Genomic DNA, 72,089 nt, shown 5'->3' with positions numbered 1-72,089 from the left:
GGTTACATATCAGGATATCATCAAATTCTAGTGAACCCGCATGACGAAGAGAAAACAACCTTCACCACCCATATGGGCACCTTCTGCTACAAGCTGATGCCCTTTGGTCTCAAAGAGGGGAGCCCTACTCCATTGTTCTAGGGTATATCTCTTTAGATCGACCTACACTAGCTCAAACAACCTTACTCTCTCCACAGGGAACCCCTGTCTTCGCAAGACATCACGAACATGCCCCACGTTCAAGCCCTCAATCTGAGGGAACCTCCATCCCATTCATACCCAGTTCAACTCCCCAAAAAATTCATGAACGAACTCAGTTACAATGTCGATGGAAGGAGCTGGTCTCCCATGATAGTTTATCAACCAATTATAAACAGCCATGTTAAGCTCCAGTGAGCACCTCACAGGATGTTGGACTGTGACGCTCTTGGGGTTCTTGTTCCAACAAGTTGGAAAGGGAAAGGGAGAATCTCTCCGCACTAAACACTTATCACTCCACTCATGGACCTTTATGTCATTAGATAAGAAGCCTTTGTAGTGAGAGTAAGTTGTGAGAAGGCCAACTGCAGTTCTTGAATAACTTCGTTAAAGAAAGGCAGCATAAGAACTCGTAGGCTCTGATGAAGGTGTGCCTCATATATCACACAAGCATTGGGAGGTATGAGATCACTGGCACACACCATAAGGTCAGGAGCCTTTCAGGCAACGCACTTCCTCAACTCAATAACTTGTGGCTATTCGAGCCACATCCTTAAGAGCGAGCCTATTGCGTATATATATTATCGTTGTTAAGTATATATTGAGTTTTATATTAATTGAATAAAAAAATATTACTGTTTTTTCTTTCTTGAAAAATTGCAAACAACAAGGTGGGGCCCACGAATCACGTCTTCTCACCTGTACATCACTGTGGTGACTATAGGGGGAGCCAACCTAAGGCTTCCCACTTAATGCGTCCCCCAATCCTTTTTTTTTAATATAAAATCCAAAATTTATTTCAATTACAATATAATAATTATTAAAATTTTAATTATTAAAAATAATCTTAAAAAATAATTATTATCCCGTATTTGAATTTAATAGTAACCATATATAGAAAATAAGAATACATCCTACAATAATGGAATCAAAAGTCAACAATAATAATAACGCAACAGAAGACCTCAAAAGATTATTCCACAACTTCCCTTAATAATAATACGGCTAAGTTGCAAATTCATTCATATGGTTATTGTGGGAGAGCGAATTTAATCTCTAATGATTAGAGTCTCTTTCTACTTTTCTTATTTGCAAGATGATCCTATTTTACAACCACTATAATTGCTCCAAAACATCACCTCCTTGCTATTTCATTTGTCTCTATATTGTTGGGTCTGGCACCCAAAAAGGTGGGGTGATATCCACCTTTCAAAGGATCGTATACATTTATGTAAAATTTGACCCTTTTGGCTCTTGACTTGCTGGCTTGCATGCTGTAGATAGTTGGTTACACATTCAAAGGAGTGATGTTGTTTATTAGCTTGCATTTTACTTCATTCATAAATCATAAGGGCGACTATCTGTTAGATCCAATACCCTATTATTACTATTTTTATTTGAACAAAGGGTGCAACCCGCTGACAGTAATGCATCAACAAATATCAATGTCAATTACAGCACTGAGATAAGATAAGAAGGATAAGAGTTAAAAGAATCATCTGCTAGCTGACTGTAGGAATAATCTCATAGGTAAGGTTTAGGTATAATTTTTATTATTATCTCTAACACACAAATGCTCCCTAAATTTGGAGGGCGTACGTGCCGGTTAGCCTATTCTTTTTGTTTTGTTTATCTACTAATAAATCAGATGGGTTGGTGCAAACCAAAGTTAGAGTATGAAGGTCGGCCCATTTAATTTCATAGGTCAACCTTAATTTCCTTTTCTATATAACTTAACCCACCTATTCTTTTTGTTTTGTTTTTCTACTAATAATATGATGGTGTCTCATCTAATCTTCCTCCTCGACTTGTATCTATTTCAATAGTAGGAATCATCAATGCTGATAGGGTATATGATAAATGATGTTCCTTGATTTAACAACTGAGTTTCAGGAAAATAATTGATTTTAATTGTTTAAATGGTATTAGGTACACAAAAAAATATCACCATCAATCTTTGTTAATGTCATAAATAGTATAATTGAGAGTCTATTGTTGGTAAGTTGAGTTAATTAGAGATATCATTAACGGAACTTTCTACTATAATGTGTTCAACGCGTGTTGGACAATTTAACAAAAAAATCCAATATTCTATTGAGCTTGAAGGCGTTTCAACCTCAAACCTATTCCGACATCTAAAACATGCAAAATTCTTGCTTCTTGGATCAACTAATATGCGGGTAACGCAAAACATGTGAACATAATATTTGGATTTTCTCCAAATTGTCTCTTCCTACATTATTTTTTAGAGGGATGACAAATTTTGATATGACACTATTTACAATTTAACTGACGCGACCAGTTTGATGGGATTATTGTTTTTGGACTTTTTATAGATAAAGTAATATAACTACAATAAAGATAGACACCTCTACATGACCATCAATGATGGCTTGCAAAAATTGAGTTAGAGCTGGACAATTTGAGGCCACAGGGAGAATCTTAGTAGGATTACCCAAAAAAAGGAGAGAACCTTTTAGTAACTAGGAGCAAATATAGTGAATTCGTGAATGTGAAAATTTGGATTTGTAAATTGTATCCACTTGTAGAACAGCAATTACAATAAAGCCAAATTTGACTCTAATATTTTGTTGGGAAGTACAAATTTGATTCTAACATATGAAATGATACAAATTTAGTCATAACATTTCCGGTCAAGATCAATTTTAACCCTATGTCACAAAAAAAAATACAAAATTATCACATTAGACCTTACAAACATCAATTATATTTAAAATATTTAGTGTTACTAATATCGTTACAAAAGAACCTGTAAAATACTAAGTTTGTGGCATATGTTAATTATAAAAAAAATCGTCAAAATGTCTAAAATGTTTAGTGTGTTACTAATATAGTTACAAATAAACAGTAAAAAAAATACGAAACTGCTTCAATTTATAGATAAACATGTTTGGAAGGTTTGATATGATATGACAATCAAATAACTTTCAAACCAATTTGTTCGAAATTTCTATTAAATAGGACTAAAATTGATCTTGGCTAAATTTTGTACCATTTTATCGTTGGATCAAATTTACATTTAGGATCAAATTTACATTTAGGATCAAATTTATCCTTATCCCAACAGCAATTATTCAATTATGGTTCTTTTATTTCGGCCTCTTATCCAGATTGGAAAGGACAAACGATTTTTTTGGATTTCTTTAAGACTTTAGTCGGTGTGATGGCTTGTGTGGTTTTGACGCTAGCCAGCATAGTATGGGTGGAGCTGCTCTCATCTATGGTTTCTATTGGTGATGGTGATAGCTGAAATACTAATAGTTGATTTGTGAACATAATTTTTAAAGTTTCTGTTTATGGAAATTGATGGATTAAATGATTTTTTTTGGTTAAAAAAATGATAAGACGTACCTTGAAAAACTACATCCTTTCACGTCCAACTTCGCATTATCAGATCCCCAAAGAGCATCTTCGTGCTTAACCTGTTCCAAACATCTTTAGGCTCAATATAATAATAATAAATCTCATGTTCATATTAATCTTTGGTGGATATGCATATGCTCAAATATTACAGCCTTAATAAACTGTACCATACAGAAATTAAAATAATATTAACATACTCAACTGAAAACTAGTACATACTGCAGTACAGCAACATCTGACAGTACAATAATTCTATATAGAATGACAGTGTACTTTCTACGCCAGTAAACAGAAATTTAACCCCATATCTCAACTAATTTTCTGAGCATACCTGAAAAACACAGCATTTGAATAGGAGACTTCTCATCAAGGTTTATGGATGGAAGGTTGGGAGGGTAGAAAAGTAAGGAATTAACCTTACTCAGAGAAAAGTATGGTTCATAAGGTTAATATCCTTAACTTATTGGTAGATATTATAGTTACTTTGAAGGGATGGTAAATAATAAAATTACTTAAATATTCATCATATAAATGAAAGAAATAAAACGTTCGTGATTTGAGTTTAAAAAAAAGGTAGTATTAGAGAAATTGGACAAGAGTCATTTTGTAAAATCAATTTTTAATCCTTTTAAACCCTCGAATTTGAAAGGTTAAGAATTTCAAAGATATTGGAGGGTTTATGACTCCTAATAAATCCTTCCATACCCTTACCCATCTAATTACTCTCCTTCCAAATAAGAGTTATCATTAACCTTTCTGACTTTTCCTTTATAAACCCCTCTCAACCTTCATCCAATTAGGACTGTAAAGGAGTCGAGCAGCTCATAAATGACACAACATTCAACTTAGTAACAACTCGATCATGTTCAGTTCGATTTATAAACGAGCCAAGCTTGAGTACGGCGAAACTCGGTTTCGTGAGCAGGCTCGGTTATATGTTCATGAACAAGCTCAATTATCATGTTCATGAATACGCCCATGAGCAAGCTTGGTTCAATTATTTTTTCAATAATAGTATTTTTATAAAAGGGGAAAAAGTAAAACAACGTAGTTTTATGTAAACTTTAGTTTTGTGTTAAAAGAAATTTCAAATGAAAATAATTACTAAACTGTTCGTAAGCGAACATGAATAAAATTAACGAGCTGTGAGAAAAGCTTGTAGACAAACTCGCAAGCAGCTCATGAACATGATGTTGAGTTCGAGCTCGAGAACAAAGCTCATTACAGCCCTAATTCAATCACACCCTAAATATTAGACGTGCAATGACCCAAACAAAACTTGATTACAAAACCAAACATTTTTAGCTAACAGCCAACTAACTCATAAGGTTATCAACAAGATAGGAAGTGCCAAGTGGAGTAATTCTTTGTAGGGCTGGTACAACTACCTATCATACCCAGACAAATTCTGGTAGCTGAGACGCAAATAGAATACATATGATACACTAGTGCCTTCCATTCCTAAACAGTTTGGGAAAAGATTGCAAAATATCTTCCACAGGAAAGCCTCTTGCTCAAATGAGTATTCCATAACTTCAATAGACAAACAAATTTTAAGATTGTAGAGAAGTTACCTTTTTTTTTGCTAGTAACCTCTAAGCATTGAAATGGATACTCATTTGGGTAAGATGCTTTGCGTGGGAGGATCAAAATGCATCTGCATTGCAAGTGCTTCATGAAAATGAAATAAGAGAGATACTCGGTGCTACACTATCAATGGCAAAAGAATAAATTTGTATATTTTATTTAAAAGGAGCGTTAATTGATAATTTATTTAGTTTATGTTGCAGTTGCAGTTGCATATAACAGTTACTGGTCCACGTTTGTTATGCAGAGTCTAGGGGTTAATCCTCTCTGAATTCCAACAATCTTCTCCATTGACACCTCGTCTCAAGGTAAAAGACATCCTCTGGTTACTCCTCAAATTCAGGTAGTCAACCTGTGAATTTCAAAAGTTAGTGGGGGGAGTGAATGTGTGAACTGCAAAATTTCAAGACCGAGGAATCATCTAACCTGCTCTGGATAAAAAACTAGCAGGCAAAATGAGGCGACAGGGCCTGAAGATGGATCCACGAAGAACTCCAGAGAAGGTTGCTCAGTTAAACAAGGAAGACCAGGATTAGGACCCAGGTATTGCAGTCTTGACTTTGTAGAACTAGCAAACCAAGATTTCTCTCTTAGCTGCACCATTGATTTGAAAAATAACTCAAGTAAGCCAGAAAACCCTGATTGCCGATAAGTCAACACATGGGTATAGGTACTGCAGGTTGCCATATCTTGTCAAAAGTGTACCAGTGGCACATGCTTTCCTTTGTTACAAGATCAACTAACCAGGCTTGCTCATGTTCTAGCAGGCTGGCTCTCTAATAAGTGCATTTTATGCACGTAATAGTCCTTCAATTGAGAGCCTTTTAATGTTATATATTGCACTAATTTATAAATATTTTACTTCCTTTTTGCTATACTTCATGTTAGGACCTTGATGGCTAATTTTGAGGGAACTGGAGCAGATAAAGTGAAGAAATCAAGTGTTTTTAGACAGAATGGGCCATCAACCATTTGTGACAACTGGGGCCGGTTAAGCAAAAGTTCTCAAAACCGTTTTAAAACCAGGAATTGGTTGTCTTCAGAGAAGTTTGCATTTTTTTCCAATTTCAAAACCAGTTCTACGATCGTTCTCAACTTGGGCTGGCTCTGACACTGGAAAAGGCTCAAATAAGTTGAAACTTCTAAACTAAGAGTTATACAAGTGAGACAAAAGGAAGAATATGACTAATGTTCCATTGATTCATTCTTTTAGAGAAAAACCACCAAGTTTGGGAGCAAGAACACCAACCTGAAGGGATTTTCAACGGAATTCTCTTCAATCTTCTAAGAGTAGTTCATTGTTCTCCTTATTCTTATGTTTTCATATTTAACTTCAATTATTTCTTTCATATTCATTTCCAATATGAGTAGCTCAATCCCCAAGCTATGGTTAGGGATGTAACCTAGTTTGGGGTAATTGATTACACTCTACCATGTTGGATTTTTATTTATAATAAGTCTTCCTTGAATTTATTTATGGATTATCCATATGGTCGATGCATGATTCAGTTTTAATAAAAGAAGAACAAATTTCTAGAATATTTCTGAGGCAAAATGTGCATTAATCTAATTCAAATGATGAGGCAGACTTAGTGTACATTTCATTTTCAACAGATTTCCAGCATGTAAAAGACGATGAGGATGAACGGGTGCATTCTAAAGCACCAAGTAAGAAGATACTATCTATTGAGGATGAAGAGTAATGCAAGAATGTGAAAATTGCTGACAATTTCCTACTATGTTTGTTTCACTACCAATTCTTGAGGAATTAGTAAGATAAGACGCAAGACATTAAATATTCTGATGCCCTAAGCCTCTTCTCATGCAATGCTGCCAAAATCAAAATCCCAAGCAAAGTTATCCTTTTCATTAGTCACAAGTACTTGCAAAGCTATTCTTGGTGATGTCTGACGTGCTAAACTGAAAATTATGGGACTAAATTTCATATTGAATTCACAAGATTCCATCAAGGACTCTCCAACTTCAATAGCTAGCTTTTACAGTATGGTTCTGTTAAAACTTGTATTGGCTCGGAACCATACATTATGCATTCATTTTGGGTGATAGGAACATTACACTGTTCACCTATGTTGCACGGAAACTCTTTTTCATTAGCGTTTCCGCATTTCGTATCCGTTTCCGTTTCCGTTTCTTTTCCGTTTCCATTACCGTTTTCTAGCTAATTTTTCTTAGAAATAACGTTTCCCGGTATCCGTTTCCGTTTCGTTTTCCGTTTCCGTGCATCATAGCTGTTCACCTGGAGCTGGTAAAAGGCTATCGCATACAGCGAGACCATGTGAGCATTGAAACTGCAAAGATTAGGAAGTGAATTCCTCACTGAAACTATTAGATTCCAACTATGTTGCACGGAAACTTTGGTTTTAAAGCATTTCATGTTTCCGCATTTGTTTCGGGAACCGAAACTTTTGGAAACTTGTACGAAACGTTTCGGAGGCCGTTTCTGTAATTTAAAAAAATTTGAAACCCGTTTCTTAGATGTAATGTGTGTTTTTGAAGTGGATCAATGCTAATCACATGTTGAGAAAATCTCTAATATTTTCTGGATCATCTTCTACATACTTTCATGATGGGAAAAAAAAAATTCTTCTCTTCCCCCTATTGTGTGACTTGTATGTAATTTTTATGTATGTATGTATATATGAAAATTAAACATACATTTTTTGTAATTTTAAAAATTTATACATATATCTATATATTTTTACTATTTATACGTTTCCCCATGTTCCCATTTCCTATACTTTTTACAAATATCATTTCCCAGTTTCCATTTCCATATCCGTTTAAACTTAGTAGGCTTCCAGTGTGAGGTTTATATGAATTCAGAATCTCCAGAAGAGGTTGCTTCCAGCTGGGCTAGTTTTTGGAGTGTAGCTATCCATCATATCAGGATCTCTAATTAAAACCATTGGCTCCTCGAAATATGGTTTCTATATTTAGTTCTGGTCACCACTGCACCACTCCAAATCTTAATCAACACTAACATCCAAGTTGGCAAGTTGTGTGATTATCCTGTTTTTATTTCAATTGTTCTTTATAAATCTTGTGGAGCACAAAATTCTGATTTTATGCAAGCTACAATAATTACATTCAGAAGCGGACCTATGTAACATGAACCTTTAGTAGCATTTCTAATGTGGTTCTGACTAATATCAACCTTTTGTCACGTTTCTTGCAATCCAACAATGACAAATTACAGACTTGACAGTTCAGGAAAAAAGGGAAGAAAGCAAATTGCAAATCCAAATACTTTTAGAGGATCAAATTTCCACTGAAAGCACGATGAAACATTGCAGCCCTATGGGATGTTTATAGATCATTGTAGAACAAAAACAAAACAAGGAACAGATACTATGCCCAAAGTTCACATGTACCTGAAGCTTCAAGGGATCAGGATGTTCCCCATCAATAATATCAACCCTTCCATTGATTCGGAATTGCTCCCAAGAGTCAGTAAAATACCAACAAATCTAGAAAAGTAAAATTAAGTTAAATACTTAAACTGTAAGGCAAAAGAGTAAGGAACTGATTGTGAGACAACCTCATAAGGTGAAACAGACCTAGACAAAAGAACCGGGATAAAATAATAAATCAATAAATAAATAAAAGTAGTTCTATAATTACCTCAGCAAATGGACATTGCTTAAGTTCATCAATCTGCATATCAAACCAAAATTCAAATAAAAAATCATGAGCTTATTAAAATTTGTATATAATTAGACAGTTGATACAGTCGTTCAGAACTACATGGGATATGAATTCAAGAGAATGCTTTCCTTCCATGGTTCGCGTGCGCAAAATGGCCAATATTCAAATTGAAGTCTAAAAAAAATAATCATAAAAAAATTCCTAAAACTTCAAAATAATTTCCAGCAAAAAGAATTAGACGTCCCTCTCCAAAGATGACTAGAAAATGTTAAAAAAAAAAAAAAAAACTTCACCTTTCGGGTTCTGTAATCCGTGTTAATCTGGATCTTGCCAGTATTTTCTTCAAAGCCCCTGCAAAACAACTTCTCAATTCTCATATCCCCGAAAAATTCACGCAGCAATGTGTATGCCGATAGATGGAGTACCTGAAAACAACGGTGCGATTGGAAGGTCTGCCGTCAGATCCAACTGTAGCCTGAAACCCAAACACCAACACGTTACACAAAAAGAAGACGCACTTAGAATAAAATAAAGACAGATGGAGAAAAAGCCCTACCAACTGGAAGAAGGTTGAATGCTTGAGGCGGGAATTCGATTCTAGTGCGCTTAGGAGAAGCTGCTTCCATGGAGTTGCTGCAGTTACTGCACCCATCTTTTTGTTACTTCCATTCCTGCTCCGAGAGCTCTATCTCTGCTGAGTTGCTTGGTTTCGGTTTTTACAGTTTTACTGTGTCAATTATCAAAGAGTTTTCACTTTTCACCCACCAAAAGAAATTATCAGTGGCTTAATTTTCAAATTATAATGGAGATCTTGGCCCATCAAAACCCAGGTGGATTTTGGCCCATTTCACCAATAATTTGGGGCTTTCTAAGTAACATATCATGGAAAATCTACCTTAAAACTCATTTGTTTTTTTTAAATTATCTACAATTATGTCAAGTAATAATTTGAATTATGTTAAACTAAGTAAATCATTATTTTTCATATATTTTAAGGATTAAAATTTATAAATTATGAGTCTAGAATATATTTTTTAAGATTTAAGATTTATGAATTGGGATCAACTTTAAATTATAGTGTAAAATCAGATTTTATTTATGATATATATATATATATATATATATATATAAGTGGCATATTTCGAATTAATATTAGTAGTATGATTTAATTGTAATTTTATACCTATTTATGATTTTTATGTAAAAAGTCAAAAAATCATAATTAGTCATTGATAACATCCGAAATGTTATCCAAGGAGTAGTATGGAAATAATACATAAAGCAAAGGAGCTGGTGTGGACATATTCATCAAGACAGACGGAAAGGCTAGTATGGTCGTATCTCTTCCACGTAAGGGATACGTTAAGGCGGATGAAAAAACTGGTGTGGACCTATCCATCCACATAAGGGATACGTCAAAACGGATAGCTACTGATCTGTCATTACACATCATAACAGTTACGAGAAAAAGACATAAAATAAGTAAATTTGTCTATTCATGTATAATCCTATGGATGATCACATGCAAGCTCTCAAGTGCATTGTGCACTATGTTCAGGGCACTCTTTCTTATGAGCTCCATTTGTCATGTTCCTTTGGTCACACTTTGGTCTCCTATACTAATGCAAATTGGGGTGGTTGTCCTCACACTTGAAGATCCACCTCCGGATATTGTGTTTTTCTGGATGATAATTTGGTCTCTTGGTCATCCAAGCGATAACCTACTCTCTCTCTCTCTCTCTCGGTCAAGTGCACAGGCCGAGTACCATTGGGCCAACAATGTTGTTTTTGAAACTTTCTAGCTTCGAAATCTGTTGTTGGAACTTCAGTGTCCTCTTTCGAAGGCAACTTTGGTCTATTGTGATAATATTAGTGCTATTTATTTATCCGAAAACCTTATCCATCATTAGCGGACTAAACATATTGAGACGGATATACATTTTGTTCGCGATAAAGTGGCTAAGGGCCATGTTCATGTTCTTCATGTTTTGTTTCAGTGCCAAATTGCGGACATCTTCACCAAGGGGTCTCCCTTTAGTTTAGTTTGAAGATTTTTGAGCCAATCGTAGCATCTGTCCTCCACCTGCTTTCGATTGAGGGGTGTATTGGATTATGAGAATTAGTCTACTTTGTAATCATGGAAAGTTTATATTTTGATTATTTGTTAGCCAATTAATAAGCTACAATTTGATTATTAGTTAGCTACTTAACAGGCTAATTAGTAGGCTACAATCATGCTTGTATATCAGTATATATATTTGTAACTCTGAGAGGAAATGGACAAGCAATCAAACTCTTTCACCATTAAACTCTTTCGGTTTAAAATTGAAGACATAATAAGTAGTGAAGAAAATATTTGAAATCTAAAAGTGATGAAGATCTTAATTTAGAATGTGTTAATTAATATCAATGAAATTTTTAATTATGTTTTTTTTTTTATAAATATTAAGACTGAAATTATATTTTTTTTTTTGTACGTAAAGCCTAAATCAGCTCTTTCTATTAAACATCCTGAGACTATTTTAATATGTTATCGCTAAAATGAATTAAGATAGAAGAGAGCACATATGAATGGATATGAAGAGTTGATATATCCTTTAAGTAGACATGGTAGGGTATTTCACATCACCTTTTCTATGATCAAATGGAAGGTTTTAGAAGAAAAAAGGAATTGTTTTTATGTTCTCCTTTTTCTCTCTGATTTATGATTAGTGTCCAGGAAAGGGATAACAAATAAAGTATGATAGCATTCATTCATGTTTAGCAAAACCTTTTGAAATTATTAGAATGCCAAATCATTTTTTAATACATGCATATATATACTTTTTGGTAAATAATACATATATATATACTGATGAATAAGATGAGATCATCTAATTTAACTTCCAAAACTTCATATATACTCACTTTTTTAGATTCACATACTGCTATTTCTTTTGACTACTATAGTCGTTGCTAATTACATTTTCAAAAATTAAAAACATGACAACAATTTGATTGACATGAATACTCATTATTTTGTCCTAGACAGGCTAAAGGAGATCTACGAGGGAAAATCTGGAAACAAATCTACTGTTTCCATTTCAGTGTTCTTTTCCATGTCCTTCTTGAAAAGAGTGGTCCTTTTTAATTAAGCGAGGACCACTTTTGTGAGAGGGATATAGAAAGGGAAATTGAAATAGAAACAACAGATTTTCTTCCGGAAAATTATACAGTTGGACCAGGACCGTCTTAAACATTTTTGGAGCTCTGTGCTAAATGAAAAAAAAAATTGGACCTTATTCATTAAAAAAGTAATACTTTCATATAATAATAATAATATTTCTAGAAAATGTTAACATAATAAATATTATAAAATTAATTAAATTAGATATTGTATAATAATAAAAAAGAATTGGGCCTCTAAGACTCTTAGAACGTTGGTTTTCTAGATAAGTTGACATTCACTTAATTTTTCACATAATAATTAATAACAATAATTTATTTAGATTTGTATAATAAAAAAATTAGACCGTCTTAAATTTGAGGCGTGCGGAAGAGCTCCTTATACACCCTTCTACTACTCTCCTGATTGGAGTAATTTTAGTCTAATCCCCGCTCAAAGCTGTCAGCAAGTGTAACTGGTGGATGAAATTTATGTTACACAAAATTCTGCAACATGAGGATAGTATTGTGGTGGAGGCCAAAGGCCTACTTTCACCAAAATACCATTATTAAATTTTTTTAAATAATTTTTTATTTTGTCATACCACGAGGTAATTTTAGAGGGCCATACCACCGCAATGACACTTTTAAACCATGTCCATATCAAGACTAATTCTCGTTTTGCTGGTTAATAAGTACCTCAAATAGATGGGATAACTGATTCAAATATTTAAGATTACTTCATATGCGAGATAAGGTTGTAAGCCAATAATAGCAAATTTATAATAAATGTATATATAATAGCAAGTTTAATTAATTTAATTAATTTAATTAAAATAATAAATATAATATTTCAATCTTAACAATTAAACAAAGATTGATTTTTCATATTATATTATCAAATTGATATCATAAACATTTTATTAAACTGAGATAATCATTTTATAAATACTTTCTCTTCAACATAAATTATTTTATCATAAAACTACACATTTATTAGAATTGTATGGGGGAGATTCAAAGCATCATAAGACTTAGATTTAATAACTTTAGATCGAATAATGAAAGACTAAATTCATTTGGTTATTGAGGGTTCATGTAAACACTGCTAATTATTGTAAATAATTCTTAAAAAAATTAACAATGGTAAAGGTCTCTACCAAAAGATCATTTTCATCCTCCGGTCTAACTGGCGGATAAAACAAAGTACTTTTCTATCTTTTTATGTTATTGGTAAAAAAAAATTCTTTCATTTCTACTGGGCCTAGAGACTTCCCCGGCCGCCGGAACCACTCTTATTATGGATGGTTTTCGGCCCCCGACCGTTAGAACTACCCCTATTATGGATGATTTTGGTCTTATATTTCCAACAAATTAAGGTTCGGAGTGGTTAATCAACTCATTGAGTCTGTATTTAATTACATAATTCAACTAGATTAATATATAAGTGGTTATTCAAAACGACTCAATCTTACTTGTAGTCCAAAACTAGCTTAATTTTGAAAAGTTTTACATTGGTACGTAGAATTTGATTCTGGACCATTCAAATGGAACATATATACAAAAAAAAAAATTTGAGCAAATTCAATTTAGTAAAAAAATAATTTTTACGCACGCACTTGTAAAATCGACCTCCAACGAATCAATCTTGTATTCACCACTGTCTATATTTATAAATAAGATGATAAAAAATCAAAAAGGTATAATTTATATATATATATATATATATATATATATATATATATATATATTAATAATAATAATTTCTATTAATAACCTGAATTACAATAAAATAGTCAAAGTTATAAAATATGTGTAACCTTTTATTTGGAATGGAAAATAGACTGAGAAAATGCTGAAATATGTATTGGACAGTTTTCTTAAAACAAAATTTGCCTACTACAGAAGCAATTGTCTGTTAGAATACACCAACACACTTGATCGAATTTTACGTGGGTAGAAAATTATCATAGAAAGAATAATAAAAATAAGGATCTGGGATTAAAGAGAAATTATGTAAATAATTTCTTTGTGAGCTAATTCTATAGTTCTTCTACATCTTTGTAGGAAGAAAATGAAGCCTATAATAATATAAATATAATAAAAAAGTAGGGAAAAAAATCATTCATTAATACTTGTTTAAGAATTTAGGACACTCAATTAACTATAAAGGACAACCTTCAAGTCAAATAACGATTTCTTGAAAGGTCAAGTAAAAGAACACTATATTTCATTTTTACTAAGAATCCCCACAAAATGAAATTGGAGATGAAAAGAATCTGACATGATGATAACTCACTACAATCGGTATTTGCATAGGATAGGTAGGCAACAATCTTTGAACATTCACATGTGTTACTTTACTAGTTGATGTAATGTCTTTGAACTAATTTTTCGTTTATATAAACGATGATATACTTCACATAAATACTAATGTAACACGGTTTTGGTTCTCATGGTTATGTTTAGTGAAACCCCGGACATCTCATCATTCTGCAAGAGTTTTAGATGACTATACCCCTATGAAACACCGATACGGGTACGCATACGGGTGCGGGTACGCGTACGGGTACGACAAACGACATTTCTAAAAAAATATGAGATACGGGTACGGCGGGGATACAACAAATTTTATATATAATTAATAATATATATCATTTATAATGAAAATTCAAAAGATACATAAATATATAAATCACAAATCATATTCATAAAGTCATTATAAAAACACAAATAATACTCTCAAGTCATTATAAAACCACAAATAACATCTATAATATTAACTAATAAGTCATTAATTCATAGCAGATCGACCATATGAGAGGAAAAACTCGATCAAAGCAGATCGACCAGATGAGAGGGATCGACTTCAGCAAAGCAATCAAGGAAGACAACTGATTGCATAGAACCAAAGAACAGAAGAACTCGACCAGATGAGGGAAAAGATTTAGGAATTTCAATTTTGTTAGGGTTCAATCGCATTGCACAGGAGAGATTTTCAATTTTAGTTTAGGGTTCAATCGTTCGTGCCTGTATATACTAATAATCCTGGGATTATTTCATTTTAATCCTTATATTTTTTGAGTTTTTAAAAAAGAACCCTTATACTTTCAAAGTTTTTTAAAAAAAACCCCTAAAGTATCCCTGATGTGTCCTTTGCGTGTCCCCGCGTATCCCCTTATTTAAAAAAAAGAAGAAAAAAGGGGATACTTCCCAGGCGTGTGTATCCCGCCGAATCCCCGCACCCGGAGTATCGGATACGCGTACGATGACCTCCCGAAGTATCAGTACTTCATAGCTATACCTTATTAGTCTCCATTGAAGCGACATCGCTTCACTCTCACATAGATGATTACTGCTCACACATTTAGAATGCTCAAAGGATCATTAAAAGCATAGTTTAATGTTTTCTGTTTAGGTCTCTGATTGCATTAAAGGAATAGACATGGATTATCCCCACAATGACCTCGCAAGGTCTATACAATTAAGTTGTCCATTTGAACTAGATTTTGGGATCTCTAATCAACAATGTTAGATTTTTCTTCACATAGAACCTAAATCTTAATGGGTTTCGGACTCATTTCTTTTCATGCGTTTTCAACTTGGTCCAATCGAAACAGAAAATCCAAAATCACACAAAAAAAAAAGTATATTGTGGCGATTGTAAACGTGTTTCTCAAAAATAGTTTCAAAAACACGTTTACATGCCCGATAAACACAAAACAAAAACAGATTAATTATTAGCATACAAAACATGCATATCATGTTTTTTCAATACGAAAGAAAATAAGACTTATGTCTCGGATGCCAATAAAAATATTTATACTCATATAGATCTGAATAGATAAATCGGGTAATTGGATTACTTTTTGTAGTGCAAATTGATTACTCAGGTGGTTTGTAGCGGAAAGAAATCGAACTATAGTATAAATCATCTTGCACAATTTTACATAAAAATGTTTCGGAAGGAGATGAAATCCACGAACTAAAAGCAACTTGAAAGAAAGGAGAAAATGATAGAGCTTGAGCGGCTAGAGTTAGATGTGATACGCCCTCTGGCTAGTAATACCTTCCATGTTTATGGAGGGGGTTGCGTCTTAACCTAAATACCTTAAATCTTACTTGATTCGTAATAATTACGTGTGGATACTAATTCTAATTTGACTATAATTTCAACATAAACCAATATTATTTATATAACTTATGAACAGATATTAGTATTTCCTATCAATTTACCAAATACAACATCAAAACACATGTAACGTCTCCCTCAAAATTGGGTCAAGGTCAATACAGATGGAGCCTCTGAGGCTAATGGAAGTGGCTTATCAGAGATGAAAATGGGTCTAGTGTAGTGGTTTTACTTTTTTTTTATTGTAGAGCTATAGGGCGCATTTTATGGTCTTCATCTTACTTGGGAATTAGGCTACTGGTGATACTTGAAATGGATAATGCAAATGTGGTAAGGATCCTCCTCAACAGAGAGACTAATATCAATGAACATTAGCATCTCACACGACCGTTATAATATCGATGCTCCAAAGAGAGTGGGTAGTGCAAATATGCCATCCGTACGGAGAATGAAATATAGTTGCGGGTTGTCTAGCAAACTTAGCTGGTCATAACTTTCTTGGCTATCAGATTATGTCTACTTGTCCTCAGACTGTTAGAGATATAATTGTTGATGACTTGGCTGGAGTTTCCTTTTTAAGAATATGTAATATGTAGTGTTTTTTAGGAGTTCCCATGTCACTCGGAGGACCTTCAATTCACATATGGACACATATATTGTGACCCTATGTAATAATTAAAATAGTGGAGTCTCTTATAAAATGTGTGGATCCATGTTACACATGTCAAAATATGTATGGAAGGTCCTCCATTTGATATGGAGAACCGGGTGCTTCTAATAATTTGTCGTTTTTTAGACTGTGTTAGCCTTCCTGTTAATTAAAAAAAACATTTTTAAATTAACATAATCTAATTAAAAATGGGTAAGTAATACTTTTTATATCCACCAAATTATAAAAATTATTATAAAGAGAAGATAAGTGTGTCGGTTAACATCTATTTTTAAGAGTTACTAATTGTTTTTATCTTCATCAATCTAAAAGGTTTAAAATTTTAAAATATTTCTAATCTAGTGGTTTCAATTCAAATTTTTTTTTAAATTGATATTGACATGGGTTTGAGTTAATTTTGAGCAGCAGTATAAAAGAAGAAAATGAAATAATGAAAAGGTAAAAGAAAGCCAAATATGAAGGAAGAAGAAGAATAAGAGATGTGAGATTTGGTTGGCTCAAATATTTAAAATATAGTCAGCATCACATAAAAGAATTTCATACAATTACAATTTCTCATCCGCGCATTATTTGGGCCCCCACCCACTTTTGCTTTTGTCGGCTCATGTCCCCTTCCTCTTCTCTTCCTTTTCTTACGTTACACACTAGGCAATATATATTGTTTTTTCAAGTGGGTAAATTACACTAATGGCCATTCAACATTGCTTTTATTAGTAGAATACCTACCAACTTTAAAACTAGACATCTTTATTAATATAGAAGTCTTTTATTTAACCTAGCCCTCCGCTATATATTAAGGTCCTAGTACATTTCCAGCTCTTCGAAATTGTACAAAAACTACAACTAATCTTTTAAATTTGAAAACGTTATAAATAATCCTCAGAAATGGTTTATTTGAAACAAATAGCTCCTCAAATATCATGTAGCAGCATGTGGCAATAGGAGGTTAGTTGTAACGTTTTGAAGTTCTAATCACGCACTACCACATGACATTTGAGGGATTATTTGTTCCAAATAAACAAATTCAGAGGTTAGTTATAATGTTTTAAAGTTCAGGGGTCAATTGCAATTTTTGGATAACTTGAGGGGTCTGAAAATCTATTATGGCTATATTAAATATTTCTAAATCTTTAACTTTTTCATTTTGAGGTTAATAGGTGTTGTATGGTTAGAGAGTATCTTCATCCTACAAATGTAAAGTAGTCGTAGAGTATGATAATGATAACATCCGAAATGATATCTAAGAAGTAACATTGTAATAATATAAATAAAAGAGGAGTTGCCAGCATTATAACCAGCCATATGTAATAATGTAGAGATACGCTAGATAGATATGCTAGGATCCATAAAGGATGACACGTCCGATGATCTGGCTACTACATCAAGGTGATCCATGATCCATTATCGTATCTTATGGCGGTTACAATAGTACTTGATGATGTAATTGAATAAAAGTCTTCTATAAATGAAGATGGTTACATAACTATTGAAAGACATTAAACGAACATCAAAGTACAACTGTTCAGCTCCTTCCTTCTTAATGATAAAGGGTTATGAAAACCTATATAAATACTCCAACAGAATAAGCTAAAGGTACACTAACTAGCTTTAAAAGCTCTCTTGAGATTATTCTTATTATTATCAAGTATTATACCAACTTTGGCATCAGAGTGTCCATCCGTCGATCCCAACAACACCTTATAGGGAAGGTATTCCAGCCAAAGGAGTTTTTACAATTATCAACTGGTGCGGTGAGTGCGGAACTCTCAATTTTTTAGAGTTTTACCACGAACAAAGATGACACCTAATGGGTTACCAAATCTATCCACAACTGATATCGCTCATGTTAACACCACGTGGATCTCAAGTTTCATTAAACGAAATCAACATACAAGGAATGTAAAATAAAATTTGGAGGGACATTACCCCACTCCACAAGTTCTGACAAGGAATGAGAAGACCTAGCTAAAGTATGAGCCACCCTATTTGCAGAACGACCTATAAATCTGACAGTAATATCATTGATACTAGAAATAAGACTTTTATAATCTTCTACGATTGAACTATAAGAAAAATGAAAGTATGCTTGATGAATATGCTCCACCACTGATAGTGCATCTGAACTCACCTCCACACCACCCAAACCATTGAGTTTGATCCACCTAAGAGCCTCTCGAATACCAATAGCTTCACCTTCCCTATATTGGTGTGCTCTAGTTCGTAGGCATTGATCCTGAAATATGTGTTAGACATTTTGTATATTGTTTGAATACATTGTATATGTGTTACATGAATAAAGGCAATAATTCATAATGTTTATATCTTGTGCTATGAAACATGTATGGAGTATCCGTTGATTGATAATCATGAAACGTCCGAGACCTGTTCTATTCTTGGGAACGAATATAAGTAAAGGTCTATGCATCCAATATCCATGTAGTTGTGTAGGAAGCACTACAACACCTGTACAGTAAAAAATGGATACATGTACGCATTGATATAACTCAATGTGGGAATGGACCGATCCGCTCTAGAAAGATTCATGGTGAACATGTCATTGATCTTTCTAAGTGTAGAATTCTATTATCTTCAGACCTATTTCATTATAGTAAATGACGTGGGATGCGGTTCACTTTGATATGCGCCTAACAAGATGCCAAATACGGGTATGTTGGGTGGATCATTGAACATATTGTTGCGGATAGATGAAGTGATGAGATTACCACTCACCTAACAGTGAGCCGATATCACCGACCACTTGATAAGTGGAACTGAAGAAGTGTGTGGCCACACCCTAATAAGTAATTTACTTATCTGATTCATCAGGTCACTTTAGATCAAGAAATATAATAAATCGCATAGAGAATGACAACCACCATGTCTCTAGTTTATAATATGGATACACAAATGGTAAGAGATACTGAGAGATCATCGACTAGGTTTCATGTGTCTTCTATAGACGGCTGAAGTAATTCGTATCAGCCATGGACCTTAATGGTTTGCTACAACCCACTTATGGTCATTGGGCTTTAGACCCATATCTGGTTGAGGACGAACCCCTTAGGATCGTGCACACACAACTCGTGGAATTAAATAATAGTATAATCTTAAATACATATTATATATTTAATCAGAATGGAATATGTTAATTAATTAACAAAGGGATAAATTGATTATTTGTTATTTAACAAGTTAATCAATTTGATATTTAATTTGGTTTCTTTAAATTCCTCAATAAAACAAGCAATGTAATTGAAGTTCTTAGTGAGGGTATCTAAGGATCTTCTCCACTATCTTCACGTCTGGCATGCTTTCTCCACAGTTCCTCATACTGATTCTCCACTCTTCATGTCCAGCAGTTCAAAATTTCTCCTTAGGGTATGTAATTGAGCACGCTGCACTCTAGCATTGCCTTGATATTTTGTCTTCATTGAGTCCCATAGTTGTTTGGATGTTTCCTTCTGGGTGATTGTTTTTAGAATTGTTTTGTTGATTGAGTTGAACATATAGTTTTTGGCTTTGAGATCCTTCAATCTTGTTTCATCAAGAACTTTCTTCTGAATTGTGGACAACATCTTTTCGGACTCTGGTACAACAACGCCATTTTGGACGATAATCCAGTACCCCTTCGATCTTAAAAGATTCTCCATAATAAGACTCTAGTGATCATAATATCTGTCAAACTTTGGAATGCTTGGTTGCACAAAGTTGTTCCCTTCTGCCATTTTTCTTTGAATGCTTGCTCTCGTTTTTTCTTTCTTTATCACACACAGACCAGACTTCTTTGAAAGCTCTAATACCAATTTGTTGTTCTAAAGTAATTGCTCTAAATACTTTGATGAATTTATTGAGTAAACAAAGCCTTTAAATAGGTAGACATGTTCATAGGTTGGACCGGGCCGGGTTCGGGCTGGGCCTAATCGGGCTTGGCATTTATTTGCTTTGTCCAAGCCCAGCCCAGCCCACATTATATTCACATCGGGCTCGGGCCGAGCTGGGCTGAGTTAAAGATTCTAATTCTCAAGCCCAACCCAGCCCAACCCGCCTAATTAATATATAAATTAAAAATCAAATTAATTATAACTATAAAAAATAAGAATCCAACAAAAAATTAATAAATTACTGTTCCATCAATGGTATGTACTAGTCTACTCTACCGTTCTCTGTATTAAATTTTAGTTTAAACAAAACCAATTTTTTTTTGGTAAATTAATAACCTTAATAGCTTAAATAATCATTCAAAAAATTAATATTTGAATTTACTTTATTAAACAGACAAACCTCATCTTATATAAATTATTAACTGTTACTTAATATATATATATATATATAAAAGAGCGGACCGGGTCGGATTAACTCGGGCTTTTCAAACAAATCCCAAGCCCAACCTATTTTATGTACGGGCTTATACGGATTCGGGCCGGGCTGAGCCAAATGATGAATATACGTATCCAAGCCCAACCCATAAAAGACGAGCTTGGGCGGGCTGGGCGGGCCAACGGGTCTATGAACAGGTCTATAAATAGGTATATAAACATGATCTAAAATCAACGTTAAAATATCTCCACAAGGAGGCAGTTACGTGATAAAAGAAACAGACTTAAACTAGTCTATGGATAGTGGTTCCTATAAATTAGGAACTTATTAAAAAAAACTAAAACTGTAAAAGCTAAGTCAGTCAGTATTAGCGATTCATTTGCAACTCAATATGTAAGGGAATGAAGATACTTTTTAGAAAAGAGAAAGTAATTGGTTATAGAGAGAAATGATGATTTGAAAAATACGAAAACATGGCTCTAAAAAACTTTAATTCTTGGATATTTCAATTTTGAGGTCATCAACATTATTTTGATGTCATTTACTTTCATAATGGAATTTTATATTAGTAAATAGAAAAGTTGAGTGACTTTTACGTATGGTATTGAAGTTGAATGGTCATAATGCTAGTAAGGTAAGTCTTGACATTCTATTGGTATTAAGCGAAACAAGACATAAGGGGCCTCTCCTCACACAGAAGATGAAGCGATGAGTTACCGACATTTAAGATTTTGGTTCACTAGGATTTTGTGGTGCCCGTTCATATTGTTGGATTGTTAAGCTTTTGTTACACGTACAATAACAAAAAATTTTAACAGTTGGACCCCTTTTTAGGCCTGAGCCTTAGGCGGTTGCACTCCCCGCCTAGACTCAAGGCCTTCATATTAGTAAAAGCGGAGTTGAGTGGCCATGTATGCATGTAAGTTACCTTCGGATTTAACTCAATAGTTTTATAAATATTACTTAAATTTATTTTCTTTCAATAAAATTACTCAAGTTCACAATAAATTTGAAGGGGTAAGGTACAAATTTATGATTATCGAAGGTGAGCAAATTTAGCCTCCACCTAAAAAACAATACAATTTTAGGTCCATCGTTTATCACACAGTGCAATTTGAAGATTCGTTAATGAAATATGAATTTGTTTTATTAATAAAAGATGTGCAATTTATAGTCTTATTAGATGACAAGAACATTGAATATTGGAGAGTGGCCATAACATGCTTTGCACATGGAAAAATACATTAATCTTTAATTATGCTTGAAATTATACCATATGCTAAACGTTATGCTTATGATTTCACTGTTTTACAAGTGGATGATGAATTCATTCTCTTCGAAATAACCATAGGATTAAATTTGTATCTTATCCCTAATTTGAACAATAAAGTAATTTCAGCCAATTTATATATAAAATATCACCGATCGAACAATTGACAAGACACAAAGATAGTTAACATCTTGTGGAAGTCGAAATGGATTCTCAACTTGTGATTCAGTTTATCAATAAAATTATTGAGTTGATTCACCCTTTCACTTGATTATTTTACATGTGGTATAAGTTGAGGGATTGATTGGATCGTTCGGTTTGCTCACTACTAAAGGGATCGCAATCGAGCTGCAGATTGAATGGAGAATTTCGCAGACTCTTTATCTTTAAGCTAGTGATAGGGGATGAGGTTGTGAATGTCATTAGTGCATATGCGCCACAAATAGGATTAGATGTCTTTATAAGACAAGCTTTTTGGGAGGACTTAGAGGAAGTGGTGCAACAGGTTCCTAGGGATGAAAAAATGGTACTGGGGGGTGATCTCAATGGACACATGGGTTCTAGGCGAGATGGGTTTGAGAGTGTTCATGGAGGGTATGGTTTTGAAGATAAGAATGAAGTAGGAAATGACATTTTGGAATTCACATCAGCCTATGATTTGAGTATCATGAACACATGGTTTATGAAGAGAACATCCCACTTAGTGACTTATCGGAGTGGCGGTAATGCGAGCCAAATTGACTTCTTCTTAGTAAGGAGTGCTTGGAGAAAGAGTTATACTGATTGTAAGGTGATCCCTGGTGAGAGTACGATAACCCAACATAGAGTAGTGGTGCTTGATTTTCGAAGTAGGAAATGTATAAGAAAACGAACACCACAAGTGGAGACTAAGATTAAGTGGTGGAAATTGGAAAGGGAGAATCAACAAAAATTTGTGGATGAGATGACCAAAAAATATATTTGGACTTGTAATATGGATTTAGATATAGATTCGATATGGACTAGGATGGAGCATAGTATAAGGGAAGTAGCGAAGGAAGTTCTAGGGAAATCTAAAGGTAGCATGCCACCGGATAAGGACACATCTTGGTGGACAGAAGAAGTATGACAAGCAGTAAAGAGTAAGCGAGAATCCTATAAAATATTGGGGAAATGTAGGAGTGACAAGAACTACGAAAAATACAAAGAGGCTAAAAGGGAAGTAAAGAAGGTCATACGAGATGCTAGAGCAAAGGTGAATCGGGATCTGTATACAAGATTGGATACGAAAAAAGGGGAAAAAGACATATATAGAATTGCTCGGATGAGAGATAGGAAGACGCGAGATCTCAGAAAAGTTAAATGTGTGAAGGATGTGGACCAGCAAGTCCTAGTTGGAGATAAGGATATCAAGGAACGATGGAGGTCATATTTTGATGACTTATTTAATGGAGATCGCAGACAAGATGTTGGAGATATAAGTATCCCTCACGATATGATAAATCATGAATGCCTCCGGAGAATTCAAAAGGGTGAAGTCAAAATGGCATTAAATAAGATGAGGTTGAAGAAAGCAGTAGGACCTGATGGCATCCCTATTGAGATTTGGAGATGTTTGGGAGAGAGATGAATCGAATGGTTGACGACGTTCTTCAACAAAATTTGGAGAAACAATAAGATGCCATCAGAATGGAGGAAAAGTATCTTAATCCCTTTGTATAAGAACAAAGGCGATGTCCAAGATTGTGCCAACTATCGAGGAATCAAATTAATGAGTCACACTATGAAACTTTGGGAGCGAGTGATCGAACAAAGGCTAAAGAGGACGGTGAAGATCTCAGAAAACCAGTTTGGCTTTATGCCGGGAAGATCAACTATGGAAGCCATCCATCTAATTAGAAAATTAATGGAGCACTATCGAAATAAGAAGAAAGACTTGCATATGGTTTTCATTGACTTGGAGAAAGCATATGATAAGGTACCAAGGGAAGTACTTTGGTGGGCCTTGATAAGGAAATGCATTTCGCGGAAATATATTAACATCATAAAGGACATGTATGAGGGAGCATGCACGAGTGTACATACTAGTGTTGGGAAGACTGAAGAGTTCCCTATTACGATTGGAGTGCATCAAGGTTCCGCACTAAGCCCATTTCTTTTTGCCATCGTTATGGATGAACTAACAAGTTCACTTCAAGATGGTATACCATGGTGCATGTTGTTTGCAGATGATATTGTGTTGGCTGATGAGACGAAAGAAGGAGTAGAGAGGAAGTTGGAACTATGGAGACAAACTCTAGAATCTAGAGGCTTTAAGTTGAGCCGAAGTAAGACAGAATATTTGGAGTGTAAGTTTAGCGGCCATAGGAGTAGGGAGGTAGGGACAATCACCCTAGATGGGAGAGTTGTTCAAGCCTCGGATTGCTTCCGGTATTTAGGATCTATTATCCAAATGGATGGAGAAGTAGATGGAGATGTTGCTCATAGGATTAAAGCTGGTTGGTCGAAGTGGAAGAGTGCTACGGGTTTCTTTGTGACCCCAGCATGCCTAATAGATTGAAGGGAAAATTCTACCGCACGGCAATTAGACCAGCATTATTATATGGTACGGAGTGTTGGGCAGTGAAACACTATCACATCCATAAGATGTCGGTGGCGGACATGCGTATGTTGAGATGGATGTGTGGTCATACGAGAAAGGATCGGGTGAGTAATGAAATAATTAGGACAAAAGTAGGGGTCACATCTATTGAGAATAAAATGAGAGAAAACCGACTAAGGTGGTTTCGCCATATGAGATGTAGAGCGCTTGATGCGCCGGTTAGGAGAACCGAAGAGTGGTAAAGGGATGTAGTGGTGAGGGGTAGGGGAAGACCCAAGCAAACTTGGAGGAGGGTGATCGCGAGTGATATGAGTTTACTGGGAATTGAGGAAAATATGATAGTGGATAGGACGGAGTGGAGGGAGCGAATTTTTGTCGCTGACACGACTTGAGTTCACGGTTTTATATGATGGTTCATGTTAGCCGACCCCGAATCATTTCGGGACTAAGGCTTTGTTGTTGTTGTTGTTGTATGACAAGTTACAGTACAAGTGATATCTTAAATGCGTGTAAGAAGCATATTACACTCGTGATAACCTACACTCATAATTCTATCGCTCTTCCTAGGCACCGCTACTACATCATCAATATACTCTCGATCAATAAGAATACCTACTCCATTTCTACCTTTATCCTTTCTTGAGTACCAAAGCTTATAACCCCAAGGGGATATCTCTCTAGCCTTGGCTCCAACCTGTTGGGGTTTAGTGTCCTATAGACAATTGTTCTAGGATACAAACTTAATGTAAATGAAGTGTTCTTTATATCATTTGTTTTAATGAGATATGGTTTCATAACTATATAAAGGCAATCCCTTTTAAGAACTAAATAAAGTCTAATAAAAAGGAAATCCAAAAGTTTGTTTAAAGTGATTATAAAGTGTTCATACAAGCATGAAGTGAGACGAAACTTTATAATAAACTAATAAACTTAAAACCACCCCAAGTCAAGTAATATGTTTAGGATTGACATATCACTGCTGAGACTTGCATGTAACAATGTCTTCTGTCGAGACAGAAAGCTGATCTCACAAGCTTCATATATACAAATATCTGGACAGTTACATGGATCCAATGAAAAGAAGTTCATTAGGATTGGGGACCCGACTTAAGATAACAGGATGGGTAGATTCATCCTTGTTACATGTTCATCTCATTGGTATTAATAGGTATAAGTAATCCTCAGACTCAAAGGAATGTTAATTGGTGATTCTGGATTACGGAATGTGATGCTTTGATCCCGTTGTAACACGATCCATAACAGAGATGACTCTGGGTGTGAACGACAGACGTTGGGTATCATAGAAAGTAATTACAGGATAATTATACATTGGATTGAGCATTTATCACTCCCGATGAATGGGAGATACGTCCATGGATTGCTTGTGGAAGACTCGACTCTAAATCCTTGCAAGGTGATAGCTTAAGACTTGAAATACAGATTTCACTTAACCTATCTAATTGGAGTTGACTCGGCCTGTACAAGTAAAACGAACGTCTCGCTATATGTGACTTGACATTATCCATAGTCATAAGATTCAGTTCAAGGATGTAGTTGATAAAGGATCGAATTATACTGTAACTAATACGGAAAGGTCAACGACAGAATCAACATGTCTTCTTATAGCTCTGGGGGAATGTTTCGAATTTGCCAATCACATTTTGCGTACTCATTCCGTTATGCAAAGATTAAATATAATTCTGTAAAAATTAATTTAATAGTTGCATACGGCTAGAAGCAATAAGAACCTAATGGGTCACACATAAGACTTGGAACCCAAAAGAGAAACAGATGTTAATTAATTGATGGAAGCCCAACTGAGCCCGCTAAGGCCCAGTACATGGGGTGGGGCGATTTTCATGTATGAAAATACATGAATAATTTAATTTGATTTTAACAATCCTAATTAGATTATGATTGTGAATTAAATTAATTAAAGGATAAATAAGTTAGGAGTTTTAATTAGATTAAACTGCTCCTATTATTATCTTATAAGGATTACTATTATTATCTTTATATTTAAGATATAATTATAGATAATAAATAAGAATTATATTCCGAATTAAATTCTTATTCAGTAACATAATTCTATCTAACTAGAGTTTAGATACAAAAGAATATAAATACCCCCTACATGTGCAATTTTTGAAATACACATACTAACCCGGGAGAGAGAAATTTCGACCCACACCATAAGGACGAGATTATCCACCGTTTCCTTCCGTTCAATTGATTACATCTCTTTTCTCTTTATCCTTGATCTTGTGTTGATTAATTAGAGACAATCTATTTTGGTTGTTATATACGGTTGAATTCTAACTTGATCTTCAATTGTTTGTTTTGTGCTTGGGAACTCGAAGTAAGAGTTGTGGGCACTTCGTTTGCAACGGTAGATATAACTTCTAAAAGGTATTTCTTTCCCTCTTTATATGAAATAATGATTAACGGATCTCGGGTTAATGGAAATAGGTTAAAAATTTTATATTTCCGCTGCCAAACGTTAGCCTATTTTACTTCAGTGGTATCAGAGCCAGGTTAAATCCGTTATTTCATATATGAAAATTTAGAAGTTTTTCAATCAGATTGAATAAATATTTATAGTTAGGTTAATTAACAAAACTGTTTTGATTAATTAGTTCTAAAGATAAATAAGTTTTAATTAATTGTTAATTAAAATAGTTTATGCATATGTTCCTAATAATTTTGGTTGATAATCATTATAACAAAATCTATTAGTTTTATAGTTAGATTGATAAAAGTTAGTTTTATTGATTCTAAAGATAAAACGGAAAATCTATAATAGGTTTTCTTATTTTTTGAAAATCGTTTTGAAACCGTTTTAAAACTGATATATATATATATATATATAATTTAATAATTAAAAAAAGGGACAGCAGCTCGGGTCGCGCCTCACGGCGCAACCCGGCTGCTGTCGCACGGTTGCTGCCCCGCGGCAGCAACCGCGCGGCGCCTGGCCGCCGCTGCCGCAAGGCAGCGACTGGCCAGACGCGCTAGGGCTGCTGCCAAACGGCAGCTGGCAGCAGCCGCGTCCACGGGCCCGGCCCGAGACCCACTTATTTTAAAAGCGTTTTAAAATCAGTTTTAAAAATATTTGTATATATATATATATATATATATATATATATATATATATATATATATATATGTTTCAGAAATTAATAGTTTTATGTTTTGATTATCGAATGAAAAGTTTATTTTACCTATTGTAAATCAAAAGTATTAAATGAATTGAAATCAAAATAATTGGGACATGCATAATTAAAGTTTTGTATAGTTGTATTAATCTAAAAGGTTAATATAGAAGATACGAAACTGTTAGAAGTAAAATTGGATGAAAGTTAATTTGATGTGTTAATGTGATTAACCTAAATATTACATAAAGTATTTATGTAATCAACCAATTAAATTTATTTAATTGAGTCTATGCATGTTTGGAGTTATGGACATATTTGGACCCTCTTTTAGTCTTTTGGTATTTTTGAAATAGGGCCTGCGAGTCCTGCCTTTCTACTATCTATTGTAATTTCTCCTCTCATCTAATTCCCTTCAAGTTAATTGAAGTTTTCTTTAGTAGAATAGAAATTAATATGTAATTTCAAGGCGCCATGGAGAAGACGGAGGACCTAAAGAGAAATATGTAATAGTTAGTATTTCCTAGGTTTGGCCCTTTATTCCGTCTCTGGCTCGACGGAATAATTTAGATGATATGTCCATAACGCCAATGTATGTGTCTGATGTATGCTAAAGCAAATCAAGACTAAGTTAGATTATGAGACTTAAAATAAAAATCCCTCACTAATTAAAAGTTAAGTAAATAAGCAAGTTATTAAAATCGGTTGCCCCTCCCTAATATTATAATTCAACCGGCAGTACTGGGGGCCTTTGGGTTGTTGAGCAAACTCAAGCTCGGGGTCTTATGGTAACACCTGAATTATCGAAAGTCATTCTTTCATGAATATGGGGTAATACTTAAATTAGATTATGATAATTGGATGAGCAAACTCATGTTGTCATAAACTAATGGGCAATATGGTTGGGATTAATATGAATAGCATATTAGTTACTAATGTAATGTGGTTAGTAACCCAATAACCTAGGAATCACATCAAAGATGTGATTGATTACATGAATCTACCTAACAAATGAGACTAGCTTGTTGAGCAAACTCAAGGTGAAATCTCAGGAGTTAGGATCCTAGCTCACTAAAGGATTTGCGAAATTCTTCGAATTAATATGGAGGGCTATTAATTTGGCAAAATAGTGGGAGCAATCTAAAATGAACAAAAGGCCTATAATTTTAGATTGATGTATTTTAAAGCAAATGAATAACATACGTCTACTCTTTCTCACTCTCAAGTTATATTAAAACACTCTTAAAATCATGACTAACACCAATCTGCAAAATATACTTACCGATAACAAGTTGAACGGTTCAAACTTCACCGACTGGTATCGCAATCTCAAAATCGTTTTGAAGTTCGAGAAGAAAGGGTATGTACTTGATACACCGATACCCCCTTACCCGGCGGATGGTGCTCCCTACTAAGAATTTTATGCTTACTTAAAGCATAAGGCTGATGACTATCATGCGGGAGACATCATACTTGCATCAATGACACCAGAATTGAAAAGGCAACATGTAGAAATGGATGCCTATTCCATGGTCGCGCACCTGAAAGAGTTGTTTGTGAATCAAACTCGGTGCGATCGTTACGAGATAACAAAACAGTTATATAGAAGCAAGATGTAGGTGGGCACATCTGTAATGGCACATTGTGTCAAGATGATTAGCCTTATCACCAAGTTTTCTAGTATTGGAGATGCGATGGATCATGAACTAAGTGTAAACTTACTTCTTCAGTCCCTCCTCGAGAGTTACTCATAGTTCATCATGAACTACCAAATGAGTGGCTTGCAAACCTCTCTTGAAGAGCTTGCAAATATGCTCGAGACAGTCGAGCCCAATATGAAAGAAAACGAGGGGATACCGGCCCTTGCTATTGAAGGATCAAAGAAGAGGAAAGGGAACTCTCCCAATCCAAACCATCCTAATAAGGGCAAGGGGGCTATGCTCACCGAAACAAAGGGAAAGGAAGTGAAGAAGCCCAAAGGAGAGTGCCACTTTTGTGGTGAAGAAGGGCATTGGAAAAGAAACTGTTTGGTGTACCTAGCTACCCTCAAGAAGGGAGAAGCCGGGACTTCAACATCTGGTATGTTTTATATTGAAATAAATACAATTTCACAGTCTGAATCTTGGGTACTTGATACCGGATGTGGATCTCATATTTGTACAAATATGCAGGAACTAAATCGGACTAGGGAATTGAAGAAAGGAAGCATAAACTTGCGAGTAGGAAATGGAGCAAGAGTTGCCGCCCTCGCCATTGGAGATTATGCTTTGAGCTTGCCCTCTGGGCTTGTAATAGAATTAGGGAACTGTTTGTATGTTCCAGAAATGTCTCGTAACATTATTTCTATTAGCCATCTTGTTGACGACGGTTTTCATATTTCAATAAAAGACAAACATTGCGATTTTTATAGAGATGAGATTTTCTATTTTTCAGGAATATCACAAAATGGGATTTATGTGCTAGATGACAAAATTTCTGTTTTCGCAATTGATACCAAAAGACATAAGCTAGATAATTCAACTTACTTGTGGCATTGTCGTTTAGGCCATATAAACAAAAGACGCATGCTTAAGCTACATCAAGATGAGCTTATAAATTCAATTGATCCTGAATCATTGGAAACATGCGAAGCATGTTTAAAAGGTAAAATGACAAAGACACCCTTTAGCAATAAAGGTGAGCGTGTATCAGACACTCTAGGATTAATACATTCCGATGTATGCGGTCCTATGTCAGTCCAAGCAAGAGGAGGATTCAGATACTTCATAAGCTTCATAGACGACCATACCCGATATGGTTACATCTACTTAATGAAGCACAAGTCCGAAGCTTTTGAGAAATTCAAATGCTTCAAAAATGAAGTAGAAAATCAATTAGGAAAGAAAATAAAGATACTTCGATCCGATCGAGGTGGCGAATATCTTTCAGATGATTTTCTGAATTATCTAACTAAATGTGGGATATGCTCACAATGGACACCTCCCTATACACCACAACACAATAGTGTATCCGAGAGGAGGAACCGTACCTTACTAGATATGGTACGATCTATGATGAGCATAGCATTACTTCCAAAGACATTCTGGGGCTATGCCTTAGAAACTGCCCTCTTCACCCTAAATCGAGTACCAACTAAATCCGCTAGTTCCACACCATATGAATTGTTCGTTGGTAGGAAACCCACATTCTCATTCATGAGAGTATGGGGTTGTTCAGCATTTATCAAACGCATAGCGTCAGACAAACTAGATTCTAAATCTGATAAGTGTTTCTTCATTGGATACCCTAAGGAAACTGTGGGGTATTACTTCTATCACCCAGATGATCAGAAAGTAATAGTATCCAAGCACGCAACCTTCTTGGAGAAAGAGTTTCTCGAAGAAACAGAAAAGGGAAGCATGATTGAACTTGATGAAGTTCAAGAACAAGAAACACCGACTGAAACAACAGAGGCGGTTGAGGAACCCGAAGCAGTCCCATTAGATGAGACTCAAGTGCCACCCATTCGTAGATCACAAAGAGTTCGTGAACTCCCAATTAGATATGGTTTTCTAGTGGGAGATGATGATGAGGTTCCCGTGTTAGACGATGAACCCAAAAACTACGAAGAGGCTCTTAACAGTCCAGATTCTAAAGCATGGCTCGAAGCCATGGATTTTGAGATGGATTCCATGTACACCAACCAAGTGTGGACTTTGGTTGATCCACCCGAAGGGATAAAACCCATTGGGTGCATGTGGATCTTCAAAAAGAAGACTGACATGGATGGAAAGGTTAGCACCTACAAAGCTAGGTTAGTAGCGAAAGGATATCGTCAGAAACAAGGAATTAATTATGACGAAACTTTCTCTCATGTGGCTATGTCCAAATCAATCAGAATAATGCTCGCTATTGCCGCTCACTGCGATTACGAGATTTGGCAAATGAATGTGAAAACAGCTTTCCTAAACAGAAACCTGCTTGAGGATGTATATATGATGCAACCTGAAGGTTTCACATCAAAGGATGCAAACAAGGTTTGCAAACTTCAGAGATCCATTTATGGACTCAAGCAAGCATCAAGAAGCTGGAACAAGCGTTTTGACGAAACGATAAAACAATTTGGTTTCGAACAAAATTGCGAAGAAGCTTGCATTTACAAGAAAGCAAGTGGGAGCTCAGTTGCATTTCTAATATTATATGTGGACGATATATTATTAATGGGAAATGACATAGCTCTACTACAGTCGGTAAAATTATGGTTATATGGTAACTTCTCCATGAAAGACCTTGGTGAAGCAGCTTATATACTTGGTATAAAGATCTACAGAGATAGATCAAGAAGACTGCTTGGTCTTTCACAGGCTACATACATTGAAAAGGTGCTAAAGCGGTTTAGCATGCTTGAATCAAAACGAGGTAACTTACCCATGATACATGGAGTAAAGTTAAACAATCATCAATGTCCTAAAACCGAAGATGATAAGAAGCGCATGGCTGTAGTCCGGTACGCCAGCGCAATCGGTTCGATTATGTATGCTATGCTTTGCACTAGACCTGACGTAGCGTTCGCGTTAAGTATAACGAGTCGTTACCAAGGTAATCCGAGAGACGAGCACTGGAATGCCGTCAAGAACATTCTTAAGTACTTGAGAATGACTAAAGACATGTTCCTAGTGTACGAAGAAGGGGATCTGAAAATAGAAGGATTTTCAGATGCCAGTCATCTCACAGATGAGAACGATTTTAAATCCCAATCAGGATACCTGTTTATCTTGAATGGGGGTGCGGTCAGCTTGAAGAGTTCCAAGCAAGGAAGCGTAGCTTTCTCTACGACCGAGTCAGAGTATATCGCTGATGCGGAAGCAGCAAAGGAAGCGGTTTGGATTAAGAAGTTCATTACTGAACTTGGTGTGGTGCCTGACATTGTAAATCCCATTACACTGTACTGTGATAACAATGGAGCCATTGCGCAAGGAAAGGAACCACGGTCTCATAATGCATCCAAGCATTACCTGAAGCGATACCACATTGTAAGAGAAATTGTGGCAAGAGGAGATGTGAGAATAAAAAGAGTACCTACTGAGGACAACGTTGCAGATCCGTTGACAAAGCCCTTAACCCAGAAAGTACATGATCGTCATCTAACTTCTACTGGGATAAGTTGTAGAAACAATTGGCTTTAGTCCAAGTGGGAGTATGTTGGGGTTTAGTGTCCTATAGACAATTGTTCTAGGATACAAACTTAATGTAAATGAAGTGTTCTTTATATCATTTGTTTTAATGAGATATGGTTTCATAACTATATAAAGGCAATCCCTTTTAAGAACTAAATAAAGTCTAATAAAATGAAATCCAAAAGTTTGTTTAAAGTGATTATAAAGTGTTCATACAAGCATGAAGTGAGACGAAACTTTATAATAAACTAATAAACTTAAAACCACCCCAAGTCAAGTAATATGTTTAGGATTGACATATCACTGCTGAGACTTGCATGTAACAATGTCTTCTGTCGAGACAGAAAGCTGATCTCACAAGCTTCATATATACAGATATCTGGACAGTTACATGGATCCAATGAAAAGAAGTTCATTAGGATTGGGGACCCGACTTGAGATAACAGGATGGGTAGATTCATCCTTGTCACCTGTTCATCTCATTGGTATTAATAGGTATAAGTAATCCTCAGACTCAAAGGAATGTTAATTGGTGATTCTGGATTACAGAATGTGATGCTTTGATCCTGTTGTAACACGATCCATAACAAAGATGACTCTGGGGTGTGAACGGCAGACGTTGGGTATCATAGAAAGTAATTACAGGATAATTATACATTGGATTGAGCATTTGTCACTCCCATGAATGGGAGATACGTCCATGGATCGCTTGTGGAAGACTCGACTCTAAATCCTTGCAAGGTGATAGCTTAAGACTTGAAATACAGATTTCACTTAACCTATCTAATTGGAGTTGACTCGGCCTGTACAAGTAAAACGAACGTCTCGCTATATGTGACTTGACATCATCCATAGTCATAAGATTCAGTTCAATGATGTAGTTGATAAAGGATCGAATTATACTGTAACTAATACGGAAAGGTCAACGACAGAATCAACCTGTCTTCTTATAGCTCTGGGGGAATGTTTCGGATTTGCCAATCACATTTTGCGTACTCATTCCGTTATGCAAAGATTAAATATAATTCTGTGAGAATTAATTTAATAGTTGCATACGGCTAGAAGCAATAAGAACCTAATGGGTCACACATAAGACTTGGAACCCAAAAGAGAAACGGATGTTAATTAATTGATGGAAGCCCAACTGAGCCCGCTAAGGCCCAGTACATGGGGTGGGGCGATTTTCATGTATGAAAATACATGAATAATTTAATTTGATTTTAACAATCCTAATTAGATTATGATTGTGAATTAAATTAATTAAAGGATAAATAAGTTAGGAGTTTTAATTAGATTAAACTGCTCTTATTATTATCCTATAAGGATTACTATTATTATCTTTATATTTAAGATATAATTATAGATAATAAATAAGAATTATATTCCGAATTAAATTCTTATTCAGTAACCTAATTCTATCTAACTAGGGTTTAGATACAAGAGAATATAAATACCCCCTACATGTGCAATTTTCGAAATACACATACTAACCCGGGAGAGAGAAATTTCGACCCACACCATAAGGACGAGATTATCCACTGTTTCCTTCCGTTCAATTGATTACATTTCTTTTCTCTTTATCCTTGATCTTGTGTTGATTAATTAGAGACAATCTATTTTGGTTGTTATATACGGTTGAATTCTAACTTGATCTTCAATTGTTTGTTTTGTGCTTGGGAACTCGAAGTAAGAGTTGTGGGCACTTCGTTTGCAACGGTAGATAGAACTTCTAAAAGGTATTTCTTTCTATCCCTCTTTATATGAAATAACGATTAACGTATCTTGGGTTAATGGAAATAGGTTAAAATTTTTATATTTCCGCTGCCAAACGTTAGCCTATTTTCCTTCACAACCCACTTGGTTTCTTGTAGACACATTATATTTATTCTCCTCCTCTTCATAACATCTACAATTTCAGCTAATCTTCCTGTCAAAGAACCTATGTTCCATGTCTCAAAGCGTAACCTACTACCTTTACCCATACCCCTACCATTACCGTGGACTAGCTTATTTACCTGCAACCCTTGCATATTTGACACCACCCCGGGTCCTGAGGTGGTGCGCCGCTTCTGGGCGACGACTTAGCAACCCTTGCACATTTATCACTACACCCGGGTCTAGAAAGTGCAGCGCGTCGCTGAGTAGGGAACGCCCCCAACGATATTTATATTATGGTTCATGTCATAAGATGTGGTTAAGTTTTACGCTGGCCGCCACAAACCTACCGCAACCCTCGTCTAGGGGTGAGCATCGGTTCGGTTCGGTTACTAACCGAACCGAACTGTCGGTTAACCGAACCGAAAGTTGCTCTATTTTCATAACCGAACCGAATAAGTTTGGTAATCGAATTTGATTTAACCGAAAATTTTCGGTTCGGTTCGGTTACCGACCGAATAACCGAAAACTCAAAATATTTAATTTTTTGTACATTTTTATTTAATTAGTTTTCAAATAATATCCTTGTACAAAAGTTACAATTGAATAAATTAAAGGCTACTAAACCAAAATATATATATACAAAGATAAAAGTGTATTTTTTAGGGTTGGACTTTTTATTTATATATATATAAAGATAAAATTATATTTTTTATATGTATATATGAAGTTCGGTTCGGTTATTGGTTACACTGATATTTTTTTTCAATAACCGAACCGATAACCGATTACCAAATTAGGCTAAAATTAAAACCGAGCCGAACCAGAATGTTAAAATAACCGAACCAAACTAAGATTTCGGTTCGGTTATCGGTTTGGTAATCGGTTACCGGTTATTTTGCTCACCCCTACCCTCCTCCTTTGTCCGGGTTTGAGACCGGCTGTAAAGGCCACCAAATGACCCTCACAGGCGGAGTTTTGTACTGTAACTTGTCATAATCTCTTAAAATAAATAAATAGAAAACAACATAGAGTTAAGAATAAACAACAAAACCTTAAACCCTTAAAACCTAGAAAATCTTAAGTACTTCCATTAATCCCCTTTTCTCTCTATTTCTATATTTGTGCTTATATTTTGTTCTATTTACTGTTGGAAAAAGCATAGTGTAGTGGGGGTTTGGAATAATGGTTTTTTTGCATGGCTTTCTCATATATACAAACAAAAGAAACCATAATTATTATTTACGAGCAGGAAAAGATGGAACACTTTCTTTTTAATTATGACTTATCATTTTCATCATGAAAATAAATTCAAATTTATTCTCTTCTTATTTTAATCTTAGATCTATAAAGTTTTTTCTTTTTTCTTTTTCACTTTATTTCTATAGTACCATAATAATTAGATTTCTCTCAACAACATCCAAGGGTATAGTATAAGTACTATAAACATGTAAGTTTTACTTTCTAAGACATGAAGCTTTAAATTGACATATACAAACACTTAGTCAATCTCAAAATTTTATTCTAGACACACAAATACAAAATTTTATATACATAATTCAATTTTTTAATATACATAAGTATACCAAAAAGCACAAACAAAATTAAAAGAAAAAGTAAAAAGTAACCATCTAAAATGTTGAACCGTTTTTAAATAAAATATCTTGGATAATTGCAATATTACATTCGTGATAATTCAAAGAAAAAATTCATGCTAAATTCATCACTCAGTCAGCAACACAATTACGTATCCTCTTGGTAAGAACGAACAAATCTAATCTCACAATCCGGATCCTCTAAACTTTGACATCTTCTTATAATTAAGCTAAAGGGATGTGTGATATCAACTGCAATTGCCATAAACCGGAGCACAATTTGAGTATCCAACGCACCTATCAACCTCATGTACATGTACGTCCTTTATCTTACACAAATTGAAGTTCAAAGTAAAACCCCATAACTTTACTTAAAAAACGTTGCACAAAATGCAAATATCAATATTCGTAAATCGACCAAGACAAGCACTCTTCGAATCCCTTGGAAGACCATTAGTAGAAGCGTAACTCGCGTTACCTTTACAAGCCTCGTCCGCGTTAAGTTTCTTTCCTTAATACAAGATAGATAGCCTAATGTTATGCTGTCCATGTGTCAAATCTAATAAGCATTTTGTGTACACATGATCAATCAAGTCGATATGTCCGAGTGGTTAAGGAGACAGACTTGAAATCTGTTGGGCTTCGCCCGCGCAGGTTCGAACCCTGCTGTCGACGAAATTATTTATTATCAATTTAAATTTTTGGATTAAATGTTTAATTATTATATACTTTATTGTAGTCTTGTAAGTGACAATGATCCTACTGAATTTGATCTCTAGAATAATAATTTTATTGTTAATTAATTAGAATTGTAACTAGTTTTTGACCCGTGCAATGTACGGATTCATCTTACCATATAAATATTAACAAAAATATAATCTAATAATTACAATTAATGATATAAAGGTGCTATATAAATTAAATATTATTATTTTATTTTCACATTACCTTAAATAACATTTTTTTTATAGATAAATATAATAATATAATTAAAATTAATATATTATATATTATATTATGTTTTTTATCAGTAAAAAATGAGGAAGTGATACCTCAGCTCCATCGTTACTATTTTATATTATATATAAATATGCGGAGAATTAGAAAGATTTTAGAGATTAATTTAAATTCTATAGAACTCTTAGATATAGTACGAATAAAATAATCTTTTTATAAATAAATATAATAATATAACTAAAGTTAATATACTATATTTTATATTATATTTTTATCAGTAAAAAAAGAAGAAGTGACACCTCAGCTCATTCGTTACTGTTTTATATTATAGAATATATAGAATATATAGATATGCAGAGAATTAGAGAGATTTTAGGGATTAATTTAAATTCTATAGAACTCTTATATATAGTACGGATAAAATAATCTTTTTATAAATAAATATAATAATATAACTAAAGTTAATATATTATATTTTATATTATATTTTTTATCAGTAAAAAAAGAGGAAGTGACACCTCAGCTCCATCGTTACTGTTTTATATTTTATATATATATATATATATATATATATATATATGCAGAGAATTAGAGAGATTTTAGAGATTAATTTAAATTATGTAGAACTTTTAGATATAGATATGCAGAGAATTAGAGAGATTTTAGGGATTAATTTAAATTCTGTAGAACTCTTAGATATAGTACGGATAAAATAATCTTTTTATAAATAAATATAATAATATAACTAAAGTTAATATATTATATTTTATATTATATTTTTTATTAGTAAAAAAGGAGGAAGTGACACCCCAACTCCATCGTTACTGTTTTATATTATATATAGATATCTAGAGAATTAGAAATTTTTTAGATATTAATTTAAATTATGTAGAACTTTTAGATATAGATATATAGAGAATTAGAGAGATTTTAGAGATTAATTTAAATTCTGTAGAACTCATAGATATAGTACGGATAAAATAATCTTTTTATAAATAAATATAATAATATAACTAAAGTTAATATATTATATTTTTTTATTATATTTTTTATCAGTAAAAAAGGAGGAAGTGACACCCCAGCTCTATCGTTACTATTTTATATTATATATAGATATGTAGAGAATTATAGAGATTTTAGGGATTAATTTAAATTATGTAGAACTTTTAGATATAGATATGCAGAGAATTAAAAAGATTTTAGGGATTAATTTAAATTCTGTAGAACTCTTAGATACAGTACGATTTAAATAATCTTTTTATAAATAAATATAATAATAATTAAAATTAATATATTATATATTATATTATGTTTTTTATCAGTAAAAAAGGAGGAAGTGACACCTTAGCTCCATCGTTACTGTTTTATATTATATATAGATGATGGCTAATTGAAATGTCCAAGTAGTTGAGAATGAGAAGATAGCTTTAATTTAAGTAGCAAATGAAGAAAACATTCCCTGAAAGGATGTGCTGGACTCATCTTATAATCCACCTTTCTGTGTGTATACAGTAGTATTAAATAAAGATATAGAATTATATTAAGTTTAATTAGTGAGCAAGCAAAGCATAGGAAGTTGCCCCAGAAAGCATGACTATTCTATAAGAAAAGGCATTTTGACAAAATTGGAGAGAAGTTATAAAAATGAGAAAATCTTATCTTTTTGATAAACCAAACGAAACCCAATAAATATAGGTTTAAGTGGTCCTTAGAAAAACACTAAAAACAGGTGACAGAAGAAGAACAAGAATCAAGACTTGTCCATTATAAGGTCAAAAAGCAGAAAGACAGTACATACACACACTCATTATTCCACCCATTTTCTATTTAATATACAATCCCACTATCAGATTTCGAATATAAATCACACCAAGCTTTCCCACATTAATTCCCTCAGCTTAATTTAATTCTCTTTATTTAATGTTTAAAAATCTTTGTTCTAAATCATGACAAATTAATCCAGATTCGAACAGGATAGATTATTTTAAGCGGTAAAATTGTTTCACCAAATATTTTAATCACGTATACATTTTCATCTCCACCATTGGAGTTTTTATTGAATAATTAAGCCGATCTAATACGTGTTTGGTGGTTGTTTAGATAGAAAAAACGGTAAATATGAGAATCCTGAAAGGTACCTTGAAAGGTTAGGATTACAACGCATATTTAAGGAGTCATATAGCTTCACAATTTAGCAACATGGGATGTTTAATATGTCTCTCACGTCCAATTCATTTGGTGCGTAGCGCTAACTAATATCAGTAGGATCCAACATTGAACTATAACTCTGATACATGTAAACTATTTGAATTTCCCTTAAGATTTGCATTGATAGGAAGTCTGTTAAATAGACTTGATTAGGATCAAGACTACAGAAAAGTTTACGAAAGGATTTACATATTGGTCCACCTATAGAGACTCTAACAACAACATCGTTAATTGAATGCAAAGAAGAGTCGCTTCCTTACCATTCAGTCCACTAAGATAGCTAGGCTTACTAATATTTAAAAAATAAAAGAAAAAAAGAAAAAACTTGCCATCTTGATAAAGTGAGGCACCACATAAAGCCAGGGGAGGAACAATCTAAAACATTCTTTCTAGCTAGCACAAAGAGCAGCTGCAGACAAAGGAGGTGAAATCTTCCTCAATCTCTCTTTTTCTTTCTCTTTCTCTTTCTGAAGTCATCAGTTCCTTTTGTTTCTGAATTTATGGATGCTGCTCCATGGCCACAGGTGTGTTTTTATTTTTCTAACTTTGTGCTTTTAGGGTTAGTATTCTATATGGATCATCTCTAATTAATTAGTTTTAATTAGAAGGTTTTCTTTGCTTTTCTTCACTTTAATCTTTGTCTTTGTTTGAGTGATGTTCATGTGAAAAAGTGTAATTCCCTCCCTTTGTATCTGAATTTTCTTTTTGGAAGAATACTTTTGTTCTTCAAAGATGAAAGCACTGCACTTTTTCTTTCTTGCCCTTATTTATATAGCAAAAGTTATCATTTGTTCTTTTTCATTTCTTTCTCTCTCTCTCTCTCTCTCTCTTTTCTTTTGATGATCAGCTTGAAGATTATGATTCCATGGAGATAGATTTAACTTGGTCATCTTCAACCTAATTTAATTAGGGTTTTCAGGATATGAAACTTGGAAAATCAATGGAGGAAATATCATCAAATCAATGTACAAGGAGTATGTTAGAGAGAAAATCAAGGCCACAAGAGCAATTGAACTGTCCAAGATGTAATTCAACAAACACCAAATTTTGTTATTATAACAACTATAGTCTCACTCAACCAAGATACTTCTGTAAGACTTGTAGAAGGTATTGGACTGAAGGTGGATCTCTCAGAAATGTTCCTGTTGGTGGAGGTTCTAGAAAGAACAAAAGATCTTCATCTTCTTCTTCATCTGCATCTGCTTCATCTTCATCATCTGCTTCCTCTAAGCTTCCTGATCTTAATCCCCCTAATTTATCACACTTTCAAAACCCTAAGTCCCTTGTTCATCAAGGCCAAGATCTCAATCTCTCCTTTCCTGCTATTCATGACACTCAAGGTAATGCATTCTTAATTTTGTATGAATCCAATTAGATTTCCATCTTGATTAATTTCATCTGGTTCAGCTATGGAGCTGCTAAGGACTGGGATAGCTTCAAGGGGGTTGAATTCATTCATCCAGACACCGATCCAGGATTCAAACAACTTATACTCCTCAGGATTCCCAATGCAAGAATTCAAGCCAACACTGAGTTTTTCAGTGGAAGGGCTTGGAAGTAGATATGGAGTTGAAGAAAATGGAGGAAGGGTTTTATTTCCATTAGGAGAAGTGAATAAAGAGCTCTCAAACACAAGTGAAATTGATCATGATCAGAATAAAGGACAAGGTGTTCCTTCAACCACTAATGGTGCTGGATTTTGGAATGGAATGTTTGGTGGAAATGGAGGAGGAGGATCATGGTAATAATTAAAAAGAAAATTAAAGAAAAGAAAGATACTTTTTTTTCTCTTCTTTTTTCTTAATTTGATCATCATCAGGACTAACATATAGGAGGAGGAGGAGGATTCTTCTTGTTTAATTTAATTAGTGTAAAAAATTGATTTGCTTTGGCTTCAAAAAGGTTTTCTTTTCCTTACACATATCATATGATATTATAGAATGATGGTTTTGGTACTGTGAAAGATAGAAGAAGATATGAATGTATGTATGTTTGTGGGTTTTTTTTTTTAATTATTTGGATTATATTCATTCATACATTCTTCTATCAAAACCAGTAAGTGTTTCCAGTTTCCTCATCAGTGTGTTTCATTCAGTTATATTAATTTTATGTATCCTCATATTTTTTGGAGATTATTGATATTATTAATTATTAAACTTCAATTATGTCCCCTTCAGGTTAATTAATTTGTGGGTTTCTTAATATGGTCATTCTGTATATGCATGCATATGCATATTCATATTTTCTTGTGTAAACTTCAATTATGCATCGGAGAGACGGATGCATACTGTGATTGGGGGCTAATTTCCAACCAGTATAAAAATACATTTTAATATGGTGGGGAAAGATTTCGATGCCATCTTTAAAATTATGGTCCGATCTGTAACTTTATCATGCGTCTGTCTGGTATACATTGTAATGATTTTTTCTCAAACTATGAAATGCACATTGAAAAGAGGTATAAAAGAGAAAAGTAGGTTCATTGATTTCATGTCCCACAATTAGAAAAAGTGAGTTGAATTGAGGAGACTTCCTTAAGATTCTGTTCTGTAGTTAAGTTGTTTAGTAAGAAAATGATTTACCTGCCCCAACTAAAACCTCACCTAATGAATTTTTATTCACCCACTCAAATTAGAGGACAATCCTTAGGTAACGTCATTTCATTCCATTCAAATATCATTATGTTTTTTCATATAATTATATTTATTAATCGATTTTGATTTGAGATTGTTCAACCATTTATTTATTGATTTCCTCACTCCTCTTCTAATTAAACTATAGGAGTAAAGGATAAAGTTAGTCCTATAATTACTACAGGAGAATAAATTTTGACTAAGAGGGTGTTTGTTTCAGCTTTTCGGAAGAGCGTTTAGCGTTTCATTCCAAACCGCATGAAATATAGCGTTTAGTTAGGTTTATATAACCGCAACGTTTAACACTTTCTCTAGAAGCTGCATCGTTTTGGATCGTTTGGAGCTTTTCATAAACAGATATTTGTATTTGTTATTGACAAAATTATCCTTCTTATTTCCACAAACTATGTTTATTCTTTAACATTATTTATATTTGTGCAACATAATTACCAAGAAAACAAGGTTTTGTTGCGTTCAATAAATTTTTTATTTTTTATATAGATTATTTTTATTAATTTGTGTAACACAATTTTTATTTTATAATAGGATAAGGTGCAAAAACACACCTAATATTTATAGCTATGAGCAATTTTACCCTTAACGTCTAAAATGATACAATTATACTCATAATGTTGGCAGCCAAAAACAATTTTACCTCTAACATTGACAAGTTGAGTCAATTTGAGAAATAATTTATCAGTGTTCTTGGTCATGGATATTGTCATCTATACTTCACATGTGCACCATTTTATCATCGTTAGTAACATATCACAAACATATGATTAGACGTGAAATTTTTTTTTTAAGAAAAAAAAAATATATTGTCTTTTGTACGAGTTGGACAAAAAAAATTTCAAATATTTTACCGAATTTATAAATATTAATTTACAATTTTATTATTAAATCACAAAAAATATGAAATCTCTTTTTTAGAACTACTGATATGTGCAATTGGTGTAGAATAAGAAATAAAATATCTATAATTTTTAATAATATCTGAAATTGACCCAACTTGTCAATGTTATGAGTAAAATTGCTCCTAGCTGCCAGTGTTATGAGCAAAATTGCACCATTTTAGACGTTAAGAGTAAAATTATTCCTAGTTGTAAACATTATGAGCATTTTTTTCATATTTTTCCTTTTATAATTTCATCATTAATTAATTTAAAAAATGTCCATTTTAGACATTTTAAATCAGAACAGCAACAGTTCAATATAATTTTACCAAACACTAGTAATTAAACAGCTAAACAGCTAACAGTAATAGCTAACAACTTACTGCAAATGCAAATAGTTAACAGCAACTGCAACAGCTGGACCAAACATGCCCAAAACCGTGTAATATTAGCACTAATGTTTTGTAGATAAAAAAAAAAGTAAAGAGAAGTTTGAGGATAAAATTATGTTTGGAGCATTTTAAAGATTTTGACTAGTTAAAACTTTAATAGTGGTGTTTCAATTAGCTTCTTTTGTTTCAAACCTCTAATTTTGAAAATTTTAATTTTAAGATCTTTTCAATTAGCTTATGACTCTGTTTAGTAAAGAGTTTTTTGGGGATAAAATTAGAGGGTTGAGCCATTTTAAAAATTTTGACTAGTCAAATCTGTGGTGTTTGGTAAAAAGAGGCTTGAAAGAGCATATTGGGTCCAAAAAGCTAATTTTGTTCGGTGAAAAGAGGTTTGAAAGAGTTTATTGGATCAAAAAAGCTAATTTTGAAAATTTTGGTTTCATGAGCTTTTTCAATTAGCTTATTGATCCATCTCTTTTGAAGGATACCCAAAATAAAGATTTTATCATGTCTTTATTTATCATTTTACACAAACAGCTATTAACAATCAGTTAAGTTTTACTAAACCAAAGTTTACACAAACAGCTAGTCAAATCAGCTAACCAAAAAGGTAATCAACTAACAACTACTATAATCAGTTAAAAGCTAACAACTAGTTGCCAAACATGGTCTATCACTATATCTCGTTTAGAGAACATTTTTATTCCTAATAATTACTGCCTTTTACCAAAACAAATGATGCTTTCCTCCTTTACAAAATAAATAAATTAATAATATGATAAACATGTTCATCTAACTACATTTTAGTGGTAAATGTCAATTAATAAATCTAAATTTACTATTATTTTTTTAAAATTATATTTTTATTCAAAATTATATAGATTAAAATTAACAATTAGCTAATAAATATTATTGAAACTTTGAGAAGAATATAAAAATATTAGATTTTTATTTTAGTAAAATATTAAATTATAAATTAATTGGTATATATTAGAAAATGTATTGTATTGTATAATATATTATATAACATCCAATAAAATCTAAGAATGATTTCATTGTTTAAATATATTTTTATGTAATATAAAGATCTAAGTTATAGCACATTTACATAACAATTTTTTAGAAGGTTGTTAAGATTATAAATTATTAAAAAAATAATAATCATAAAATATCAATTTTCTTATTTATCATTTTACACAACCAACTATTAGCAATCAGCTAAATTTTACTAAATATATTTATAAACAGCTAACAACTAAACTCTATTTATCAAATAGCGAGTCAAACAATGTCAAAGCAATTTTAGAATCTATTAATAGATCTAATAGAAGCTCATTTGTTATTAAATGAACCAATTAAAAGAATAAGAATAATTTTTATTATTATCTCTAATATATCTTCTCATGTGAATGTCATTTGAACTTGAAGCGTGTACAACATTTGCGCATTCTATCATGTGCTGAAATTTTATCAATAAATAGGATTGATATGATTCGATCCTCGATTGTCTGATGTAAGAGGCTCTGATACCATATCAAGAAACCAATTGAATTGAAAGTCCAAACTAATAGTAAAGGCTCGAAATAATTTTTATTATTATCTCTGACATCTCTAACTAATCTCCATGTGTAATCTAAGTTAGCGTTAGTATCATAAAAATTCTTTTGCGGAGTTGAAGTTTATCCTCCATTAATAACAATAAAACTAAATTTACATTTCAAATGAGGTAAACATGAAACTAAATTAACAACAAATTATCTTCCACTGTTAAAAATTTGGAATTGTTTTATTTACAAAACATGGTAGCTTTTATATTTGAAATCAAATTTTTTTTAGCAAAGTAACTATAAGATTAGATTTGTACTTTACACCTATACATATATTAAAATTTAAATTCGAAATCTCCAAGTTTTTATACCGTTCAAATTAGTTATCATTATTTTGTTTTTTTTTTTATTTGTAAATTTCTAGTAGGAAAGAAAAAAAAAATATTAAAGAAGACAAAGGCACCTCATTCTTGGGCAAGAGAGGGACCCTCAAACATTCTCTTTGGCAAGCGTGCTAAGAAATAATCTCATCCACCAACTAAATTTGAGGCATCCAAATATAAATATAAATATAAATGTTTTTTTTTTTCTATTGTTATTTTATAAAGTGATTTAATTATGAAAGGAATGGTTAATTCAACCCTACCCTCTTTTCTTTCTTTCTTTCCTAATTTTAGGTTGTATTGGTAGCCGATAGGTTCCTTTCCATTCTTTGAAATGCATAATAACAATTGGGGCATATGTAGACTAATCATCCTCCTTGTCTTTATAGTATGTCTCTTTTTTTCTCATTCTTTCCACTTCAAGCACACAATTGTTGCACTATCCTTTTTTCCTCTAAACCCACCAACTTCATTCTCAATCCTCATAATTAATTCAAAAGGTACGTTTTTTTATCTCGCTGTATATATGGCATAAGTTTCGATGGTAGTGATGTGGTTGAATATTGTAGATCTCTGAGTAAGTCTGTAATGAGATAGAAAAAAAATCAAATTAGGGGTTAGAGACGGTTAACCTACTCTGATGCCTAAATAAGCTTTTAAGGACAGGATGAAGATGAACATAACGATAAACTAAAGTTGTGAATAATAAGCTAATGATTGAATGTGTATCTTGGAGGTTGTCTCACTCTATTTATCATGCATCTGATTCTGGAGCGTGTAGGTATATGTGTCACCTATTGATAGACGAAATCGTATCCACTAAGCGGGAATCTGTTTACTTCAAACCCACTAGGTCCGTATTGGCAGGATCAAGGGCAACGTGCCAACATACTAATCTCTGGTCGGATTCGATGCTCTGAATCGTGTCATGCAATTGTGGGTGATTGTGTTGTCTTTTGTGATGGTGCCATATGGATCCTAGCTTACGGGTGATCGTATGCTCTTTCCTCATGATGCCACGTAGGGTAGACTATATTCGTCTGATATCATATGCCCCTCCAGTTTAGGGTTTTACATTCTTTAGGACAAGAAGAACTTTCTTTATTTATACCTTGGAGAACCTTGCTTTCAATTTAGTCGTTTCGGGTCGAAAGGCTCGAGCCTATTTTGAGGAGGCTTGTATTTATGCCTTTTGTTTTAGCTATTTAAAAAGGCGGGCTAATGAAAAGTATATGCGTGCTTTCATCGATTTAGTTGCCCATCTTTTAACCTACCTTAAATACAGATGTGTCAGGGCACGTGCATCTATGGAGAGCGATGTTTGAGCTGACGTCTGTCTATCCCCATTTGCCATATGTTATTGATGATGTTGTTCTTAGCATGTGTGTCATGAATAGTTAATGTTCATTGATCATTACTTCTTGGTAATGATGATAGTCGTCTCTTCCGTTTCTCCTTGAACCCTATAAAAGGACAAGAGGTTTGGTGGGTTTCTTTTTACTAGTTTTTTGTCAAATGTTTCTCTCCTAAGTTGTTTTACTTTACTTTTCTAAAAATCTGGTGAATTTAAACATAAGTTTTCTTAGTTTTAGCTTTCATTTTGTTTTCTTGTGTATGTTGTTTCAGAGTTACGGGGTGTTTTGGTTTCTTTGTCCATTGTCATGGCTCCTATAAAAAGAAAAATCCCAAGAAACCTTCTAAAACTGATAAAGCATCCGGGAAGAAAACCAATCCTCCAACCGAGGAGCAACCTTCATTGTTGTCTCAAGAAAAGTTGCATTTTTTTTATTCCTGGATATCTTCACCCATAGTAGATGGATGTTCATCTCCCCTCATCCTCGTGTAGGGCAAATACGGGCCAAGATAGCTTTTTGGGTATTATACCCATCATGTAGAGTTGGGAAATGCAATTTTGCTCATAGTATTATAGATTTCTTGCTAGAGTTTACAATATGTCCCGCTCAAATTTTCCATAATTCTTGGTTAGAACTTTTAACCTTTACGAAGATTTCTTAGGATTTGGGGATTGCGTTGAATGGGGCTATTTTCCATCGAATTTGGACTCCGAGATTGAGGTCTACATATGATCTCATTATTTGGAAGATGTGTAAGGATAACTTTAAGGGTTGATGAAGTTGTTCATTGTTGATCCAAATAAGAAGGCGGTGGGTAACACTATTGTGGTGGTTTCTCTTTTCACATTGATTAGAACTCAGTTCCTAAAGATTCTCTTTTCGTAAGGGAATCATTATGGCTCCTAAAGATTCTCTTTTCGTAAGGGAATCATTATGGCAATAGGACCATCGTAATGGATGTTATGGATCCCAAAGTTGTGTTTTTTTTTAACAGACTCATTATAGCATTGTAAAGACTGTTCTAGAGGGTGTTTGTTCACCTTTTGAAACTGATATTTGCTATTTTATTCTAAACAGCTCAAAAGATAGAGTTTGGTAGAAAGCATTAAACAGCAGCTGATAGCTGATTGAGAAGCATACTGCTGTTTCTAGCAACAACATTTCGTAGCTTTTCATAACCAACAGCTGCTGTTGCTTTTTTCTTCAATGAAATAACCTTCCAATTAATTGTAAATACTCCCTAGAAGACATGCTACTTGAATTTTTCTAGAAAGGAAAACCAACGAAAAAAGCAGAAGAACAACGAAGAATTAAAATTCCATAGCCTCCAATTTCCCTTCATGTTCTTTATCCCATTTGTCTCTGCTTTTTCTTTTGGGACTGCCTGGTTTCAATTTTATTGTGTTAATAGCTAATGAGTCCAAAATTGATTAGAAAATCCATTTCCACCATGGAATGGCCCTTGCGAGTTAGGACTGATTCATTTTTCTTTTTCTTTTTTTTTTTTTAGAAAGATTCAGTTATCATTTGATAATTTTCTTTTCATTTCAAATTTTAACAGGTTCCGAGTTCCCATCTAAATTAACTTTTTTTTTTTTATTGTAAAGTGGAGGAGAAATTCCTTTACGGTATGTTTGTTAGAAGGGATATGGGAGGTGGGATGGGGATAAAAAAACACGAGTTAAGTTATCTCGTATTTGTTTGGGAAACAGAAGACTGAGACAGATGAGGGATATGCCTCTTATCCCCTCAAATCCTATACCCAAGAATGGGATGGTATAAAGAGGTGGGATAAGCTCATACGATTTTAATAGGATGGAAAAATCCATCTTATCCCTCAAATTAATGTTATGTAGTTTAAATAAGGTTAAAATAGTAAAATGTATTATTTTATCCCACATACCAAACATTGAATAATAATTCTCGATTATCATATTTTTATCCTTTTTCCCAACCATTTATCTTTATCCATATCCCAACCTTTATCCTTATCCCTATCCCAATAGAATACCAAACACCCCGTTAGTATTTGACCATATCTTGGATGAAATGAATGATAAAAACACAAACTTTATTGAAAATTGGAGAAACATGGTTTGATTTCAACTAAATAGGCTAACAATTAATAAAACTTGGGATGTAATGCGTTAGATTATTGTTTCTATTACATTTATATAACTTAATTTTTTTATTGACTAAAATATCATTTTACATACTTTTTTTTTTGGTAGAAACAAAAGCAACATTTTACATACTAATAGCAACATTTAATTAAAATTTTACCAAACACTAATAATCAATCAGCTAATAACAAACAACAAACAAACAGTAGCAGCAAAAAGTAAACAAGAACAGCAAACAGGCCCTTAATCTACTAGTTAAAAACAGCTTCTTCAAAAAATTACTTCCTAACCATTACCATGGTGGGAATAATTCCCCCCAAAAAAGCTCCATTCTGGGGTTGAACCCTAGTTAAGAGCTACCTTCTTTTTCCTGCTGTTCCTGAATTTAACTTTAAGCAGAACGGAATTTGCGTAGAACTTAAGCTAAAACAATATCAAGAAATCGATTCTGTTTTTTTTTTTTCTTTTTTTCGAAAATAAGAGACGTGGAGACCCATGATATTTCTCTACTGTACAAAAAAATAACTGAATACACTTATTCTTTGATAAACAAAAAGAACTTGTTAACAGTAGGCAGCACAATACACATATTTCAAACATGTCGTCCAGTTCTGATTTCTTTTTTCTATACAGAGAGATATAACCTTTAAGCAGGTGGATTAGCAGATGTTGGAGTTTTAGAAAGTTCTGCACACTTACTTGTCTCCATTGATTCCAAAGATGCGAACCTTATGCATATTTGGGAACTTGGCAATTACAAGCACTATCACTGCAAGTGTGTTCAAGAACAGCATTGGATGTTGATAATCCGTTGTGTGAGAGGCTATCAAATACCTGACAAAGAGAACACTCAACAATAAGTTTCCAATACATTTCACAATATCAATCCAATAACCGCACTTGCTCAATTGTCCTAATCCAGAAAACTAATTAAGCACTGAACTAAGGCTACATCAAAATTATATGGGTCAGGAAATGGGGGCAGAGATAGTCTAATACATATCTATTGATACTTATAAAATTGATCATTTTTAACTGATTCAAACAGTATATAACTGGTTATCCAGAACTTTAGAGGATAGGCTGATATGGTCATCATATGAGACCAGAAAAAGCAGTCATAACATAGATTCACAATAAGAGCTCATACTTTATATAGGTCATTAATTATTAGAGTAAGGGCCAAGTTAAGAATGGTGTTGGAGGCTTTGACCAATGACTCAGGCAATTTTGACTGCAAAAGTTAACAAAATCCAGATTACTAAAACAGAGAGACAGCTAAATATCATGATGCATCAATGTAAATGTGCGACATTCTTTCAGTCAAGCTTGCAACCGAAGAAAAAGGCCAAATTATTGGCATAATGGCATGTCATAAAATTATATGCAACAAGGAAATTAAAGTTTTTATATAACACCATCCCCTCCATTGCTTTTCATTGATTTATTTGTGCATCTCAAGAACATGTTGGTTTGGACAATAAAATGCATCTTCTTTTTCATCATTGCCATACAACATTAGGCATATATTTCAAACCAACAACTAGCAAAAATAGTTCAGAAAAGAAAAAAAGAAAATCAAAAGCAACCAATCGATAGGGGTGCAATACGCGACTTCATGAGATTTAGTATGAATCATTCAATTCACTTAGATCATATTTAAAGCTAACTGATGCAAGATGCATGACATTCGTCCACGCAATTTGACAGAACAAAAGAGCATCTAAGTTGATGGCAATCATGTTATATTGCATATATTTACATGCTTATTTAATTGCTCATAGAAAGTTTGGCAATCAACTCAAATCCGGTTTTACAACAACATCCAAGTCTCGGTCCAAACTAGTAGTAGGCTTAACGGATTCCTTCTTTCAATTCATTACAGTTCTTTACAGGATCCTCTGAAAGATTTAATAATTTAAGGTCGTTTTCAATAAATTTTGTCCAAATTAATAAAATCAACTCGGATTTTACTCCATGAGCAAAAAAATGTGATGTAGAAGTTCAAGCTTTGACAGCTAGTACTGGGTTACTTTGTATCATTATTAAAAATTAAAAATTACTTTGTCCATGCATTTTCAAGGAATCAATCCTGCCAAGAAAAACAAATGGAAGAGTGAAGATACTCACGTAAATTCAGATAGAGAGTTGGAAAAAAAAAAAGTAACTAAAAAAAGGCAATTAGTTGTACAGCAGCTGCACAAAAGCATATACTCATGTAATATTGAAGCTTCGGCTTGAAGAATATGATGATCCCAATTTGTCAAGAGATGCCATGATAATGATATTCACCAATACATATAATCACCATGCTAACCGCAATGATTAAAACCTTGTAGTGATAGAAGCAAAAGAAAAAACACAGAAAAATATTGCTCAGCATGTAAAATTTGAAGATCAAGAATGCATAGGTAATAAAATTAGAAAGCTGCAGTTGTAGATAGACAAACATTTCCATAAAATGAAATGATAAAATCCTAAAAGCTTACAGCACAACAGGAACAACAGTTAGGAATTTTCTGTTGCGAGTAAGCTGCTTTCCATTGTCCATCTGTTCCCACCAAGTTAGGCTATTATAGATCCCCTGGTCTTCAGCAAATGGTGTTCCTTTCTTCCAGTGAAAGCAGTGGTAAGTGACCTACAAGGTGAAAAATCCAGTCAATTATGATCCATATAGCTACGAAACAAGTCAGTAATAGCAACATATGTTCACCATGAAGAAATTTGAACTTAAATGAAGTTCATCAGAGTGACTGAAGGGTAAAGAACAAGATGAACTTCTGGGTCTGCTTGGATGAAAGTATGAGAGGTTAATTAAAGGGAGGGGAGGGGAGGGGAGGGAAGGTTATTTAGTTAACCTGGTGGGACTGAGATTGGGGTTATTTTAAGATTTTCTAACCTTCATTTACCCTCCATTTAACCCTTCACCTCCTATTAAACTCCTTTCCAAACAAGGTTAGCTAAATAACCTCCCTTTAATTAACCTCCTCTAACCCCCAAACAAGCAGACCCAAGTTATGTAAAATGCAAAAGAGCAGAATCCAATAACTATAAATTGCAGCTACATCACCATAGTTTGTAGATCCTAAAGCTCTCACAAGTCACAATAATATAAAGCAGACATCTGTTTCTATCATAAGAATCTAGATGTCCACTATTGCTATTTCCCAGTGCCTCTGCTAGAAGTTGGATTCATAGTGAGGAACACAGCACAGAGATCACATAAATATAAGAATATGGAAAAAACATCAACTAGAGAATATATATATACAGACATCAACTTAGTCCCATTATCTTACAGGTGCATCTAATGCCCTTCAGAACCTAAAAACACAGGGCCATTTAGGAACATAGACAACTAAACGTAAAAACTTGACATCATATACATACCATATAATGAACAGTTTTTCTCATTTTCATATGAAAAAGATCAGGTAAATATGATAAATGATCAAAGGATAGCAAATGTTGATCATCATTTAGTAAGATAGATTATATGCAGATAAGCCTTGGGTAGCTAAGTCTCTCAGAATCATACAATAAATCTGCCAATAAATCCTAAGCATAGCATCATGGGACCATAATATTAATAAGTTTTAGGAAGAGAGTATTACTATCACCGAATCCACTCAGTCAAGCAAAACAAGCAACCGTTTTGGTAGCAAGACAAACAAAAACTTCATTCAGGATTTATCTCATCACATTATCTTTTACTTGGCAATCAAATTGTCTGTCTTGACTGAAGTATAAGTATAATAGAAGTATACCAAACTAAACTCATCTAACATAATTAAGGTTTACAAAAAGTAATGATCATAGAGAAACTCCCATGTGCATCTTCCTTTGTGAATAAGAAAACCCAAATAAAACTTAAACCAAAATACGCAGCAGAAAAATTCAAATTCAAGCATTCAACAATATAAACGACCCACGCAACACAGGAGAATCCAATTCCAGCATAGATAAGCCACACAATCAAAACTCACCACTATTTCACTGATATTCTTTCTTTCTTCACTCTACAAGCGTCTTTTTACAAAAAGCAAAACCCTAATCAGCAAAATATTATCTGCTACATCCATCACTAACATATATAAAAACCAGTAGCGCACAAAAAAAGACAGGTAAAATGAAATGCATGAAGTTAGAGGGAAACGAAAGAGCACGTACACAGAAGTGGGCGAGATTGACGACGGTCCAGGCCATACCGGGAGAGCAACCAGAGAAGGAGAGAACGACAAGCCAAGAGAAGAATAGGATGAGTATATAAGTAGTCCATACACCTGGATACATGAACCACTCGGTGTTCCTGTTCAGATCCGCCGGTGGCACTGCCTTCACATAAAGATTCGCCATGCGTCTATCTCCTCTTCTCTTCGATTTTGGAATTACTAATACTTATCAGGCGCTGATGATTTAGCAAGCTCTTCTTGCTAGGGTGATTATGCTTTTCAGTTGATAGATAAGCTGGTAAAATCAATTCTTGAAGCAAGGATTTTAATTTAATGGTTGAGCAGAAATTGGTTGCCAAATCCAGTTTTGTGTTTCTTTCGTTTTTGTATAAATTTAATGGCGAAAATTAGTTTTTGCCTTTTTTTACTAAATCATCCATTAGTTGTGAAACTTGGTACTGGCTTGCGAAACGACAGCGTTTGTTCGGTCCTATACCTGCACGGAAAGCTACATATAACCGATTGGGCAAGACAAGTAGGCAAGTGCAAAGTTAGGGTGTGTATAGGTTCAAGTTAACATCGAGCCGAAGGATATCGAATCAAAATATATGGATCGCTTCAGTTTAAACCGAACAAATTGAATTTAATTAAGAAATAAAAATCAGCATACTAGCTTGAGATATATATATTCGTTAGGGCTGGATTAGATAAATTGGGAGGTTGAGATAAAATTTATAAGAAAATAAATTAATATAAAATAATAATTTAAATAAATTTATAGTATATTTCTTGCAATTTGGACTGCAAAACTATTTATTAAAGTTTTATATTTAAGATGTTCTAACGTACTATTTTCAATAGATAAAATATTTAATCCATACGACTGAAGTAAACCTACCATTGGGATGGATAATACGTGAATGTCAGAGACTCATAGATAGAAATTGGGAAGTACAGTTAAAACATGTTTTCAGAGAAGGTAATCAGACAGCTGAATAGATAGCAAACTTCACAGACACATTTACGCTGGGTCACCACGAGTGTGGTGCGCCTCCTGCAGGTCTCCAGCGCATTCTACTCGAAGATCGGCAAAGCCGAGGGACGACTAGAATGATTGTACATTATGATTTATTTTTGCTATTTCTTTCTTTTTGGTTCTTGGGCCTAGTGCCTTCCTTCACAAAAAAAAAAATATAGTTGATCATAAATAAGATTTTAATAATTTTAATTTTAAAAAACTTCTTTCAAAAATAACAACTATTATAGAAATAGTTAATAATATTCTATAAGTAATATATGTATTTAGAAATGAATCTAAGTTTTTTTATATAATTTAGGATTTCAATTGGAGTAATAGTTTCTGTATCTAAAATTTTTGGGTCAAATGCATGAATATCATAATCAAGTACAAAACAACTAAGTCATATCACTAAATCTAATTCTTAATATGTCATTGTTCTCTATATATTCTGATTTTACATCATAATTTAAAAATTCCAGACTTAAATTCATAAATCATAAACCCTAGATAATAATTTCTAGACTTCTAATTTATAAACTCTAATCCTTAAAATATAATAAAAGTACTAATTTTATTAGTTTGACATAATCCAAACTCATAACTTGACATAGTTGTAAATAGTTTTTAAAATATGAATTTTTGTGTAATTTTCTCAAAATTTTTCTTAATACTTTCGATTCTAACAATAAATCAAGCCCATTTATATCAAATTATTCTATATAATTAAAGCTGAATGTTGAAATGAACAGTAAAATTGAATTGATTGCAATTGCAATTTGGATTTTTTCTTTCCATTTGCGCCTTATTTAGTTAGAAAAATTACATTTCTACCTCATTCAAAACGACATCACTTTTTTTATGACATTTATATAATGGGTAAATTATACCTATGGTCACTGAACTTTACCATTTTAATATTATGGCCACTTAACTTCAATTCTTAACGGTATGGTCACTGAACTTAACACTTTTTAACATCAGTAGTCAGTCAACGCCTCAAAACGACCGTTGACGCTCCAAAAATAAAAAATTCGAAGATTTAATGATATTCTGAAAAACTTTAATTCTTGAAAATTTTCATCTTGAGGTTATTTAGGTGTTATTTGGTTAGGAGAGAAAATCAATTTTTAGAGAGAGAAAGCTCCAAAAAAATGTGATTTTGAAAAATAAAAAATGTGGTTTCATGGTAATATCGTTTTGAACAACTTTAATTGGGTAAATTACACCCATAGTCACTGAACTTTACCCATTTTCACATTATGGCCACTTAACTTCATTTCTTCCTGGTATGGCCACTCAACTTTACACTTTTTAACACCGGTGGCCACTAAACATCTCAAAACGACCGTTGACGGCTAAAAATAAAAAATCCAAAGCGTTAATGATATTCTAAGGAACTTTAATTCTTGAAAATTTTCGTTTTGAAGTCATTTGAGTGTTGTTTGGCTAGGAGAGAGAAAGTGAATTTTTAGAGAGAGAAAACTCCAAAAAATGTGATTTTCGAAAATAAAAAATGTGGTTTCATGGTAAATATCGTTCTGAACAACTTTAATTCTTGAATATTTTTATTTTGAGGTCGTTAACAGTCATTTTGAGAAGTTAGTTAAAATTGAGTGGCCACTGGTGTTAAAAAGTGTAAAATTCAGTGACCATACCGGAAAGAAATGAAGTTCAGTAGCCATAATGTGAAAAAGGGTAAAGTTCAGTGGCCATGGGTGTAATTTACCCAACTTTAATTCTTGAACATTTCCATTTTGAGGTCGTTAACGGTCATGTTGAGGAGTTATTTAAGGTTGAGTGGCCATCGGTGTTAGAAAGTGTAAAGTTCAATAGTCATACCATTAATAATTGAAGTTCAGTTGCCATAATATTAAAATGGATAAAGTTCAGTGACCATGGATGTAATTTACCCTTTATATAGCACACGGTACAAATTATAGAGTAAAAACAATTTAGAGTCATTGTCACAACACATACAGTATGGGGAAGATATATACGTGTTAATTTTAAATGCATTCACACCATAATTTCGGGTAAATTACATCCATGGACACCGAATCTTATCCATTTTAACATTATGACTACTAAATTTCAATTCTTAATAGTATGACTACTAAACTTTACACTTTTTAACATCCGTTGTCAATTATTTAATTATCATATTGCATCTTCCAAACAAGTTATCGATAAACTGAATCTGTTTCGTATATTTTTAGTTGTTATAACTATATTAATAATACAATGAACATTTTAGACAATTTGATAATAAGAAAAAAAATATAAACACACTAAATAAACATTTTATATGGGGTAAACTTAATTGTTAGCTTTTTTAATTGTTTTTTTTATACAATTATAAATAACATATTAAATATTTTAGACATAATTGATATTTGTTTCGATGTGATAATTAAATAATAGTAAGCCATTATTTTTAAATTGTCGGTAAAGTAACAGTAAATTTGATTTTCTTTGCAAACTTTAAAAATAAATTTATACTATTTTCGTACGATTAGAATCAAATCTACACTTCTTGAAAATATTAAGGTCAAATTTGACATTTATCCTTTAAATAAACAATAAGAAAATTCATCTTAGAATTCTATTTCGGTGAGCCAATAACTTAATCAACATTACCGATGCTAAAGATGATTACCTAAAATAATTAGATTCATATTTGTACAAGTGAATTAAATAAGTTTTTATCTAATATTTAGATAGGATTTTGATTATTATTTGTATAATTGTTTTTTTTTTTTTTTTTGGAAAGAAAAGATGAATCTCTATTACTCAGAAACCAGTTCTTGGTGAATTACAGGAACTAAAAAAGCCGGAATAGAAAAAGATATAAACGGATTAGCATTGGAATACGCCGCTCTAGCTATTGTATACGCAGCAATATTCGCTAATCTAGGACGATATGAAACCCGAAATCCAGGTCTCGCTCTCAGAAATTCCTTATAATCTTCAATCAGAACCCCAAAAGAAGTGAGGTCAGTTCTTGCTCCGTTCACCCCCTCAGCTACAATCTTCGAATCTGTTCTAAAACAGACTCTCTCCTGCTCCAGATCCGAGCTCCACAGAAGTCCTTCTCTAAGCGCGAGCGCCTCCACAACCTTGACTGGTTGTTCGCCCTTTGTGAAACTCGATTTGCAAGCAATAAACTCGCCCTTTTCATTTCGGATCACTACACCCCATCCATAGCAGTCAGATTCCGCGAATATTGCAGCATCCATGTTGCAGACCAGTCGGCCCGCCTCAGGTCTCATCCAGATGTTTCCGGAGAACCCTCTCGATGCCTCACCCACGACAGCTACGCTTGAGCCCCTGTGAGCAGCCTGTGGAAAAATTGAACAATCCGCAGCAATTGACGAATCGGTCAGGTCAGTATTATCTGTATCTTGCTCGAGAGAGGCGGAAACGATGTTGCTGAATCCATCGGTGGTTCATGCATCATTGATAATTGCTGTTAATTCTAATCAAGGTGCAGACGGGAGATTTGTATAATTGTTATTAGTCATTATATTTATTTTAGTAAATGTAAACTTCTCATAAAATTTTGATATATAGTTGTCTCTTATGTATTTTTAGTACTCATTCCGTCCCATTATATAAGTCGTTTTAGAAAATGATTTTTTTCCCAAAATATAAGTCGTTTTGGTTTTCGAATAATCTTTAGTTTAGTTTTTTGGTCCAAACATTAATTTTTTTTGTCTTGATCTACATTAATTGTATTTCTTAATTTGTGTGAAAATCTCTAAAATCACTTATATTATGGGACGGATATAGTAATATTCTTATTTTATTTATTAAAATGATTATGTTTTTTTAAATACCCGAAGCAAAGCGAGGGTTTCATCCTAGTTGTTCATTAAATAAAAAAAAATCAAGATTAACAAAAAAAAAAAAATAGTTTATCATCTTCTAAACTTTTTAGTTTATTTAAATTAAATAAAAAATTTAAAATATATTGGCTATAAATTGTTCAAACCTAGTACAGTAAAACCTCTATATAGGAATACTCTATATAGGAATTAGGGCTGTAATCGAGCCGAGCCGAGCCGAGCTTTGGCCTGTTCAAGCTCGGTTCGCTATAAAATTAACGAGCTCGAGCCGAGCTTGCTATAAAACTAACGAGCCGAGCCCAAGCGAGCTTTGGCTTGCTCAACGAGCTTGAGCCGAGCTTCGAGCTTGTTTCAAGCCTAAAATCCTCTTTTGGACTTAGTTCATTAAGAAAATTATCTAACCATGAATTGTTTGTGAGTAAATTCTTAATTATATTTGTGAAGTTTGCTCGCAAACAACTCTTTAATCGTGTACATAAACAAGCTCACAAGCAAAGTTCGTGAATAAATAAATAAGATGTTTACAAATAGTTCGTCTATTACTCATTTATTATGTTTGTGAACGAACTCATCTAATAGCAAATGAAATAATATTAAGTTTAGATATTTGTGAACGAATACAAAACTATATAGTTTTCTACAAAACTAAAATTTGTTCATAAATGTTCTAATCGAGCCTGCTCGCGAGCTTTCGAGCGGAGTTTTGGTCTGCTCAAGCTTGGCTCATTTACGAACCGAGCCAGTAAATTGTGTTCACGAGCGGCTCATTTACAAATCGAGCCGAGTCGAGGCGAGCTTTTATCGAGCCGATCACCGAGCTGCTCATGAGCGGCTCTGTTCATTTACAGCCCTAATAGGAATAACCTCTATTTTGTTATAAAAAAAACTCGGTCCCAACTTGGGCTAGTTATAAATAGGAATAACCTCCCAAACGTTATTTGTTATACACTTTTCAAGTCCCACCTTTAGAAACTATGTCTCCATATAGTAATAATTATATATTTATATATATATATATATATATATATATATATATATATATATATATATATATATATTAAGAATTTAAACTAAATTATAAAATATATATAAAAAAACTATTGAAATTATCTATGAGTTTGAAACTCAAGCTGCAACTTGAAATTATAAATATTTAGTATTGTCATTGTGTTTACATTTTTCTCATAAAACTCTTCCAATTATCTATATATTGAAAACCTAAAGTTCTAAATATTTAATTTGTTTCATTAATGTCTATATATTCAAACAACTTTACATAAATATTTTTTGAATAAGAATAATTAGAGAGTTCTTGATTATTGTTAAAAATTTAAAATTTTATGTGTTGAAAAATTTTATTATACCAAACTCTATTTAGTAATAACCTCCCAATTGTTATACAAATAGCCCGATCCCAAGTGTATTCCTATATAGAGGTTTGACTGTACCTAGTTTCAATAAAAGTAATAGAGTGATCCATTATATATTTAAAATATTCTAGTTCAAAAGATTTTTTAAATTAAATCAAAAGATATTTTCCTATGCTATAAATTGTTCAAATCTGTTTTTAATAAAAGTAACTGAGGGATTCATTATATATTTAAAATATTTTTTTTCAAAATTTTTTTTGGATAAATTCTAAAAAAAAAACCTTGTGGTTTCATATTTTTTAAAAAAAAACCCTATAGTTTCATATTTTTTTTAAAAAATCATGTGGTTTGTTTTTACAAAAAAAAAGGATCGTGTCTTACGCCGTTACAAGAATTATGGAAAATGACATAACAGCGTTTAACTTGATGACATGGCAAAGGGTAAAATGGTCTGAATTTGTTGGGGGATCTATATAAGCACCATTTCTTTCCCTTCATGACTTTTCATATTTCAATCCGTTTGAAATCCTTTGAAAATCGAAAATCGAAGAAGCAGTCAACCAAAAAGTCGATCAAATTCATTCGAACATCGTTTGTACTATTGAAGGGTTGTGTTTTCTGGAGCCACGCAGTTGAATAGAAGTTGGAATTTCTGTTCGAAGTGGGTAGGGCAACCACATTTGAAGGTTATTCCAAGGGGTTACGTGTCAGCCAAGGTAAGTAAACCATAGTCATAAACATTTCGATTTCTTCTTCTGTTTTATGTGTTCTGGGTTTTGGGTTTGGTTTGAGTATGTTAGGGTTTGCAGTTCAAATGATTAAGAATCGGATTTGGGGTTTTTTTTGTTAGGTTTCTTAAACATCTCAAGTTATATTGCATGTAATAGTAGTTGCACTCATGGATTCATGTAGATTATTGAATGGTCATATGGGTATGAAATTCTGCATTTCTGTGTTTTTAGTTATATACATTCAATTGTGATATGGTCAATGTTGTTTTTTTTGTTTTTATTGGTTTGATATCTAATTTGGTTTATGTGATATCTATTTATGGTTTTTTTGTTTGTTTTTGCATGTATGTTGAATGGATGGGTGCAGATGGCTGGCTATGTGACCCTGGTATTTCACCACGGAGGCAAATGGTCCTCATTTGATGACTCTATGGAGTATTTAGGTGGAGATATAGCTGAGATCACATTAGACAAGGATTACTTAGGCTATTATAGACTTTTGGACTATTATAAAGCTAAAGTATACAGGTGGGTGTAGGATATGGATTCGTGTGAAAGGGCTTAGAGGTGAATGGAGTTATTGGGAGATAGTAGATGATGCTGCATTAGTGAGTGTGGCAGATGTGAATAGCAAATGGGATAGTTGGGATGTTTATTATCAGGCTCTACCTAAACCTGTATCAATGATTAGGGATGATGTTTTTATCAATCTAGTTGATGCTGAAAATGATGCACCTACTAAAAATGATGCACCTGCTGAATCCAGTGCACCCAATTCAAGTAATGACCTATGCTCTCGGTTTGGTGGGTATGATTTGGTGAGGGTAGGGGAGATAGAGGATTTAACTGTAATTGATGATAGGGTGGGAGTAGAAGAAGTTTTTGAGGATGTAAGTTTGAATGGAGAAACATTTGAAGAAGTAGGTGGGAATGGAGAAGAAACAGTTGAGGATGTAGGTGTGAATGGAGAAACATTTGAGGAAGTAGGTGGGAATGGAGAAGAAACAGTTGAGGATGTAGGTGGGAATGGAGAAGCATTTGAGGAAGTAGGTGGGAATGGGAAGAAACAGTTGAGGATGTAGGTGGGAATGGAGAAGAAACAGTTGAGGAAGAGGATTTAGGTGTAATTGATGATAGGGTGGGAGTAGAAGAAACAGTTGAGGATGTAGGTGGGAATGGAGAAGAAATAGTTGAGGAAGAGGATGTAGGTATGAATTGGAAAGCAGCAGATGAAGTAGAAGTTGAGGGTTTCTTTGTTAATGATGATAGGGGTGAAGATAGTGATGAGGACAGTGGTGAGGACAATGCTGGTGATAGTGAAGATAGTGACGACAATGATGGTGATAGTGAAGATAGTGAAGATAATGAGTTTGAGGTGGCTTCAAGATGTGAATCCTCAGACAGTGAGGATGTATCTTTAGATAGTGAGGAAAATTTGTTCAATGAAATGCCAAATAGGGGTACATCTAATGTCCCTAATAGAGGAATGCACAATGATGGTGTCAATCACTATTCAAACATGAGGGAGGTAGAATTTGAGTTCAATGAGTCTGCTCCTGACTTAGATGATGAGTTAAGGAGCTTGCAAGGTTCAGATGATGAGGGAGCAACACCAAATGTAGAATACAATGCAATGACTAGAAATTTGGCATTAGGGATGACATTTAGGAGTGCTAAGGAATTTAGAAAAGCCTTGAGGGCTTGGTCCATAGAGGGAGGGCACACATTTTCATACAAAAAGAATGGACCATCTGTGGTAATGTGAAATGTGATGAAGATGGTTGTAAGTTTCAGATTAGAGGATCCAAAATTAGGGACACCCAAACTTTCAAAATAAAGTCATGTAATCTCAACCATAGTTGTCCTAGGCAGTATAATGAGAAATTTTGCAAGGTTTCATACCTTTGTGAAAAATATTTAGAAGACATGAGGGATGATAAGGATTTGAAAGTTACATACCCGAAGAATAAGATTAAGAGGGATTTGGGGTATGATGTGTCTACTAGAAAGTGATATAGAACAAAAAGTGAAGGGAGGAAAATTATACCTGGCCAAATTAGGGATCAATACAAGAGGCTATATGATTATGCAGAGACTCTCAAAGTCACTAATTCAGGAACTATGGTCAAAATCAAAACTGAACTGAAACTAGACCACGGGTTAGGAGTTCCTAGAGAGATTGTTTTGTTTCAACACATGTATGTTAGAATGACTGCCCAGAAATAAGGATTCTTCTCTGGCCTAAGGCCAATTATCTGCCTTGATGGTTGTCACTTGAAAGGAATGATGGGGGGGGGGGACAGTTGTTGGCTGCAATTGGAAGGGATGGTAATGAGAACCTATTCCCAATTGATGTTGTTGTGGTTGACTCAGAGTGCAAAGAATCATGGTCATGGTTCCTTCAAGTCTTGCAAGATGATTTTGGCTCAGTTAGAGAAACTAGATGGGTCTTCATGTCAGATCAACAAAAGGTTAGTCATGGTTAGTTATGGTTTATTAATATTTAACTATTAATGGTTTGTTCTTATTTTAATGGTTAATTATGGTTTGTTCTATGCTGCCCCAACAATTTCTACAACCAGGAAAAGAGCCAACTCAAATGAAGCAGAACCAAGTGTCCCAACTAGACCAAGAAGAGCTGCAAACCTTGCTAATTTAGCCTAGAGACATGGCCATTTCACTGGAAATATTGAAGACTATTGAAAAGCTTGTTAGGCATTTTGGATGCACTACTTTTTGTTAGCCAGTCTATGTATATTTTGTGAATTGTGACCTGTATAGGGTAATCAAAGCTTGTGACCTTTATGGATACACTACTTTTTGTTAGGCATTATAGGTATATTTTGTGAACTGTGACCTCTATAGGGTAGTCAAAGCTTATGACCTTTATGTAGTACCTTAGTGACAATTAAGGTTGTGAATGTAATTAAGGTTCTTTGCAATTGATATATATTGTGACCTAAACAAGTACCATTTTTAGCTATATTGTGTATGAACAAGTACAATCAAATTAGCACAAGAGCAGCAGCTACAATATAAAAATTGGGTTTCCAGAATACAGTTTTGTGTACTTTCTAGCAACTCACAGTTCATGAAGTTCATAAATTGCACAAAGAACAAATTCACACTTCAAAGACAAGTGATTTTTTGGGTCACAATTAACACAATCCAATAGCATAATATCAATACAGCTTCATTTTCACACAAGCATTTACACAAACATGTGAATGGCAAGACATATTTGGCTACAACATGTAGTTTGCCTACCACTAAGGCAACCAAAATCTACCATATATCCTACTATCATTATCTATACTGGCAAATATCATTACAATCCACCCCATTATCATTACAATAACAATAACAATTAATTTCTTCTTTAAACACCCATTTTCTGATTTCAATCTTCTATTTTCTTCGTTCTCCTGCAAAAGTTTCATCTCTAGCTTTTTCTTACTCTCTGACATGGTCTGTAACTCCATTTCGAGTTCACCCACATGAGCACGACAAACCTCTAATTCATCAGGATCAAGCCACTCAAAATTTCGACAAGCAGCTCGATCTGGATATCTCGCACAACCAACGAATCTCCTTCCATTGTTTAACTTTGTTGATGCTCGTCGTATTGGAGCTCTAATCCCATAAAAAAGTTTGATTCATGTCACTGACCCAATGAAATATGAGAATTTGATGAATTCGATGAACTCATCTCTTCACGCTTTAGGGTTCAATAAATTCTACACGAATTTGATGAAATTTCAACTACAAATCTTGGGGTTTATATTCGAAAATTCAAGAGAATCACTAACATGTTAATTAATCAACATGATTTGAAGGGAATTGGATTTTAGGGTTTCGATTGAAAGAAGAAGTTGAGAAGAAATAGTAATTTGGGGGGAAGAAGAAGACGATCTGGTGGGGAAGGGAGAGAAATGGTGCTTATATAGGTCCTCCAACAAATTCGGACCATTTTACCCTTTGCCACGTTATCAAGTTAAACGATGTTATGTTATTTTCCGTAATTCTTGTAACGGCGTAAGACACATTCCTTTTTTTTTGTAGAAACAAACCACATGAATTTTTTTTTTGAAAAACATGAAACCACATGAGTTTTTTTGGAATTTACCCAATTTTTTTTAAATAAATGGTAACTTCTTCATCATTAATCATTTTCATCAAATTATCTTTTTATGACTTGCTGATGAGAACATCTTTACCATAAATGCTACGAATGGAGCAGAATCAGTGTGGCACACCGAGTCAGCTGCCACACAACGTGCTACCAAGGGAGCTGAGAGGATGAATGGGCAGCATCAGCATGACACGCCGAGTCGTATTCCGCACGGTGTGTCACTCGACATGCCACAGAGCTCGTCGTGCTAAGGAGGGACGAGAAACTACAAGGATCCAGCACTGGGCTCCCACGCCTGTGTGAGTATATGGCACGATGTGTGGAGCCCATTTAGTTGCCTTCTCCAAACTGATTCAAGGGGACAAGAGCTGCCATCACTTAATTATTATTTTGCCATTAACATATTTATCGTTTTGTCGTTAACTCTTTTTACTCTTTTGCCATTCAAACACTTTACCCTATTTTACCCCTATTACCCTATTCTTAATTGTAATCCTAGTAAGGATATATTAGTATCTTCACCTAATCTAAGGGGGAGGTATGTAAGCTCTTTATTTTGTAATGGAGGATACTTTTTTGTTAATATTAAATTCTAGCATCTATTGTTGAGAGCTTTTCTATCTTGTTGGGATTAACTCCTTCAAACTTTGGTTTGAGAAAAAACATCTTTGTGGGTTTACGATTAAAATCCTCCAAGATCTATTATGAAATATGGATTTTATGTTCATTATTTTAGCAACTTCAATAGTTGATTTATAGCTGATTCAAATACATTTTCTCTATAAAAAAAATTAAATAAGCTACAATACTTCTTTTTTTTTTGATAATAATGCATTCATTAGATAATCAAATACGAGTACATGAAAATAGTAAGGATTATAATCTTACTTATATATCGGTCAAAGCTTAATATAAAATCCACAAAGGGAATAGGAAGACTACAAAGAGTAAAAGATGCCACAAAAGGGAATAAAATGACTGCAAAGAGCAAAAAAAAAAAAAATACCATAAAAAGTACAATTAAAATAAAAGGAGAACAAAACTCATACTTCTCTCGAATCCAAATCCACTGGAACGCAGCTAAAAACCAATCATCATCATCTAGTTTCTTCTGACTATTCGGATCTGAGTCATTTCTGTTGGTGTAACCCCGTAGATCTATGGATCTACGTATAAGATAATACGCTTCCGCTTTTGCTAAACCCGGAAAAAGTGTAAATGGATGAGATATAGCTCACAGATGCAAATCAAACGGAAAAAATCTAAAGAAAAGTATGAACTTCAACTGAAAAAAAAAACAAAACATAAATAAAAACTAAAAAAAGTAGGAAAAGAGTCATAGATGGAATGAGAAAAAAGAAAGACAATCTTCCTTCTTCCTCCTCTAGATCTAGTTTTTTTTTTTTTTTTTTGTTACTGATTAAGCTTTAAAACTAAAAAGAGATGGAGTTTGATTTGGAAGATAGAAGAAAAGATGAAGAAGCGGCAAAAGGAAGAAAATAGAGCTACAATACTTTTTTAAGTGTTTAATTGCAACGTACTTTTAGATTGTAATATTTTACTAAATGAATTTACAGCAAATATTATATCATACCAAATATTCATTCCTAAGTAGTAATTTAAAATTTTCAATCTCATAATTTGCTAAACACATGGTTTCACTTTTTGTTTTAGAATCTTCACTAAGTATTTGCTAATTGAATTAAAGCATTTGTTATTTTTTCAGTTTGAAATTTAACACTCTCTATTCTACGTATTCATTTTATTTTGTTCTTCATAAAGAATAGGACTTGTAACTTCTTCTTCGTCGTTAATAATAGGACTTGTAACTTTTTCTTCTTCAATCACATCTTTAGAATCATCAACTACATTATCATTTTGTATAAATTTCTAATTCATTTTCAAATAAATTTTCTTCTTCAAATTTGATGTGCTATCTTTTTTTATTACTAAATTTATCAAGTGCTCCATGTTGATATTTAATTAACATTTGAATTCTTTTCTTTTTCTTTAATTTTTTATAGTCACTACCATATTTTCTATTAGACATTATTCTTACTAAAAATAATTCCAACCTAAATAGAAATCTCAAGAAAATAATTAACAATTGATAACAAGCAATTATAGAATTGATAACTTGCTGGGTCCGATTTGATGATCTCCGCCGTAGTTACCTGCAAAACAGAACCGGAGACAGGATCTCCGGGAAAACTCTCCGACGATCAAGTCAGTTTCTTTGTAGGAAGGTAAATAATAACAGTATTGCGGGGAAAAATGTGAACGTACCTCTCCCCTTTGGCCTTATGGCTTTTTATAAGTGTTCTTAGGTAACCGTCGAGGGCGGTTACTCCTTCCAGGCCACGTTCCGAGGGCGGTTACTCCTTTTTAGGCCATGTCCCTTTCGTGGCTTTCGTGGCAACGAACGTGGTATCGTTTGTTCTGAGTGGGAGTTTTGATGCTCCATTTAGGAATTCGGGGCGGTTACTCACTTCACCCGCTTCCTCTATTCGGGTCCCATCCGATCTTAGACCATGGGTCTAAGTATGGGCTGGGCCCGTGTAATGAATTCGGCCCGGTTTGGCTTCGCGGGTCATCACATGCCTCCCCCTTAGTTTGGCAAGAGCCCTTTAGGGTCTTTTTATAGGGGACTCTTCGTTTTTGTCTGGATATTCAAAATTCAAAAATTGCGAATTTCCTTGTCCGTCGTTTCTTTTCCGGCATCGTCGTTTCTTTTCCGGCATCAACCTCTTCGCGTTCATTCTTCTCTATGTAGTCTTTCATATGTAAGTTTTCCTTTCCACAACTTGTACCTCGCTCGACTCTTTACTTCTGTTCATTTTTCTTCATCAATATGTCGAACCCTGACCTCAACTTCGCACCGTTCGACGAAAATTACGTCCGCGAGGTATCTCATAAGGTCAATGAGATGGTTGATGAAGCTTCAACCAGCTCTCCTGGGTCTGATTCTCATCCCACCGACTTCCTCCACCTAGCGAATACATCCGATGAGGGTTTAGGTTTTGACCCTAAAAAGTTGATTCCGCCACCTGTCCCAACCCCTCGTTTGCTACCGAAGAAGGACAGATCGGGAAGCCTAGTTTGTCAGGAGACAATTGATGACTTGAGGGAGCAGTATTCTTGGCTTCAAGGTCTCGAAGTCCTCATTCCCGGGGAGGATAGAGGACCGGGCGACTACCCAAAGGGGTATTTCACCATTTTCGTCGCCCAGATTATCTGCGGTTTCACGTATCCGCTGGCGGATGAGATTGCCTCCGTCCTTGGCGGTTACGGAATCGCATCTGGTCAATTGCATCCCAACGGATGGGCCGACTTAACTCTGGACAAATTTCTGGCGGATTGTCTGGAGGTTCCCTTCTCGCTCAAAATTTTCTCCAAGCTTCATCATTTCAAAAGTTCGGCGGGGTATTTCACTTTCATCCGTCAGAGCGGTTACTATGGTTTCGACGAGAAGCTGAACAAGATCCGCGAGTGGGACCGATCTTACTTCTTTATCAAGTTTAATGAAGGGAATCCAAACTTCCTTCGCTGGTGGGGCCGGCCCAATGTAAAGAGTTTGAACTTCGGTTACCCCAGTGAGGAAGAATCCGCTGTTATAAAGTTCTTGAAGAGTACGCCTCCTTTTGTATGGACGTATGATCAGGCCTTCCACATGCTAAGAAGTCGAGTGGCGATTGCCTACCGCGAGGGAGATCGCGTTGTCTATATCCCTTATCGCGTTTTTGTTCAAGGTACTTTTTTTTATTATTTCCAAGTTGATGATTTCTTTTAACCCTTTGCGGGGACCACTTCTGTTGCAGGGGCGAATTCTCCTGGAGGGGCGATTACTTCTATTGAGGCGGCTTCTCCCGTAAGGGCCTCCGTTTCATAAGGTCCAACTTCTGCTTCCGAGGACCTTCCCTTAACTAGGAAGCGGAAGCATAATGCGGATACAGAGCCTTCTCGTCCCAGAAAGAAAAACACCTCTGTGTCCCTCACCGTTGGCGGCACACCCGTATCCGCCCCGTCCAAAGGAAAGAGCAGTACTCCAATTCACGAGGTATCTCAATCTATTCCCCCTTTTTTTTTATATTGTTAATTTTTCCTCATGAGTTATCTGCTGTTCTCCTGATCTTTCTCCTTATGCATTCGCAGCCGATTCCCGACATCAGCGGGTGGTGGACTAGGACCTTTGGTATGGCCGTGAACTTTTCCTGTAAGGACATTGTTTCTTCCATATGCAATGTCATTGGGCGGCTCCCCTCCGCTTCCCGTGTGCGAGAACAAGTGCCACTTCCTACTGCAATTGAGGGGATTGAGAAGCGTGCCATAGAGGTATATTGTTGTTTTTTGGGGGTAGAGGCTTGTCATTCCCTTTCAAGGATCTTGTGCCCATAGTAATCGCATGTTTCTATTCGCCCTTTTTATTCACGAGCCATCTTATATGCAGATTATCAATTTCGTGGAGGGCGCTCTCCAAAGGGATGCTGAACGAGCCAAAGAGTTGGAGAACCTTGGTACTGAATTGGCGACTCAGAAGTCGCTTTATGATGATGTCCAAGGGAAGGTAAAGGCTCTTGAAGGCGCTTGTCAGAAGGTTATGAGCGAGAAGGAGGAAGCTCTCAGATCCCTCCAGGCTAAGTCCGACGAGCTGCAAAAGGTCCTTGATGATCTAAATTCATCCAATGAGGCTCTGGAGATGCAAAAGAAGAAGGCTGAGGAGATTCTAGCCGAAGATGGTGCTCGCATCTATTGGTATGGGGAGCGAATTCATGCCGCTTATGAGCATGGGCATCCAGATCAAGTACTTAGCCGCCCCAAGGTTCCCATCCCCGAAAAGGATCTAACTGAGAAGTGGGACAAGCTGGAAGCCGAGGATGCTGATATGGATGAGGTACTCTTCTTAGATTGGCAGAGTTTTCAGGACTCTCCAATTAGCTGTGAGATCCCTACTCAGAATGCGGAAGAAGAGGCACCACAAGACCTTTCTCATCCTGAGCAAGAGGTACCGCCCTCTGAAGCGGTTACTGATTCGAGGGTTGAGGATTCGCTTGAAGCAGATCCGCCCACCGGAGGAGATGAAGGAGCCGCTGAAGGCGAGGAGGGCCATAGGGGTGGAGGAGAGGAAGCTGTAGCATAGTTTGATTTATATCTGAACTGTTGTATGTAACAAACTGCCTGTATATATATATTTTCTTTTGCTTGCCACTTTACCTATACGTGCGATTGTTGCTTTATTCCTTATTGCCCTTTATTTTCATACGTGACCCTTGCCTTTTGCCGACTCCATATTTGTATTTCCTCGTAGTTTAGTTTCGTTTTCGCTAGGGTGGCCAGACCCTTTTTGCAATTTGCAATTTTTTTGAGTACTCGTTAATTCGCTTAATTTTATGCCTTATCTTATAATTTTTCTTTCGAAAATAATATAATCATAAGGTTAATCATAAGGTTTTGCGAGTGATGCGTAATCATGCATCTGCCTTTCTTTAAGAGGCAACACATTTATGTGTTTTTAAGTTTAACCATAAGGTTTTTGTGAGTGATGCGTAATCATGCATCCGCCTTTCTTTAAGAGGCAACACATTTATGTGTTTTTAAGTTTAACCATAAGGTTTTTGCGCGATTTACCCGCCTTTTGTTTGTAGATAACACACTGAAGTGGTTGTCCTAAAAAGGATCCGCACTCAGACGCTGTATGCAACAATTGAATATCTTTATTGATAAAAGAAAAGACTTTTTGTTACATTGGTATATGAAATGTGCGGGATCAAAGCCTCATTAAAACCTTTTATCAGAAAACCCAGTGGGAAAAAACTCATAAAAGGAAAAAGAGTACTCGTCATTTCCCTGAACTACCCGGCCCGTTTATATAGGCGCAGATTTTCTAGATTCCAGGTGCGCGGGAGCTTTTTTCCGCTCATTTCTTCTATTTCAAAAGTTGATGGTCCCAGCTTCTTGGATACCCTGTATGGTCCGATCCAGTTGACGCCTAATTTGCCTTCTCTGGATTGTATTTTATCCGCTTTTTTCAAGACCAAGTCGTTCTCGTTGATTATCACTTTTCGCACCCTTCTGTCGTGATATTTCTTGATTCTATTGCGGTACACTGCCATTTGCATGTAAGCTTTTTCTCTTCGTTCTTCAACAGAATCCAATGCATCTCTAATGTTGATAGGATTTTTTGTGTCGCAATAATAAATTATCCGATCTGTGGGCGACTTGATTTCAACAGGTAGGACTGCTTCGGCTCCATAGACCAGCGAGAAAGGTGTTTCGCCTGTTGTTGCCTTTACAGAAGTTCTGTATGCCCATAACATATGGGGTATCTCATCCGCCCAACCTGTTTTTTTATCACCTAGCCGCTTCTTGATGCCTTGAATCATGGCCCTGTTGGTAACCTCTGTCATACCATTCGATTGGGGGTGGTTTACGGAAGAAAAATGATTCTTGATCCCCATGCTTTCGCAGTATGCTTTGAACTTGGCACAGTTGAACTGGGTGCCATTGTCGGTTATAAGCTTTTGCGGGATTCCAAATCGCATGATAATGTTCTCTCGCAAGAACTCTATCATTCGTTCAGGTGTTTGAGCGGTTACTGCCTCCGCTTCTACCCATTTGCTGAAGTGGTCAACTGCGACTATCAAGTACTTCCTTTTCTTTATCGTTTCTGGGAATGGACCCACTATATCGATTCCCCATGTTGCGAATGGCCATGCCGTCATTATAGTGATTTGTTTGGCTCCGGGAACATGCTTTTCATTCATATGGATTTGACAGCTGTGACATTCTGCGACCATCTTCTGGGAATCCTCCACCACCTTGGGCCAGTAATATCCCATTAACTTGACCTTTCTTGCCAACGCCGCGGATGCTTCATGTGCGCCGCACATTCCTTCATGGAGTTCTCGCAGTACGTAGTCTCCTTCATTGCGGCTAACACATTTCAACCATGGACATGTATATGATTTTCGATACAAAGTTCCATCTCGAATTGAGTATCTCGCTGATTGTCCAATTAGCTTTCTGGCTAGGCTTTTGTCATCTGGCAAATCTCCCTGCTCCAGATATTGGCGGATAGGTATCCGCCAATCTTCATCATCTTCCAGCTCTTCAATGACCATAATCTGATCGACTTCAAATGCCGGTGCGGATCTTATCTCCAAATTGCATGCTTTTTGATTCCATGGTTCTCTACTCGCCGCTGCTTTTGCCAGTTCATCAGCCTTTGTGTTTTGGCCTCTTGGAACATGCACCATTTCCCAGACGACTCCCTTGTGTGTTAACTCCTGCGTCAATCTGCCGACTACCTGATGGTATTTGACCAGATCTTCTTGTTTCACCAGATAGTTTTTTGTGATCTGATTTATCATGAGTTTAGAATCGCTGTAGATCACCACTCTTTCTGGCGTAAGTTCACTAAGCAGCTTCAATCCGCATATCATTGCTTCATACTCTGCGGCATTATTGGTAGTTTTGAAAGTTAACTTTGCCGCATAGTATAGGCGAATAACCTCTGGGCCTTTGATGACGACTCCCAGTCCAGCTCCATCTGTGGATAATGCCCCATCTGTGAACATGCTCCACTCTTCTTTTTGTGCCT

The 72,089-nt window shown here is 34.4% G+C and overlaps 3 protein-coding genes and 1 non-coding gene across 8 annotated transcripts in view; 2 read left to right on the top strand and 2 right to left on the bottom strand.

The window, feature by feature from the left end:
- LOC136217465 (pyridoxine/pyridoxamine 5'-phosphate oxidase 2) overlaps nucleotides 1–9,590 on the bottom strand; it is a 10,834-nt gene extending 1,244 nt beyond the window's left edge. Inside the window, exons 1-7 of one of the 3 annotated variants that reach the window (XM_066004066.1) lie at nucleotides 9,392–9,590; nucleotides 9,261–9,310; nucleotides 9,129–9,186; nucleotides 8,812–8,844; nucleotides 8,562–8,657; nucleotides 3,571–3,641; nucleotides 1–1,472 (exon numbers count right to left, since the gene is read on the bottom strand). The exon at nucleotides 1–1,472 is cut by the window's left edge and continues 714 nt beyond it. In XM_066004066.1, the coding sequence (XP_065860138.1) occupies nucleotides 1,334–1,472; nucleotides 3,571–3,641; nucleotides 8,562–8,657; nucleotides 8,812–8,844; nucleotides 9,129–9,186; nucleotides 9,261–9,310; nucleotides 9,392–9,487 (543 nt within the window). In that variant the 5' untranslated portion in view covers nucleotides 9,488–9,590 and the 3' untranslated portion in view covers nucleotides 1–1,333. Of the gene's footprint in view, nucleotides 1,473–3,570; nucleotides 3,642–5,299; nucleotides 5,522–5,595; nucleotides 5,764–8,561; nucleotides 8,658–8,811; nucleotides 8,845–9,128; nucleotides 9,187–9,260; nucleotides 9,311–9,391 lie in introns of those variants that run through there. The other 2 variants (XM_066004065.1, XM_066004067.1) reach the window with 2 other exon arrangements.
- A 27,730-nt stretch (nucleotides 9,591–37,320) lies between these two features.
- Nucleotides 37,321–37,402, top strand: TRNAS-UGA (transfer RNA serine (anticodon UGA)). Its single transcript has one exon. It is a non-coding gene; the product is annotated as a tRNA-Ser (tRNA).
- A 2,815-nt stretch (nucleotides 37,403–40,217) lies between these two features.
- LOC136220250 (dof zinc finger protein DOF2.5-like) lies at nucleotides 40,218–42,014 on the top strand. 3 transcript variants are annotated; one of them, XM_066008048.1, is made up of 3 exons: nucleotides 40,218–40,416; nucleotides 40,812–41,232; nucleotides 41,300–42,014. In XM_066008048.1, the coding sequence occupies exons 1-3, from the start codon at nucleotides 40,393–40,395 to the stop codon at nucleotides 41,635–41,637; spliced, it is 783 nt and encodes a 260-aa protein (XP_065864120.1). In that variant the 5' UTR covers nucleotides 40,218–40,392; the 3' UTR covers nucleotides 41,638–42,014. The 3 variants fall into 3 exon arrangements, with proteins under 3 accessions (XP_065864120.1, XP_065864121.1, XP_065864119.1); XM_066008049.1 differs by having other exon boundaries at nucleotides 40,226–40,416; nucleotides 40,740–41,232; nucleotides 41,300–42,013; XM_066008047.1 differs by having other exon boundaries at nucleotides 40,229–40,416; nucleotides 40,803–41,232; nucleotides 41,300–42,012.
- Nucleotides 42,015–49,743: 7,729 nt separating this feature from the next.
- On the bottom strand, nucleotides 49,744–53,803 carry LOC136217462 (uncharacterized). The gene is made up of 3 exons (XM_066004062.1): nucleotides 53,392–53,803; nucleotides 51,711–51,859; nucleotides 49,744–50,055 (listed from the first exon to the last, which is right to left on the bottom strand). The coding sequence occupies exons 1-3, from the start codon at nucleotides 53,575–53,577 to the stop codon at nucleotides 49,917–49,919; spliced, it is 474 nt and encodes a 157-aa protein (XP_065860134.1). The 5' UTR covers nucleotides 53,578–53,803; the 3' UTR covers nucleotides 49,744–49,916.
- Between the last annotated feature and the right edge of the window lie 18,286 nt (nucleotides 53,804–72,089).

This window comes from Euphorbia lathyris, chromosome 2 (genome assembly GCF_963576675.1).
Source record: "Euphorbia lathyris chromosome 2, ddEupLath1.1, whole genome shotgun sequence".
NCBI classification, from domain to species: domain Eukaryota; kingdom Viridiplantae; phylum Streptophyta; class Magnoliopsida; order Malpighiales; family Euphorbiaceae; genus Euphorbia; species Euphorbia lathyris.
The sequence above is the reverse complement of the archived record's forward strand: the minus strand, read 5'-3'. Positions and strand labels throughout refer to the sequence as shown.

What these genes read in the sequence shown, in the direction of transcription:
- LOC136220250 (XM_066008047.1), top strand. Translation starts at nt 40,393, where the DNA reads ATGGATGCTGCTCCATGGCCACAG. An exon ending in ATGCTGCTCCATGGCCACAG is followed by an intron (nt 40,417 to 40,802) that starts GTGTGTTTTTAT and finishes TAATTTAATTAG; the next exon opens with GGTTTTCAGGATATGAAACT. An exon ending in TGCTATTCATGACACTCAAG is followed by an intron (nt 41,233 to 41,299) that starts GTAATGCATTCT and finishes CATCTGGTTCAG; the next exon opens with CTATGGAGCTGCTAAGGACT.
- LOC136217462 (XM_066004062.1), bottom strand. Translation starts at nt 53,577, where the DNA reads ATGGCGAATCTTTATGTGAAGGCAGTGCCACCGGCGGATCTGAACAGG. An exon ending in TCAATCTCGCCCACTTCTGT is followed by an intron (nt 51,860 to 53,391) that starts GTACGTGCTCTT and finishes TTCACCTTGTAG; the next exon opens with GTCACTTACCACTGCTTTCA. An exon ending in ACTGTTGTTCCTGTTGTGCT is followed by an intron (nt 50,056 to 51,710) that starts GTAAGCTTTTAG and finishes TCTCTTTGTCAG; the next exon opens with GTATTTGATAGCCTCTCACA.